Source organism: Glycine max, chromosome 14 (assembly GCF_000004515.6).
Source record: "Glycine max cultivar Williams 82 chromosome 14, Glycine_max_v4.0, whole genome shotgun sequence".
NCBI lineage: Eukaryota > Viridiplantae > Streptophyta > Magnoliopsida > Fabales > Fabaceae > Glycine > Glycine max.
In genome coordinates, this window is record NC_038250.2 from 11,363,127 (window position 1) to 11,435,215 (window position 72,089).

Sequence of the window (72,089 nt, forward strand, 5' to 3'; positions counted from 1 at the left end):
ACGACTGAATTTAATAAACTTAATAATTTGCATATTTGTTATTGTTTTATGATATGAATCAGATATATATTAAGAAACATAAAATACACATGTTTTCCTTTACTTAATTAGAGTGTAAAATGAAATTGTCTTTGTTTTGTTATATAATAATTTGTTTTAGTGTACGTAAGAAATATATATATATATATATATATATATATATATATATATATATATATATATATATATATATATATATATATATATATATAGAGAGAGAGAGAGAGAGAGAGAGAGAGAGAGAGAGAGAGAGAGAGAGAGAGAGAGAGAGAGAGAGAAGAGAGAGAGAGAGAGAGAGAGAGAGAGAGAGAGAGAGAAAGAGAGAGAGAGAACATTGATAACATGCTACGGTGAAATAGAAAAAATAGAAAGCTTAAAATTTATAAAAAATGTTGATAGCTAGTACTTGGCAGAGGAGTTTTAGGCTTTATTTATTTACTGTTTTAAAAACGATAGTTTTCTACTTTCTAAAATTTGTTTGTCCCTTTAATATATTTGAAAGTGTTTATCTCTGGAACACATTTCTGTTTTCTAAAGTGTTTCCTGATAACTTAAATAGAACACTTGAAGAAGAAAAAAAGATGAGAAAATAATCTCTCAGTTATTTTTGTTTCTTTATTTTTAAAACATTTATTTTAGAAATAAATTCCAAAACTTATTAAATTTTGGATTAGAAATTGATATTGAATAGTATGGAGTATTTTAGAAAACATTTTTTAAAATAAAAAGGTGAAAAGGTAATCAGACATGCCATAAATTTTACTCTATTGGAAGTAGAATTTGTATTCCCTCTTTTGTGAGAGAACTAATCGTTGTGCATTTTAAATTACTTGAAAATAGTCATGTGGAAAATTATAAATTTATCTTATTAAATAAGCAAAATGATGTGTAATGGAAAGATCACCACTATATCTGTTAGTTTATGGAATTTTCTATTTTACAAAACATATAAATCAGTTTCTACGATTTAGGTGAATTATGTATAATTGAAACCTTTATACCATTTCCTTTTTCGTTTTATAATTTGTTAGGATTGATGGTAACGAGTAAAATCCAGTGATATTTAATAAATTTCAGTATTTGAATTGACAAACCATTAAAAAAATCATTTCATTTAAAGACTATTTTTTTATTTCCTCCCAATTTAACTAATATAAGATGGAGCAAGAAGTTGCAATTGCTATATTTATAGAACTACGTATTTATCCCCATTTAAATTTTATATACCTCTTACTGAAATTCATTTTGGAGTTGTCCGCGTATTCTACGTTCAACCTTTCCAACCCAGGTACTCATAAGCGGTTTTTGATGGTATCGGTTACCCCCGAGTGTTACAACTGGTTCATGAGTATATATTTGTTGTAGCCAATGTTCAAAAAATCATATCAATCATGGACATTAGAAAGGCAATGAACTTCTGTTCTATATGATGGAAAACCAAAATAAACAATATTTGTTGATACAAATTATAGCATGTTGAGTATAGCCATAAAGCTTAAAAAAGATTGTGAAAGACATACCTAAATTCGTATCCATTCTTATAAGCTAGACAAAAACCTTAGTTATTCTTGAAAGTGTTTTGGTCCACTTTTTAGGGGAATGTGTAACAGAATCTGACTAAGAGAGAAGCTATCATAGAGTGTGAATTTGCTTAATAAATTAATAAATTCATAATCCCCTAATAATAGGTAAAGATCTCTCAAATGAACTATATACTAAATGATTGACCCAACCCATCAGGATCAATCTTATCTTAATCCAATCCAAGATATATGTAATATACATATGATAATTAACTTATCTCAAATTATCGATTGAATAGAGTAATTTAACTAGATAATGTATTTTTTTTTACAGGGAATTAAATTCTTTTTTATTAAAAGTAATTGTTTGGATATTTTACTAATTTTTTTTTAAAATTTTAGAATTTAAAAAGAAATTTTAGTTAAATGAAAAGATAGAATTTCAAATTCCATCTCAAGAGAGTGAATTTGGAAATTCTTTGGACAGAGGTGCACCTCACTCTTGAACTTCTCTCTCTGGTTCGTCTTACTCCTCTCATGAACTTTCATGGTTTTGATGCTGTTCTTTTGTGATTATTGCTTTGTTCTTCTATGATTATCTCTTGAACTTCTCTCTGCTCTATTTCAATGCTCGCGTAGGAGATCTTCTATTTATTCTTCTTCGATCATTTTGTTTAATTGATTGAAAAATCTTTTTCTGCTGAAATTTTAAGTAGTAATTGATGTTTCTATGCTTTGATTTTGTGATTAGCATGCCAATTGTTTGTGAGATTTGGTGGTTAGATGTGATTATTGTTGCATTGTTGCATTATTCACAAGGATTTTGTGGAATTGCAACTTGTGTTTATCGGTTTGGATTTCATGAGTAGAAACGGAACAACAACACACTTTCGAGGAACCTCAAACGAAACCTGAATTAGGGTTTCTAACAGAAAAAATTGCTTCACTCACCGAACTAGAAAAGGTTGAGGAAGTTGAAACAGAAACAAAGTCTGTGTCACGTCCTAGTGTACTCACTAGGTGCAAATCGGAACTGGCGAGAATCGGACACAGACTTGACCCTCCGGTAAATAATTTGTTGAAAAAAAGAAGGTTGGAATCTGATTAATTAATCCCATTATTTTTAATTCGTACCTATCTCCATATTTTGCTTCCTTCCTACTACTCATTTGAATATAGTCTTTTTTACATGTAATTGAATTGAATGTGTTTGAGTCTTTGACACCTGGAGTGTACGCGCTAATTAGTGGGGCTCGTTGGTAACATAAAAGGGTATGAGTGTGTAGAAAATAGAAAGAAGAAAGAGAGGGAGTGGTTTCAATGCATTTCATGTGCTGAAGCCTGGATTTCAGTCCTCAGTAGTTAATTCATTTCTTGTCATTACACTGCACAAGCCTAAAGCCTAGATTTTTTTTTTTCTCTACCAACCATGTTAAGAACCTGAACTTGCTGCTCTCTGCAATTTGCTTTCAGGTTTTGCTTTTTGTTTCTTTCACTTAATATCGAACTTCACGGAGTCCATTAATTAATCTCTAAAATAAAATAAAATAACGGGTTGAAATGGGGTTTAAGCGTAATTTTTTGCTTAATAATTTTGCTTTTGTTTCTAAAATAATTTATTCTAATGAGTGCACAAATACTGTTTGGAGTAAGATTTTGAAGCTATTTTTTTAAGCTGCCATCTATGACAGCACAACACTCATCCCAATGTTGTTCAATTAACTATTTAAGTATCTTTGGATGCTCTGACTAACTTTCCAATTGTGTGGAAAGTTAATTTGGATTGGAAGTATGTATCTATAGGACTTAGCCGTGTACCCCATCTTGTTTCTAATACTTATTTTATTTTTAATCAGCACAAAAAACATAATTTTATTGGATAGATGGTAGCTAGTAGTACCAGAATTTTAATAATCATAACAAATTGCAACTTGCAATAGAATGTGAAAATGACTGGTGGAATGTTTTGTTATCATAGATGTCACTTGTTAGGAGAATTATTGATGTTTTTTTCACTTAATTGTTGGATCTGCTTCCCTTCATGTTGTTTTTCATGTACTTTATATTATTGCATATAGGTGGAAGATCTCATGAAGGCAGGAGAAAATTTAAGAGCAAAACTTGGATTGCACAAACGTAGAATAAGTAAGCATGTGTTTTACTTTTTTAGTTTATATAAAGAACATATATTTCCAAATTGAATAGTGTGAAATACAGTTTCTATGTAAGTGTTACAATATTGTTTAACATGGAAAAAGGAAGAAAATAAAGGTTGGTGTGTGGATAATAAACATGGATGCCCATGTTGTTAGGTAATGGTTGCTTGGATTTAGGTGATGATGATTGTGCTAGGTGTAAATAGTTTTACCTCACTGGCAACGAAAATTCGATCCTTTTCATAAACTTTAGAATTGTAAATCCATGAGTTGCAAACAAAGTGCATTGTTCCATGATTAGGAATGTCATCAAGAGTCAAATTCACGAGGAAGAACTCAACTTGCATATAATTTTTTTATAAAAAAATCTCCAAGAATTCCCATGTCGTCGTCCCATTCAAAATGAATATTGAATGCAGATTGGCCAGCTCCCAAAGTTGGTATCGAGGTAATGATACCTTCCAAATAGGTCTTCTTTCCGACTAGTCCATTTCCATTTGCTACAAAAGTTTAAAATATAAATTCAAGACTATATTAAGATTGTTTTGTGTTTGAGCAATATATGTTTAATAGTAATACTATCACATTTTTTATACTGAGCCAGGGAAGTATATATCGATACATCAAAGTTATGTACGTTTTACTTTTTCATGTCAAGGAAATAAAAATTATTTCAATGAATAAAACAATAATTTAATTATTGATTTGCTTATTCTTACAAATAATTTTTATCAATTTAATTTCTAAAACATAAAAATGTTAATTTTTTCTTTTTTTCCTCCTTTGTTAAAGTGCTTGTGTGAACGGTTTATTAAAGTTAATGACATCCTTTTGTTATTATATAACTTTTCTTTTAGTTATATAGTGTGGAGAGTCAAGAAATAGAAAGTAGTATAGTTGATGCTTCAGCTGCTTCAAGAAAACGTAGAAGAGATGAAGAGGAGGAAGAAGAACTTGAACAAGCATTTTTCATTATTGTTAGTGTTGCCACTATGCTTTTGGGTGCAATGACTTGGTATCATAACAAGTACTTTGTTAAGGAACCTGCTCAAAATTTGGAATTAGAAAGGCATAGCTTCCTCAATCGTCTATATAGAGGAACAAAAACTGATTGCATTGAACAATTAAGGGTCAGTAAAAAGGCATTTTTTAAGCTATGTGCAAAGTAATTCCTAATTGGGATGATATTGTAGACCTATGTGCAAAGGATAAAGCTACTGGATTTAGAGCAAAAAATGCATTAGATGCAGATGCTATCATGAGTAAAGAAGCAAATGAAGAGGAAGCAATTCACAGCGTGAGTATTGACTTAGAGGGATCAAGTTCTGCCACAAGGAAAAACATTCACCCAAGTAAGAGTGGAGAGAAAGAAGGGATGATTTCCTCAATGAAAGAAGTAGTCGAGTCATTGAAAGAATTTGTTGAAGTGATTAAGAAGAAGATGGAGAACAAAAAAAAGATGGAGATAAAAGAAGCTCAAGAAGTGATACATGAAGTGGTGAATGAGCTAGATAATATACCTAATTTTAATGGTGCACTTCGACATAGAGAAATCGATTGGTTGACAGAAAATCCCATTAAGTTTGAGATTATAAAAGCTCTTCCATTGTATGAGAAGGAGGATCACATCTCGTCTTTTATGCCTTGATGCCAAATGATTGGTACATTTGATATCATGGCAAGTATGTTGATGTTGTATAATTATGTTTTACACTTATATCTCTCATTTTATATAACAAATTATGTTTTAACAAATATGATTTGTTCAATAGCACTTAACATTATGTTTTCTTCTGCAAAAAAGATGTGAAGGAATTCCTATGCTAAAGCAAAGGCAATTAGAAAATTTGGAATTATTTTGGATGTTGAACTTATTTTGTGACTAGATTTTGCTTCAGTCCAAGTTTTTTTGTGTAATTGCATTACTGGTCAATGACTTCCACAGAAAATAAGTTTTATCTGTAGGCTTCTAAATAACATTCCAAGGTGAAATGGTACTAAATTATTTTTTTTATGTTGTGAATTTTCATTTGTATATTTTTTATGTTGTGGTGGTTCTAAGATCACATTTAATATGTCATTTTATCTACTAAATAGTTTTGCCTTATAAACTTATAGAGTTTTGTAGTAGGCCGTAAATGGAATAATAATTTAAATAGTTAAATTAATATATTTTTAATTGAAATAGATTATTGGAATACCACACTCGATAAATAGTACATAGAATTTATTAATGAAAAAAACAATTATTTTATTAAAAAATTGTTTTATTAAAATATAAAATTTTAAACAAAGAATGCATTTGATGTTGGTTAATTTGAAAAATCGAGATGATACTGGATAAATCTGAAGTCGTGTATAACACTTTCAGATTGAATCAAATTTCGGGGTTCAACCAAAATTGTTCAATCGGATAAAATCAGAAGATTATAATTCAAGAGTTTTGTTTTGGTCTTGTATATTTTGTCACCCGTTATGCTTTCTGAACCAGAATAATTATTTATGATCAAAGAACAGGTGGTTTTTGGCGGTTAATGGAAGTTATTTCTTTTTTAAAAATTACCGTTGATGGAAGTTTTAGTAACTTCCATGTAACTTCCAACCGTTGATGGAAGTTTTAGTAACTTCCATGTAACTTCCAAAATTTGCCTAAACCGAACATCTCGTTATTACATTAAAACAAGCGTGCACTCTTATTTTAACATAATAAAGAGATCAATTACACTAAAATGTCCAACAAACCTCCCCCATTTTAGTGTAATTACCGATCAAATCACCAAAGTCATAACATACAACAAACTACTGGATAGATGAAATATCGTGACGATTGAATTTCATCTTAGCAAATTACACGTTTCAAATATTCGAATATCAGGGTGTCACTAAGGATTGAACCCTTTCTATTCATAATGAATACATGAAGATAATTTGCACAATAGTTTATAACATTACTCTTGCTCGACACTAATTTACTAGCCTGTGTCCCTATCCTTCATAAGCATATCAAAGCCAAGTCCCAGCTTCTTGAGGCGGCTAAACTTCATGCTTATATAGGTAGTCCTTTTCTTTCTTGCACCTACAAATGCAATTTTTCAAAAGAACCATTGAGAAGTTATACTTCAACCTCCTTAACTTGCAGAACCGAACACATACCTTTTGGGATACTTTCGATGATGTGTTCCAATCTCTACATGTTAAGCTTTCCACATTGAATTCAACACCTAATGTCATATTAGATGGGAATTGGGTATCTTAACATAAGAGATTTCAGATGGACTTTAATCCTAATCCCACAGCCGACCTTTTCACGAGATCTCTACTTAACCCTTTGGTTAAATGATCGGCCAAATTATGCTGAGTTCTCACAGCCCTACATCCCCAAATTTTGAGATAACTCAAATTTGGTGTCTTTTTGTGCCAAAGTTTATATGGGGTAACCTTATTCCTTTTGTTAGGAATTCGGTTCAACAAGTAACAGGCTGTCAACATAGCCTCACCCCAAAATCCTTCACTTAAACCCGAATAGGATAACATGGAATTCACCATTTCTTTCAAGGTTCTATTCTTCCTTTCGGCTACACCATTCTGTTGTGGTGTATAGGGAGCTGTAGTTTGATGTATTATTCCAGTAGATTGAAAATAAATCGGATCATAATACTCACCTCTCCTATCCGTACGAAGAGTTTTGATTAGCCCATTTTGATGAAGTTCTACCTCTTTCTTATAAATTTTAAATTTATCAAGAGCTTCATCTTTTGTATTTAATAAATATACATAACAATACCTTGATGCATCATCAATAAAAGTAACAAGATATTTTTTATGACCTAATGATGGAGTAGCATGCAAATCACACAAATCACTATGAATAAGGTCTAAGACTTTAGTCTCACTTTTAACATCCTTAAAAGGTTTCCTAGTGATCTTGGTCAACATGCAAGTTTTGCATTTTTCAATGTTCATATCAAAAGGAGGAATCATACTTGTTTTTGACATATCCTTTAATCTTTTGTAATGAACATGTCCTAATTTAGCATGCCAAATTTCTGATTTTGTCATATTAGTTATAGAACTACACGAGGCCATACAAACAGATTCAAGAACAAAAGGAACATCAATGTTTAATTTAAACATTCCATTACAACGATAACCAAATCCAACAAACGAACCATGTCTTGACAAGATGTACTTGCCACTTTCAAGTACTTGCTTGAAACCACAATTATTTAAAACCATACCAGACAATAAGTTCTTACGAATACCAGGTACAAATAAGACATTATCCAAATACAAACTTTTTTCGGAAGTAAAAACTAAATTCACACAACCTAATCCTAGGATTGGTTCAGTTGCAACATTGTCCATCTTCACAATAGAGCCATCATCGATTGGTCTAAATTCCTTGAACCAACGACAATCTTTGCACACATGGCTTGTTGCTCCCGAATCAAACCACCAAGCAACGTCATCATCCTGCACATAGAATGCATCAGATATTAGTGATACATAATTTGAATTCGTATTCGAATTAAAATTATTCACTACAATCTGACCTTGTTGCTTTTCAGGATCATTAGACCCACTTGGACCAGCCTTGTTCTTTCCTTTGAACACCCGACAATCCCTCTTTAAATGACCAGGTTTCCCACACTTCCAACATGACAATTTTGTCTGTTTGTTTGGACCTTTGTTCTTATTTCCTTGAAATTTTCGTTTGTTACCTTTAGCATTGTAATTTTGCTTAACTGTTCCACTTTCCTCTACCATATTAACGAAAGAGGAACCTGCTACGTTTTTATCATTGACTTTGTCAATTTCCTGAGCCCTCAGCGACTCCTCAATCATGAAATGACTACCGAGTTGAACCAGAGTCAACTCTTCCTTCTTATATTTCAAGGTATGCTTGAAGTCTTTCCAAGAAGAAGGCAGTTTATCAATTATAGATGAAACTGCAATGGATTCATCCATTTTCAAATCATGTTGAGTAAACTGACCCAAAATCCGCAGCAGTTCATTATATTGTTCCATAACAGGCCTCGAATCAATCATTTTGTAATTAAAGAAATTACTAACTAAGAATTTGTTACTTGAGGCATCTTCTGGAGAGTCCCATAATTCCTTAGCAGACTCAACATTTTGATAAATATCAAAGAGAGAGTCAAACATACCGTTCAGAATGTGTCCACGACAAATGTAATCGTCGTTCTCCCATTTCGAACGCTTCCTTGTTTGATCCAGAGTTTCGTCTTCCATAAACATCAGCATCGGTGTACTCAGCACATACACCACCTTCAATGTTGTCAAGAGAAAGTGCATCTTCTTTTGCCATCTTCTGAAATCCTGCCCTTCAAACTTGTCCAACTTCGCAAACTTGCTTGTCATCTTCGAACTATTGTTCGTCATCTCGAAAGATTTGATTCAATCTTTTGTTGGTTAATTTGAAAAATCGAGATGATATTGGATAAGTTTGAAGTCGTGTATAACACTTTCAGATTGAATCAAATTTCGGGGTTCAACCAAAATTGTTCAATCGGATAAAATCAGAAGATTATAATTCAAGAGTTTTGTTTTGGTCTTGTATATTTTGTCACCCGTTATGCTTTCTGAACCAGAATGATTATTTATGATCAAAGAACAGGTGGTTTTTGGCGGTTAATGGAAGTTATTTCTTTTTTAAAAACTGCCGTTGATGGAAGTTTTAGTAACTTCCATGTAACTTCCAAAATTTGCCTAAATCGAACATCTCGTTATTACATTAAAACAAGCGTGCACTCTTATTTTAACATAATAAAGAGATCAATTACACTAAAATGTCCAACATTTGATTATTTTATCAAAATAAGAAATTTTGAAAATGAAGAAATTCAATTTCTTTATCCAAACACAAAATTTTGAAAATGAAGAAATTTAATTTTTTTATCCAAACATAGAACTTAAATTGAAGCATTTGAAATTCTTAGAATTTAAAATTCTTTAGAATTTTGAATTGTCTCATCCAAACACACTCTTAGGGAAATTCGAAATCCACGGTCTCCAATCGTTTGATGACGAAACCTCGCGCCTTCTCTCTTGGACCAACATATGCAAATTTACGTGATTTCTTCTTTCGCCTACGGAATGTCTTCCGCTTCTTCATCTTTGTTAGGTAATCCTTCCTTTGTAATATCATTTGAATGCTTGATTTCACTTGCATTTTGTTGTTCTCCATGAAATCCACAATTCTCCCCATGCCAAACAAGATATTTTTTTTTTTTGTTATAGAACTCAATCTCTATACTTTTGTTCTTATTTAAACAAGGAATGATGCATGTTATTTTTATCGTGAAGGATTGTAGTTTCTTGATTTTTTAGGTGTTGTTTGCATCATGAACGATTGAATTTTGACCAATACTTTTGCCTTGTTTTGGCAAGGGAATATCCTATAAAGTTGTGAAGTGATTCAAGTGCATTCTACCTAGCTTTCAGTTTGTAATTGTTGAAATTGCTACAAATTTCTAGAATATTCTCAAATATAATATGTATGACAATAGTAGAATATCCTATAACTATAGTGTGTATGAATATGGTAGAACAATCTAGAACTATAATGTGTATGAAAATGGTAGAACAATCTAGAACTATAAGTGTATGTATAAGATAGAAGAATCTAGAACTATCATGATACTAATCTATCATGAAAACTCTAGAAAGACATAAAGTAATGTAGAAACATTCACTACCATTGAGAGGTTGGTGACTTGAGCCTATAAATAGGCAATTGGTATGTTGTAATTTATCATCCAAGAAATCAATGACATAGTCTTCTTTCTAAAACAATTCTCTAAAACTATCAACTATCATCTAATAAATTACCAACAGTGATATCAGAGCTACGTTTGGTCATACATTGGGCGTAGTTATATTACCTACCTACCATTCCAAAATCCTCCCAACTACTTCAAAAATTTCCTTTGTACTATTAACCCATTCCAATAATATTTTTTCTAAGCTATGGATAACACTACTCAATCGTCAACTATTTCTGTCCCTATCTTCAATGGTGAAAATTATGATTTCTGGCGTGTTAAAATGGAAACATATTTTTCATCTCAAGATTTACGGGACATAGTTGAAGAAGGCTTCACTGTTCTCGCGGATACTTCAGCTCTTAATGCATATCAAGAAAAATAGTTGAAGAAAAATAAACAGAAAAATTCAAAGGCGTTGTTCACCTTGCAACAAACGGTGACTGATCCAATTTTCCCAAGAATTATGGGAGCTAAGACTGCCAAAGAAGCGTGGAACACATTGCAGGAGGAGTTTCAAGGAAGTGTTAAGGTACGTGCCGTTAAACTTCAATCTCTAAGAAGAGATTTTGAACTATTGAAGATGAAGGAGTCTGAGACAGTTAAATATTACTATTCTAAAGTTAAAGAAATAGTTAATCAAATGAAAGCTTTTGGGGAGGATATTATTGACAAGAAAATTGTTGAGAAAATTCTAATTACTATGCCCCAAAAGTTTAACCCAATCGTGACAACGATTGAGGAAACCAAAGATCTGTCCACTATATCAGAGACAGAACTTGTGGGCTCTCTTGAAGTATATGAGCAAAGACTGTATAGGCATAAAGAAGATACACTTGAAAATGTCTTCCAGTCAAAGTTTAAATTTCAGCCCCAAAACAAAGAAAATGGAGGAAAGAAAAATTATGGAGAAACTTCCAGAAGAAGAGAAGGTTCTAGGAATTTCCTAAAGAACAAAACAGATAAAAATTCTCCATGCTATATATGCAAAAGGCAAGGCCACGCAGAGAAAAATTGTTGGTTCCATAATATGCCACAATGCAACCATTGCAAGAAGTTCGGGCATGTAGAGAAAAATTGTCATAACAAAAATAGGCATCAAGCTAATATCACAAAGGAGCATGATCAAGAACAATGTATGTTCTATGCCACTCAAGACTCAATAAAAGAAAAGGGAGGAAGTTGGTACTTGGATAGTGGATGTAGCAATCACATGGCTAAGGATGAGACTATTTTCAAAAGCATTGACGAGTCTGTCAAAGTCAAAGTTTGACTGGGAAATGGAAGTGTGGTTGAATCAAAAGGCAAAGGCACTGTCATGGTGAAGACAGATAAAGGTACGCGACTCATCCATGATGTCTTACTAGTTCCCAGCCTAAAAGAAAATCTTCTAAGCATTGGCCAAATGATGGAGAGAGGCTACACACTTCACTTTGAAGGAGGTGTATGCAAAATCTTAGACAACAAAAATAAAAGGTTTGAGATAGCCCAAGTAAAGATGAATAAGAGCAATAGAAGCTTCCCTCTAAATTTAAATATGCAACAAACATTGCCATGAAGGTACAAGTTGATGATTCATGGCTATGGCATCGAAGATTTGGCCACTTCAACACACATGCCTTGAAGTTGTTACATGAGAAGAACATGATGAGAGATCTTCCAAGCATAAAGTAGAACAATGAAATGTGTGAAGGATGTCTCCTTGGTAAGCAACACCAATTTCCTTTCTCCAACAAGCGGAGGATGGAGAGCGAAAGATTTATTGGAGCTGATACATATGGATGTCTGTGGACCAATGAGGACGCCATCACATGAGAACAATAGGTACTTCATACTCTTCATTGATGATCTCTCTAGAATGACATGGGTATATCCTAAATATTCTTAAATATAATATGTATGAAAATAGTAGAATATCCTAGAACTATAATGTGTATGAATATGGTAGAACAATCTAGAACTATAATGTGTATGAATATGGTAGAACAATCTAGAACTATAAGTGTATGTATAAGATAGAAGAATCTAGAACTATCATGATACTAATCTATCATGAAAACTCTAGAAAGACCTAAAGTAATGTAGAAACATTCACCACCATTGAGAGGTTGGTGACTTGAGCCTATAAATAGGCAATTGGTATGTTGTAATTGATAATCCAAGAAATCAATGACATAGCCTTCTTTCTAAAACAATTCTCTAAAACTATCAACTATCAACTATCATCTAATAAACTACCAACAGTAATCAATGTTGCTTGGTAATCGGTTCAAAGTGTTGTTAGAGATAATCTTATTTTTCAATTTTGACCTACACTATTTATGAGTTTAATTTTGTGTTGACAATCCTCTACTTATCAATATTGGCAAGTGACTACAATGGTGGATAGCGGAGAGCACACTTTGGTGATCGGTAAGAAAACATATAATGCACTATGTTGCTTCTTCTTTTCCTTTTTCTTCCGCACATGCACAGGCTGCCTTACAATTTGTTTCTAGAATGATTAATTGGAGTGCCATAGTCATATCATTTTATGAACCATAAGGCTTATTTACATTTTAAAAAAGTTTGATTTTGTGTTAGTGATTGCAATTGATTTTTTTTTTTCCAGAAATCTGGTTGCTATAGAGATGTAGGGTAATGGAAAAAGATATAAAATTATAATAAACTTAATGGGTTGCATGCAAGTGAAGCCATTTATTGTATGGCTTCAAGAATAATTGCCATGCACTAACATCTTTGCGCCTTGGAAAAAGTTTATGCTTTTGGTTTTTTAATTTTACTATATATTATGTTTATTTTTTTGTCATGTTCTTTTGTGATAATTGCCTATGATTTAAGTTCTCAATCACGTTATGAGCTGCAGGTTATAATAAGGTAAGTTTAATGTTCTGAATTTGGATCTTCTGAACATACATCTAAACTTTGTCCAATGCTTGTCTTTTAAGGTTGGTATTCTGACATAGAGTGGTTGCTTGTTTAATTAGGCAATGATTTTTGTGCTATTAGATATTCCAAGACTATTGTTCTGCTTAACATTTACACTTTTAGTCCTTTTTGGACAGAAAGTATCACCATGCAAGTCAAACACTACTACAAAATATAGATTTAACATCGCTATATTAATATCGGTTTTTGATAAAATCAATATTAACAAAAAAGTGGTCACATATTCATAATTAACATGATTTCGTTAATATCGATTTTTTGGAAAACCGATGTTAGCGAGATCACGTTAACATCGGTTTTCCTCGATTTTTGGAAAACCAATGTTAACATGACCTCATTAATGTCGGTTTTTTGAAAAACCGATGTTAACGCGAGCCCATTAGCATCTGTTTTTTTGGAAAACCGACGTGTTTCTTTTATTTAAATGTGTCTCCCCATCTTCTCGCGCTCACTCTACACTCTAACCCTCAACTCTCACCCATTTCTGTCACTCTCACACTTTTTTCTTCACTGTCACTCTCACACTCTCCACGGCCTGGCATCTTAGTCTCGCGTTCTCATTCTCGCTCCCACTCACAGCTCTCCGCGGCGGTGAAAAAGTCACGAAAGGTCAATATTCTTTGTCACTTCTCTTTTGTTTTGGTCTGTAGTTTGCTTGTGACCTTTGCTTTCTCTATCACCTCTATTTCGTTTTGGTATGTTGTCACAAAACGACTCTTCTTCACACCATCATAGGCGCCCCAATCCCATCTGTTGATATCAAGGTCAGTGTAAAACTCAAAAAAACCTTGGGGAAGCTATTCACAATTCTGGTAGTTGAATTTTATCACTTAGTTCATCGCCGTTTGGGGAAGTTCTTGGGTAGTTTTTTATTTTTATCAGTTCTTTTTCTTGGGGAGGTTTGCTGAGACAGGGTGTTGAGTGTAGAGTTTATGTAAAATAATTAAATTGGAATTATATATAACTTAGGATGTTGACTAATCGTATAAGTTGGCCATTAGATTATACATGTATTGTGATTTAGTCTTTCATTATTTTAGTGACTAATCTAATTTAGTTTTTCAAAAATTATTGGTGTAATTTTTTTTCCTGGACTGCTTCTTATTGAATTTACTATATTAGTGCAATATTACATTCATGAGGGTAATCTTAATGATATTTTATTCAAATGACAGTACGTACAAGAATTTTGATCATAAAGGGTGATTAAACTTAACACAGAACTGTTTTGGATAGTCACATTGAGAAATGTTTTTGGCTAGGATTTCTATTTCAATTTTAAAATTATTCTTTGAACAAAAATTATGAGAGAAATTTTGATGTAAATCATGATTTGACATCTTTAAACATAAAGCTGAACACCTGTAGTGGTATAGTGAAGAGATTGTAGATTAAACTATCAACAAGATTAAGATACAGTTACATTTTCCCATAGGCATTATGATACCATTTTATATGACTAATCATAAACAAGAGCTAAATATCAGCAAAGTTAAGGTTATTTGTGAGAATTAAATTAATGAATACATGTATTTGTTATGAAACTTGTGTGCATAATGTTGTTGTGTGACAACATTAGTTTTCAATGTTTTGAAACAATGAATGCCCTTCTAAGAAACACGAAAAAGGGGAAGAAATATATCATTAACTTGATTCCACCATTGTAAGGATTTAGGAATAACATAATTATAAGAGGGGGATTGTTAAAACAAGGAGCATCTATTTGGTAGATAGCATGTTAGGGATATTATTAATGATGAAGCCCCAATGTCAATGTGGTCCAAAGGATCACATATGACTAGCTTTGGCATTAGTTCCCATTCCATAATGTATAATTCAAGAATTCAAAGATCTCATTCCTCTCTTTCAATCACTTCATCCTTTTTGTTTTGATTCTTCCAACTAAATTCATGACTCTTTGCTCAGTTGTCCTTGAGACGTATTTGATCGTGATGCTTCCCAAATTGGGTTTGACCTTTCTCATTTCAGTTGTTCAATCCAGAATTAATCTTTAAGTAATTAAAGCAAAGTGAAATGTCATTCAATTTCAATTATTATTGGTTCTTTTATTGTGTCTAAAGAAAGGTCTATTGCTCATCCCAAGTAACACTATATAATTCCTAAAACTATTTATATTTAAATTATTATTGTAAATTATTTGATTAAAGATGTTTTTAAACTTTGTAAAATGAGTAAATTTTAATTTTTTATCTCTTAAATATATTTTTCTCTAGTTTTGATTCCTCTAAAATTTGAAGTAATTGTTTTAATTCCTATAAAATGATTGAACTTTAATTTTGATCTTGTTAAATTTTTTCTTAAATTGTAATTGTAGTTTGTAGGCACTGTTTGCATCATGATCACGTCGTTCATTGTTGGAGATTGTTAGTGTCCGTCATCACAGATATGAATGTCTTTCGTACTATTTTTAGACTCTTTTTTTTTGTTATGAATGCTTTTATAAGTTGTATTATGTGATTAATGACTATTGTTTATATACAAGTTATGTTCATCATGAATAAACCTTAGTTTTCCGTTTGAGATTCAATACAATGATTCCTTCAGGCAATTTGGAATAATTGTTGTATTGAATATTGAATTGTCTGTTCGGATAATTTGGGAAGAGACATTTTTTTTTATAGTAGATTCATACGTATATGTTAATTTCTTTTCTTAAATTTGATGAAATTTCAGTATACTACATTTCCCTTTGATCTCTGAATGCATAGTTGATTATGTTGGAATTCATGTCACTGCATTCATGTCGTGTACTTGGAGACCAATGAGAAATGCTGCTGAAATTTCATCAAATCTGAGAAAAATGACTTAACCTATACGTATGAATCTACTATAAAATAAATGTCTTCTTGAATGGGATAGGACCACACCTTTAATGGAAAAGTGAGGTTTTCATACATGGAATAACTTTGTGAGTATCATAGAGTTATGAATTAGATGGATTGAAGTTGGATGAATGCAAGTCACATAAGCCCTGCGTATGAGGAAGGTATTGAACAGTTCTTACAATTTGCCTTTGAAAGAAGTCGACCGGATGAGGATGTAAAGTATTTTTGTCTTTGTATAAAATGTTTTAATGGGAGACACCAAGTACTAAGCGATATGAGAACATCTTCTGTGTGATGGAATTAAGAAAAATTATATGACATGGATCTAGCATGGTGAATTGGCAGACATGCAGAGGGGGTCTTAAACTGAACCGCTTGATGTAGAAATGAAAGATCGATTAGAGGATATGATTCATGACCTTGAACAATAGTCTTTTCAGCAAGCACATGCCCCTATGTATGATACATTGGAAAGTGATTCCAAGAAGCCTTTGTATTTGGGGTGCAAGAAGCCTTTGACACTATTGTCAGCGGTTTTAAGTCTAGTTAATGTCAAGGCCAGATATGTGTGGAGTGACAAAAGCTTCAGTTCACTGTTTTAGGCAGTGCAAGATATGCTTCCAAAGGAAAACACGTTGCCAAAAGGTTACTATCAAACAAGGAAGATATTGTGTCTAATGGGTATGTATATCAGAAAATTCATGCGTGCCCTAATGATTGCATAGTGTATAGACATGAGTTTAAAGAATTGCAGAAATGCCCCAGGTGTGGGGTATCGTGGTACAAAGTGAAGGATGATGACGAGTGTAGCAGTGACGAAAACACAAAGAAAGGCTCCCCAGCGAAGTTTTTGTGTTATCTTCCAATCATTCCAAGGTTTAAGCGTCTATTTGCTAATGGAGATGACGTAAAAGACCTTACATTGCATGTAGATGAGAGAAACTATGATGGAATGCTCTGTTATTCGGCTGGTTCCTCCCAGTGGAAGAAGATTGATCATTTGTATCTAGATTTCGGCAAAGAGGCAAGAAATCTTAGGCTTAGACTTGCCACTGATGAATGAATCCCTATGGTAGTTTAAGCACTCAGCACAGATCGTGGCCTATTTTGCTAGTAATTTAGAACTTGTCTCCTTGGTTGTGTGTGAAGCGAAAATACATGATGTTGTTTATGATGATACCAGGCCCAAGACAGCCAGGAAATGACATCAATGTTTATCTTAGTCCCTTAAGATCAAAGTCAAAGTTGAACTGTAGTGTTCTAAGATGTGAATTGAGTGATACATTTACCCAAGCTAAATCATGAGCTTAAGAGTGAAATACTTTATGAGAGGACAAGTTGCTATGTGATTAGATTTGTAATGCCACTCTTGTTGCATGCTTTGAACATTGCAAAGGATTTGGTTGAGCTAAAAAGCTGAATGTGGGCACCATACTTAGATGATTGAAGCACATAATCAAATAAATCATCGAATAAAAAGGGGGAATGCAAGAGAAACGTGTTTGTGACTTATCATTGTGAATCCTTGTTATTATTTTTATTCTAGTTTTATTTTAAATTTTTGCTGGTCAGTTTATTTTTAGTTGAGTCTTGCTTGAGGAGAAACAAGGTTCTAAGTTTGGAGTATTGATAAACGTCAAATTTAGCGTATTTTCATATGCAATTTGAGATGTTTATTTGATACTTTAGTATACTTTAGGCCTTGTTTTGAATCAAATTCATTGTGTTTTCAGTTTTTAATATACTTTAGATAGGAATTATGATTTTAGAAGTTTTTAATATGATTGTGAGTTTTTACAGAGAAATAGGGCTATTTTATAAGGTAGCCTCGCTTAAGCGAGGTCTAAGCCATTCAAGCGAGCTCAAATAGAGGAGAAGATGAAATTTTATAGAAGATATCTCGCTTAAGTGAGGAGGGTACTAGGGAGTGTGTCCAAAAACTGTATTAATTCAAAACAAAGATAATTATGGAGATATAGGTCGAAAACAAATGAAGAAAATCACTTGAAAAATAATTACAACAATTAAAACAAATTATATAAGCTAAAGAGATAATTTCCTTGTATATATTATATTATTTTCTAAATTAAGGAGATTATTCACCTCTATTAAATACATCTATGATTCTATAAATAGAGAGACATAGGCAGTAACAAAAAAAACACCTCTACACACCCATCGTTCACTGTAAAACCTTATTTTTTCTCTCTCTTCTTGTATTTCATGAGTGGCTAGTTTCTTTCTTAGCTAGGAAAGGAAAGGATTGAACCTTATTTAATGTAATTTTCTCACATTAATATATTGTTTGAGTTCATTATTTGCCTTCTATACTTAATGCTTTGTGAGCCTGCGCACCTTATAGATGATTCTAGGAATTGACGTGCACTTTGTCGAGTCTCATTGAATCTCGAACCAAATTATATACTTAATTGGGGTTATCTCTAGGGATAGAATAATCTTGGTCAAGCCTTGTTAATTCTCAAACGATAATGTTGATTGCTTGTGTTGGTTTTCCAAGGGATTGGGAATCAAGGCAAAGTATTTAAGGTTTATCACCTAAGGGATTAGGGATAAAATACATTAGTGAATTGGGGATGAATAATATAATGATGTAGAAGTGTGAGTAATTGCAGCAAATAAAGGGATTCCGAGTACAATCTTAACATCTCAACATTATTGTTTCCGTCTATAATTATTGTCGCATCAACAAGTAACTTCTTATCTTTTTTTTTTAATTTCTATTATTAAATTTTCAGCACAATAATCTCTCTAGAAAAATATCTTTATCCAAAAGGTTTTAATTTGAACATTCATCCATGCACTATTCCTTTGGGAGACGACCTGAGCTTGGGTTCAGTACTACAATTGGGATTCGATTACACTTGACCGACGTAAACCCTAACGTAATTAAAATGTCAACATCATGCACAACTAAGAAGGCAAGTTGTAAATTACTAGAAAAAACAAGCCATAAACTATGGTTAATGATCAAATTGTCAAAAATATTTATTCCATCAGTGACAAGTCTAAGCCTAAGATTTCTTGCCTCTTTCCTGAAATCCGGATACAAAAGATTAATTTTCTTCCATTGGGAAGAATCACTCAAATGGCAGAGTATTCCATCATAGTTTCTCTCATCTGCATAGCATGTAAGGTCTTTTGCATCATCTCCATTAGCAAATAGTCACTTAAACCTTGGAATGATAGGAAAATACCATAACACTTTTGGCGAGGGCCTTTCTTTGTGCTTTTATCACTACTACACTCATCATCCTTCACTTTGTATCGTAATACCCCACACTTAGGGCATTTATGGTTTTCTTCAAACTTATCTTTATATAGTTTGCAATCATTAGGGCATGCAAAAATTTTCTGATACTCCATACCCATTAGACACAATATCTTCTTCGCCTCATAGTAACTTTTTGGCAACATGTTTTCTTCTTGAAGCATACACTGCACTTCCTTAAGCAATGATGTGAAGCTTTTGTCGCTCCACCCATATCTGGCCTTCACATTAACCAAACATAATATCACTAACAACAATGTCAATGACTTCTTTCACCTCGAATACAAAGGCTTCTTCGAAAAACTTTCCAATGTATCATACAAAAGGGCATGTGCTTGTTGAAAAGACTATTGTCCAAGATCACAAATCATGTCCTCTAATCGATCTCCCATTTCTACATCAACCTCTTCATTTTGGGATCCCATTTGTATGTTTGTTAATTTCCCATGTCATATCTATGTTATATAATTCTTTTTAATCTCATCATAAAGAAGATGTTCTCGTATGTCATCTACTACTTGTCGTCTCTCATTCAAGCAGTTAATACAAGGACACAAATATTTCCCATCCTCATTCGGTAGACTTCTTTCCAAGGAAAATTCCAAGAACTTTTAACCCCATTCTCATACACAGGGCTCATTCAACTTGCATTTATCAAACTTCGATCCATCTTTCCTCTTCTAAGAGTCACTTAAAGTTATTCCATGCATGAAGATCTCACTTTTTTCATTAAAGGTGTGACCCTATCTCATTCAAAAGGACATTTTTTTTATACTTGATTCATATACATAAGTTAAGTCTCTTTTATTAAATTTGATGAAATTTCGGCAGCATTTCGTATTGATCTCCAAATACATAGCCAGAAAATGGTGACATCAATTCCACAACAATCAAGTATGCACTCAAAGAACAGAACGAAATGCATTATACCAACATTGCATTAAATTTAAGAAAAGAGACTTAATTTATGCGTATGAATCTAGTATAAAAATGACTCTTCCCAAATTTCCCTGAGCGAATGGCTCGTGAACTGAATATTAAAAACGCTAACTTTCCAACTTCCCACCTTAATAACTTTACAACTTTCCACCTTCCTCCTTTAATTAAGAAAGGATGACTTCCATGCCCACAATCACAACCACTTCCACTTTCACTCTTTGATTTTACACTCTACCCACTGCATTACTCTGAGTAAGGTAAGTTTATTTTTATATTTCCTTTTTCGTTCTATTGTAGGTGGATTAAAGGTCTATGATTTAAGGGGATTCTGCAAATATGTTGAATACATTGTGTATCTCAGGATGCTTGAACCCTAGGTAGATGATTTACTTGAGAATGGTATGAACCCTAGGCTAAAATAGATTGTGTGTTGTTGCTTTGTAAATCTGAATGGGTTTCTAGTTTTCAGAAAAACACATTTCATTGAGCTATTGAGAAATCCCATTTCGCTAAGCGAAATTGCCCATGGCTAAGTGAAAATACAACAATATATTATAAATTATGGATAATTTTGCTAAACTAATTATGCATTGGAATTTAAATGAATAAATGCTTCATTATGGCACATGATTTTGTTCTTATGGTGTACTCTAATCATTGAAATCTCTCTCTTTGCTCATTATTTTTTAGATGGCACAACCAAGGAAATCCACACACACCATTCCTTCAAGCAAGAAAAGGAATGAGTAAGCTTCCTCTCACCAAGAACTAGAACCCATGCATGAAGATGAAGAGCATGGCATTCTCCAGGAAGCTCTGGAGCCTTTGGACAAGAGACGCTTCATGTCCAAATCCAAACAACAAAGATATGCAGAACTTGAGTCCAGAAGCCTGATCTGTGAGTGAAAAGTAGATCTTAAGGTTGGGCATTATGAAGAGTTTCAAGCTACCATCACAAAGAAAAAAATGGAAAATTCTAGGATAGCTTGAAACGAAATTCAATGAAGAAAAAGTTAAAGAATTCTATGCCGGCCAATGTCTGGCTGACAAAGCAACATGAGATCACTATGATTTCTTAGGTGAAAGGAGTCCGAGTGAAATATGACAGAGATACCATCAACAGGTATCTAGGAGAATCCATTATACTCCTAGAAGATGGCAGGGACACCAATCAAAGAATGACTAGGCGACATGAATTCAATAATGACAATGTGACTAAACTTTTCAAAAACTTATACATATGAATTAGGAGCATTAGGAAAAGCTTTGAGGATTCTCCAACCTAGCATGAGAACTCTCACCCAAATCTGGACCAATTTCTTACTAGCTAATGTTATTCCCAACACCCATGTGTTAGATATCAACACGGACAAGGGCCTTTTGATTTGGTGCATAATTCAGGGGCTTTAAGTGGATGTTGCTACCATTATATCAGACGAGGTGTAGAGGATCATCACCTTAACATTGTCAACTACTGATAACACCTCTAGACCTTTGGGATTTTGTGCACTCATCACTGGACTATGCAAATTTCATGATGTGCAGATCCCAGCTCATGTAGTGAAGAGCATCTAACTGCCAATCAACAAGGCCTACATTGAGACACACTACACCAATCCCTTGGAGGAGGTACATGGTCCTATTCCTAGACCACAACCATTTTCCAGAGCACATGTCACTGAGCTGGCTACCCTACAAGATTTCATGACTATTCATTTCACCCATATTGAGCAGTAGCAAGCAACAAACCACTGGGCCTATGCTTCGTTAAATGATTCTTTTTACAGGTTGACCATACACCAACATCAACATCCCACATAAATGTTTCCTTCGCTGTCTCCAGAACAGTTTTCTTGACATGCAGCTTGGCCTGGGGACAACCTAATTTTCTCAGGGGGGATGGAAGCTACTGGTGATGCTAGTGCTAATACTGATGCAATACAGGGCGCTGAAGATGTTGATGAAGGAAGAGATGGACTAGCATGAGAGAGCCATCAAAATAGCCAGCACGATGATGATGAAGAAAAAGCATAGTTCAATTTTACATGTCTACCATTTATTTTTCTGCAATTTAATTTCCCGTAATTTACTTTCAATACATTTGAGTTATACAGTTTGACATTTTGTTTTGGAGTAGCTTGGTTTATAGTGGTTCATTTTGGTCACTTTTAGTTACCTTACATTTTGGGAATTAATGGCAAACTTATTTTGTTGAGTGAGATCAGTTTCATTCTTTGTTATTCATGCATGTTGAAAGCTTTATGGGATGAAAGTTTCAAGGTTTGTGGACTTTGGATTGAATTGAAACATTTGTTGAACTCGTTGGCTAGTATAACTTGGATACCTTTGTGAAATTCAAAGCGTTCAATAATTGTGGCATGATTTTATTTTTGCAAAAGAATACTTGAGACCTTAAAATGAGATGAGTGTGTTTATTGGATTGCATTGACGAATGAATGAGTACCACCATTGGAATTATTACAATGAGTTTTGCTTGATTCTGTATTTTGCTACCTTGCACATAAGATTAGAAATGATCAAGGCATGCTGTTTTTTATAAGCCATTAAGCCAAATAGCCAACCATTTTTAATTGTATCCCTTGCAATTTTTTTTTGTGCCAAAATGTGCAAAATAATTTTCTTCTTGAACCCTTTGAGCCACAAGGAAAAACAATAACTTTCTCTCATCTCGAGGTAAGAGAGAAATTATGCACGAAGGGGGTTCCATTTAGGTTGGGGGGAAAACTTGTGTTTAATGGTTGATTTGAATTGGTAAAGAATTGTTGAGTTTAAAAAGATTGTCACCAATTATAGTTTATCCTATCTTCACATGTGAAATAAATACTTGCTCATTTTATTTAGTTCCTATTAAAATAAAATAAAAGGCAAAAAGTGAAATACTAGTCAAGTGAGTGAAAAATGATATGAATAAGAATAGAGGAAGAAAAAAGAATCAAGGAATCATGGTGACAAATGCTTTCATTGGAAAAGTTGATTGAATTGGGGATGGTTTTCATTAGGGAAAGAGGAGAGTGAGAGATTTTATGTAATTCATGTGATAATTGCTCTCTTGTCCTCTTGGTGATTTGTTGTAATCTAGAAAAACCATGTTTTCTTCGAAAGCCCAACCATATTACAAGCTTTGAAAGTCCTTAGTGATCCAAATTGTATGTGCTTGAATTGTGCTGAATGTGAGAGGTATAGCAAAACTTATTTGTATGCAACCAGTGTATGAAGGAAAGATAAACACTTGAGTGCACTTGAAAGTGAGTGAAATACTTGATTGGTGAGGATTGTATTTTTCTTGCATCAATAATGGATTTCCATGCTTCTTGTTCTCCTTGAATGGAAAACTTGTGTATCCTTGTTATGGTTCCCAATGGAGGACATCATTGTCGATAATCAAAGCATTGTCTCATTCCCTGTTGATGAGTTTTATTGGAACAAACATGTCTTGGATATATTAAATTGAGATGGATCCCAACTCATGTTTAGTTTTGAGTTCAACATCAATAGTTTAATTAATTTAGGTTGTATATTGTAGACTGTTTACTTTTGCTTGAGAACAAGCAAAGTCCTAAGTTAGGGGAGTTGATAAGTGTCAATTTTGCGTGTTAATACTTCTTTCATGACACTTGTTTACTTGAGTTTGAAGAGAATATGTTTGTAAAAATTTCCTATAGATAGGTATTTTTTTAGTATTGTTGTATATGGAAGAGTTGACAAGTATTTTTATGAGAAATCTTTGTTGTTGGATGCAAGAAAGATAGAAATGCTAAGTTTGGATGAAATTTCCTGAACTAATCATATTTAGCTCAGCGGAATAAGGCCATAAAAAGGAAGAAAACAGGGGAACTCATCCAACTAATTGGAGGCAGAATGGGAGGAATTCAAGATAATGAATCAATTGAGCTAAATATAATTTAGCTTAGCAAAATGAGTTTTCTTCATGCTGAAGAATGTTGTTTCGCTAAGCGAAATTTCAATCTACTGAGCAGATTATCTCATTTCTGCACGTCCTTTACTTGATAAAATAGAAAAAGGAGAGAGAAAAGAGAGGAGGAGAAAAAGACTAGAGAAAAACAGAGCTTGAAAAATATGGAGCTTCATAGGAGAGAGTGCAAGGATAAAGAATCTGGGGACGGATGCTAACTTCCTAAACCTCTGAACTACATCTAATTCCTACTTACACTCGTCAATCACTAAGTAGAAAGGCACAGTGAAACTAGCTGTATGTGCAAGCAGATATGCACAACAGCTTACGCTCGTCAATCATTACTTGGTTATTATTAACACAAAAAACCTACTTGCAAGTGGTTTCTTTACCTGAATATTTATAAAATTGTAATTTTTATTCTTCTCATCGTCACAAAAGAATGTATTGTAAAATTACCTCAAACCAAACATTTTTATAATCATAATTTCATACATAATGAATGACAAGATCAGCAACAGTGTAATAGAACCACAACCGGTTGTCCACAGTAGAATTTTTGAAATTGCTACAAATTTCTAGAATATTCTTAAATATAATATGTATGAAAATAGTAGAATATCCTAGAACTATAGTGTGTATGAATATGGTAGAACAATCTAGAACTATAAGTGTATGTATAAGATAGAAGAATCTAGAACTATCATGATACTAATCTATCATGAAAACTCTAGAAAGTCCTAAAGTAATGTAGAAACAATCACCACCATTGAGAGGTTGGTGACTTGAGCCTATAAATAGGCAATTGGTATGTTGTAATTTATCATCCAAGAAATCAATGACATAGCCTTTTTCCTAAAACAATCCTCTAAAACTATCAACTATCAACTATCATCTAATAAACTACCAACAGTGGTATCAGAGCTACGTTCGGTCATACATTGGGCGTAGTTATATTACCTACCTACCATTCCAAAATCCTCCCAACTACTTCAAAAATTTCCTTTGTACAATTAACCCACTCCAATAATATTTTTTCTAAGCTATGGATAACACTACTCAATCGTCAACTATTTTTGTCCCTATCTTCAATGGTGAAAATTATGATTTCTGGCTTGTTAAAATGGAAACATATTTTTCATCTCAAGATTTATGGGACATAGTAGAAGAAGGCTTCACTGTTACCGCGGATACTTCAGCTCTTAATGCATCTCAAGAAAAAGAGTTGAAGAAAAATAAACAAAAAAATTCAAAGGCGTTGTTCACCTTGCAACAAGCGGTGACTGATCCAATTTTCTCAAGAATTATTGGAGCTAAGACTGCCAAAGAAGTGTGGAACACATTGTAGGAGGAGTTTCAAGGAAGTGTTAAGGTACGTGCCGTTAAACTTCAATCTCTAAGAAGAGATTTTGAACTATTGAAGATGAAGGAGTTTGAGACAGTTAAATATTACTATTCTAAAGTTAAAGAAATAGTTAATCAAATGAAAGCTTTTGGGGAAGATATTCTTGACAAGAAAATTGTTGAGAAAATTCTAATTACTATGCCCCAAAAGTTTGACCCATTCGTGACAATGATTGAGGAAACCAAAGATCTGTCCACTCTATCAGAGACAAAACTTGTGGGCTCTCTTGAAGCATATAAGCAAAGACTGTATAGGCATAAAGAAAATACACTTGAAAATGCCTTCCAGTCAAAGTTTAAATGTCAGTCCCAAAACAAAGAAAATGGTGGAAAGAAAAATTATGGAAAAACTTCCAGAAGAAGAGAAGGTTCTAGAAATTTCCTAAAGAACAAAACAGATAAAAATCCTTCATGCTATATATGCAAAAGGCAAGGCCACGCAGAGAAAAATTGTTGGTTCCATAATATGCCACAATGCAACCATTGCAAGAAGTTCGGGCATGTAGAGAAAAATTGTCACAACAAAAATAGGCATCAAGCTAATATCACAAAGGAGCATGATCAAGAACAATGTATGTTCTATGCCACTCAAGACTCAATAAAAGAAAAGGGAGGAAGTTGTTACTTGGATAGTGGATGTAGCAATCACATAGCCAAGGATGAGACTATTTTCAAAAGCATTGATGAGTTTGTCAAAGTCAAAGTTCGACTGGGAAATGGAAGTGTGGTTGAATCAAAAGGAAAAGGCACTGTCATGGTGGAGACAGATAAAGGTATGCGACTCATCCATGATGTCTTACTAGTTCCCAGTCTAAAAGAAAATCTTCTAAGCATTTGCCAAATGATGGAGAGAGGCGACACACTTCACTTTGAAGGAGGTGTATGCAAAATCTTAGACAACAAAATAAAAGGTCTGAGATAGCCCAAGTAAAGATGAATAAGAGCAATAGAAGCTTCCCTCTAAATTTAAATATGCAACAAACATTGGCATGAAGGTACAAGTTGATGATTCATGGCTATGGCATCGAAGATTTGGCCACTTCAACACACATGCCTTGAAGTTGTTACATGAGAAGAACATGATGAGAGATCTTCCAAGCATAAAGGAGAACAATGAAGTGTGTAAAGGATGTCTCCTTGGTAAGCAACACCGATTTTCTTTCTCAACAAGCAGAGCATGGAGAGCGAAAGATCTATTGGAGCTGATACATACGTGTAGAAGCAAGCTTCATGATGAATCAAGATTGATTCAAGGAGTTTTGATGATAACAAAGATGATGACAAATAGCTCAAAAGTCAAGATCACTTCATGATAACAAAGATGATGACATTCAAGAATGAGTTCAAGATTGAGTCAAGAACACTTCAAGGATCAAGAGGAAATTTGATTTCAAGAATCAAGATTCAAGAATAATCAAGATCAAGATTCAAGACTCAAAGATTCAAGAATCAAGAGAAGACTTAATCAAGATAAGTATTAAAAAGTTTTTCAAAACATTGAGTGGCACAAGAAGTTTTTTACAAAGTCATTACCAAAGAGTTTTTACTCTCTGGTAATCGATTACCAGATTATAGTAATCGATTACCAGTGGTTTTAAAACGTTAAGATTTTCATAATTCAAAATGAAGAGTCACATTTGTTGAGGTGTAATCGATTACCAGTGACTGTTTTCGAAAAATTCATTTCCAAAAGTCACAATTCTTTAAGTGACTTGTTTCTGAAGATTCTTTCAAAAGTCATATCTTTTTAAGTGATTAGTTTTAAAGGAATTGCCAAGAGTTACAAGTTTTGACTTGAGTCATCAAGAAACTATAAATATGTGACCTTGGCATGAAACAAAAAAAATTGATCTCAATCATCTCTTTCAATCATCTTTCAATATTTTCTTTCATCTCTTTCAATAGTTTTTCTGTTTCATCTTCTCTTCATCTTTCTAAAAGTTTTTGTTCAAGACTTTCTCTTTCAAGAAAAGTTCTTTGTTCAAAAACTTGTGTTATTCATCTTTTTCATTCTCTTCTCCCTTTGCCAAAAAGAATTCGCCAAGGACTAACCACCTGAATTCTTTTTGTGTCTCTCTTCTCCCTTTTCCAAAAGAATGAAGGACTAACCGCCTGAATTCTTTTGTGTCTCCCTTCTCCCTTGTCAAAGAATTCAAAACGACACAGTCTGAGAATTCTTTTGATTCTTCCCTTTCCCTAAAACAAAAGATTTCAAAGGACTAACCGCCCGAGAATTCTTTTGTTTCCCCCTTCACAAAGTTTCGAAGGACTAACCGCCTGAGAACTTTGTCTTAACACATTGGAGGGTACATCCTTTGTGGTACAAGTAGAGGGTACATCTACTTGGGTTGTTGACTGAGAACCAGAGAGGGTACATCTCTTGTGGATCAGTTCTAGTGGAGGGTACATCCACTAGGTTGTTCAAAGAGAACAAGGGAGGGTACATCCCTTGTGGATCTTTGCTTGTAAAAGGATTTTTACAAGGTTGAAAAGAAATCTCAAGGACCGTAGGTCGCTTGGGGACTGGATGTAGGAACGGATTGTTGCCGAACCAGTATAAAACTCTTGTGTGTTTGTCTCCTTCTTCCCTACTCTTTTAATTTCCGCTGTGCACTTTAATTCTTGCTTTTACTTTTGGTTAAGTTTCTTTTCTATTCTTTATTTTCTTAACAACATAGTAAACGCCTAAGAAGAGTAATTTTTAATTAGTAAAGGTTCATTAATAATTAATTCAACCCCCCCCCCCCTTCTTAATTATTCTGAGGCCACTTGATCCAACAATACGGACGTCTATGGACCAATGAGGATGCCATCACATGAGAACAATAGGTACTTCATACTCTTCATTGATGACTCCTCTAGAATGACATGGGTATATTTTCTAAAAGAAAAATCAAAAGTCTTTGGAGTATTCAAAATGTTCAAGGTCCTTGCTGAAAATCAAAGTGGAAAATAGATAAAAGTACTAAGAAGTGATCGCGGCAAAGAGTACACCTTTCGCGAGTTTGAAAGATTTTGTGAGGATGAAGGCATTGAGCGAAAACTTACAGTCGCATATTCTCCTCAACAAAATGGAGTGTTTGAGAGAAAGAATCGCACAGTTATGGAAATGGCTAGATCGATGCTCAAGGAGAAGGGACTACCTAACATATTCTGGGCTGAAGCAGTCTACACTACTGTTTACATGCTCAACAGATGTCCAACTAAGTCTGTAAAAGACAAGACTCCAATTGAAGCTTGGAACGGGAAGAAGCCATCAGCAAAGCACCTAAGGGTATTTGGATCTATATGCTACATTCATGTTCCGGACATGAAAAGGCACAAGCTTGAAGACAAGACTATACGAGGTATCTTCCTTGGGTATAGCAATATCTCTAAGGGTTACCGTGTGTACAACTTGCAAACTAAGAAACTCGTCATCAATCGAGATGTTGAAGTTGATGAGTATGCTTCTTGGAATTAGGATGAAGAAAAGGTAAAAAAAGTGGAGAAGAATGTTCTTATACCTGCTCAACTACCTCAAGAAGAAGCTGAGGAAGAAGACCCAGGTGAACCACCTTCACCTCCACCACAACAACAAGATTAAGAACTATCATCACCAGAGTCTACTCCAAGACGAGTAAGATCTTTGGTGGACATATATGAAACCTGTAACTTGGCCATACTTGAACCTGGAAGCTTTGAAGAAGCGTCAAAGCAGGAAGTATGGGTCAAGGCAATGGAAGAAGAGATACAGATGATCGAAAAAACAACACATGGGAGTTAGTAAATCGTCCCCATGGAAAAGATATCATTGAGGTTAAGTGGGTCCATAAGACAAAGCTCAACCCTGATGGCACCATACAGAAACACAAGGCGAGGCTAGTAGCTAAGGGTTACTCACAGCAACCCGGAATTGACTACAATGAGACATTTGCACTAGTAGCTCGTCTTGATACCATAAGAGCTCTAATAGCTCTTGCGTCACAAAAAGGATGGAGTATCCATCAAATAGATTTCAAATCCGCCTTCCTTAACGGTGTACTTGAAGAAGAGATCTATGTGGAGCAGCCACAAGGATTCGTGTCTGAAGGCAAAGAAAGCAAAGTGTTAAGACTAAGAAAAGCACTCTATGGTTTGAAGCAAGCACCTCGAGCATGGTATAGCAGAATCGATCAGTATTTCATGGATCAAGGATTCAGGAGGAGCAAGAGTGAGCCTACACTTTACATCAAGTCTCAAGGTCAGAACACTCTCTTACTTTCTCTATATGTAGATGATCCTATCTATACGGGAAACAATACTAAGATGATGATGGAGTTTAAAGAAGACATGATGAAGACCTTTGAGATGACCGACCTTGGTTTGATGAGTTACTTCCTCGGCATAGAGGTAAGTCAGAGAAATGAAGGGATATTATGTTGGATCGAGTGGCCTCAGAATAATTAAGAAGGGGGGGTTGAATTAATTATTCCTAAACCTTTACTAATTAAAAAATTACTCTTCAAAGGCTTTTACTTATGTTGTTAAGAGAATATGGAGTAGAAGAGAAACTTAACAGAAAGTAAAAGTGGAAATTAAATGCACAGCAGAAAGTAAAAGAGTAGGGAAGAAGGAAACAAACACACAATAGTTTTTATACTGGTTCGGCAACAACCCGTGCCTACATCCAGTCCCCAAGCGACCTGCGGTCCTTGAGATTTCTTTTAACCTTGTAAAAATCCTTTTACAAGCAAAGATCCACAAGGGATGTACCCTCCCTTGTTCTCTTTGAAACCCTAGTGGATGTACCCTCCACTAGAATTGATCCACAAGAGATGTACCCTCTCTTGTTCTCAGTCAAACCCAAGTAGATGTACCCTCTACTTATACCACAAAGGATGTACCCTCCAATGTGTTAAGACAAAGATCTCAGGCGGTTAAACCTTTGATACTTTGTGAATGGGGATACAAAAGAATTCTCAGGCGGTTAATCCTTTGAATACTTTTGTATTAGGAAAACGGAAGAATCAAAAGAATTCTCCGACTGTGTCGTTTTGAATTCTTTGACAAGGGAGAAGGGAGACACAAAAGAATTCAGGCGGTTAGTCCTTTATTCTTTTGGAAAAGGGAGAAGAGAGACACAAAAAGAATTCAGGCGGTTAGTCCTTGGCGAATTCTTTTTGGCAAAGGGAGAAGAGAATGAAAAGATGAATAGCACAAGTTTTCAAGGTTTAGAAAACCAGAAAACTTCATAAAGCTTTTGGTACAAAGAAGAAAAAGAAGTTCAAAGAGATTCACGGCTTGTAAAGGATTGTATGAAATAAGTGTAAAAAATGTATTGAAAAGCAAATCAAAGCCTTGCTTTTATAGACTCTTCATGTCTGGCCAAGAGGACTATTTAGAAGAGTTATAACTTTTAGAAAAACTTAAAACCAATTTGAAAAAGTCGAAAACCATTTGAAGAGTTACATCTTTTGATTTATTCAAAAACAAACACTGGTAATCGATTATCAAATCAGTGTAATCGATTACACAAGGCTTTTATGTGAAAGGATGTGACTCTTCACATTTGAATTTGAATTTCAACGTTCAAAGGCACTAATAATCGATTACCAAAACATTGTAATCAATTACAAATTTTTGAAAATAATTAGAACGTTGTAAATTTAATTTGAAAACTTTTTCAAATCCATTTTGCTACTGGTAATCGATTACAACAATCTGGTAATCGATTACCAGAGAGTAAAAACTCTTTGATAAACATGTTTTGAGAAAAACCATGTGCTATTCAATTTTTGAGAAAACCTTTTCATACTTATCTTGATTAAGCCTTCTCTTGATTCTCGAATCTTGAGTCTTGATCTTGATTCTTGAGATCTTGAACCTTGAATCCTGATTCTTGACTCTAAACTTTCTTCTTGAGTCTTGAATTCTTCTTTATTCTTATCTTGAACTCTTGAATTGTTCTTGATTCACTTGAGTTGTTCTTTGATTGATCTTTGAGCATTTTGTCATCACCTTTGTCATCATCTTTTGTTATCATCATTGTTATCATCAAAACACCTTTGAATCACTTTTGATTCACCATGAAGCTTTGCTTCTACATATTCATCTCGCAAAAGAAATACATAGAAGGATTACTTAAGAAATTCAAGATGTATGGTTGAAAACCTGTTGCTACTCCACTCATAACAAATGAGAAACTACAGAAGAATGATGGAGCACCAGAAGCTGATGCATCCAGCAAATACCGAAGTCTAATTGGAAACCTTCTATATTTGACAACTACACAACCTGACATAATGTATGCTACAAGTCTTCTATCAAGATTCATGCAAAGCCCAAGTCAAATACACTTTGGAGCAGGAAAAAGAATTTTTAGGTATCTACAAGGAACAAAAGAGTTCAGTATATGGTATACTACCGAAACCAACTCATAATTACTTGGCTACACCGACAGTGATTGGGCAGGTTCGGCAGATGACATGAAGAGTACCTCTGGCTATGCTTTCTCACAAGGATCGGGAATGTTCTCTTGGGCATCGAAGAATCAAGCTACAGTAGCACAATCAACAATAGAAGCAAAGTACGTGGCAGCTGCTGAAGCAACGAGCCAAGCTATATGGCTTCGTAGGATACTTGAAGACATGGGAGAAAAACAAGATGAGCCTACTAAAATCAACTGCGACAACAAATTAGCAATTGCAATGGCGAAGAATCCAGTTCATCATAGCAGAACAAAACACATAGCAATCAAGTATCACTTTATCAGAGAAGTTGAAGCAACTAATGAGATCAAACTCGACTACTGCAGAACAGAAGATCAAATTGCAGACATATTCACGAAGGCGTTGTTGAGACCAAGATTTGAAGAATTATGAGCTATGCTTGGAGTCACAGAAATTTGCATCAAGGAGGAGTGTTGAAATTGCTACAAATTTCTAGAATATTCTTAAATATAATATGTATGAAAATAATAGAATATCCTAGAACTATAGTGTGTATGAATATGGTAGAACAATCTAGAACTATAAGTGTATATATAAGATAGAAGAATCTAGAACTATCATGATACTAATCTATCATGAAAACTCTAGAAAGACCTAAAGTAATGTAGAAACATTCACCACCATTGAGAGGTTGGTGACTTGAGCCTATAAATAGGCAATTGGTATGTTGTAATCTATCATCCAAGAAATCAATGACATGGCCTTCTTTCTAAAACAATTCTCTAAAACTATCAACTATCATCTAATAAACTACCAACAAGAACATAGACATGTTTCAGCTCCACCATCATCAACCTGTCTTCCTGTCTCTTTCAATTTCCTCTAGCTAGTTTCTTTTAATTTTCTTTGTTACCCTAGACGCAATCCTTCACAAGTTGTTGTTATGATGAAAAATATCAGAACTAGCCACTTTGATGAACAACAATCCGGTGAATATCCATGTCCTTCAACATCACAGAACGCTCAGACAATCCTCTTAATCTGTCACGGACGTTCATGGCAGACCTCCCAGCTTGAACCATATCACCACAGAACTGGCATGTGATTAGACGCAGGGGGAAAACTGAAGCTTGATGCTCCACCTACGAAAAAAGTTAAAACAATTTATTAAGATAGTCTGATTCATAATATAATAATTTGCATATCTTTCATATGAAGTCAGATTACCAGATTGTATATTTCCTTGCATTAACTATGAAGAATTTCATACTGACTAGAAAATTAAATTAAATGTAACAAGTAGACCACACTTCTTAGTAAAAGGAAAACTTAGATATGGTAACTTTTTACGCAAATTGACAACAAACGACAAACTTTAGGACTGGCCCCCCCAGTCCTTAGATTCAGAAATAATATACATTTCAAGAATTTCTCTTTGTCCCTTAATTATTTCTAATTTCTCAAAAGGGCAAATGCCAAACATGCTTATTTCAAACATATCCAATATCCATCTCCTCAAACAGCCTCCAAATGTTCTTAATCTCCTAAAGTTTCGGTAACTAAAACAAAGGATATTTTTTTATATGCAGATATGAAGAAAAAATTGAGATTCCTATCATCTGGAATAAAATCGAAAATAGGGTGTGCGAGCATGTTCTTACGGGTGAGTCTGTTGATGAAAGAATCTAATCTTTATATGCTTCTATTTGATGAGAATAATAACAAGTACAGATAGATGAGGCTTACGGTTCATGTTTAACATAGACAAAGGAAAAAGTAAAAAATAGAGAGAAAAAAATGATGTGCTAGGCAGGATACAAGGAAAAAAAAATTATTTCAATGAGTCACTCCCCAACCCCTATAATATTAAAAGCAAAATTTCAGAAGACTTGGAAATGGCTTTAAACTTCACTCCCATCACTAGACTTTCAACTTTTAGAAGATCCAAAATGTGTCAGCTAACCTTGGAAAAAACAAGTAAAATTCCATACTTCAAAGTTTGTGAAAATCAAGAAAAAATTCCAATAAAAAAATATTGTAATATTTTAATACATGACACTTTTTAACTGCAAAAAACATAATTATTCATGGCCTCCTCAACATTGTTTCAAAATAAAATTTAAATAAGATGAAGGCTTCTGCCATCAATTCTCTGGATTAATAACTTATCTCAGCAATAAACTTGGACAGACACAATGGCTTCAACAGAACACAGAAAAATAATGTATAACAGTAATCCCATATAGATGCAAACACAAAAGAAACACCCGCACACACAAAACTAGCAAGAAAGGGTAGGAGACATGAAACTCACCATTTGCTCTTTCTCAAGGATTATTCCACAGGGCAGTGAAGTGCCTCGTGAAAAACTTTCATGTGATTTTCTAATTCTTCCTGCTGGAAAGCCTGACCACACTTGTCACAGTGAATGTGGTTCTTGGACTCCTCAATCCTAAGAAACACTCCACAGCCTGAACGCTGACAGACAAAACTGTACATTGTTCGGTATCCAGTTCCATAGATGACATGGAAGATGATGCTTGCTGACCAACATTTTGGTTGAAATTATCCTGGACCATGACTAGTATTTTATAGTTAGTAATTCCCTTGAAGCCATATACACCAATGCTGTAAGTCCCTCCACCCATATTTTTATCATTAGAGCTAAGAATCAAAGTCTTTGAGCCAATATCATGAGAAGAACACTTATGCTGGTGTCGTGTAGGAAATATGAGAGGATGTCTGGAGATGAAAATATCAATGTCCCCCCCCCCCCAATCTGTCCCTGATTCTAATTTTACTTCAAGACAAGAATTCCCGGAAGAGAGTTTCTCCCAAATGACATTGTCTATGGAAAATTTGTAATAGACAAACTTTCCTTCTTCTATTGTTCCAATTTGTGACCATCTGTCTTTTCTGAAAATGTACCCTTAATTTGTAAGCAAGTTCTCCATTGTTTACAGTTAAAATGTCACCTTGAGAAAGAGTAGCATGCTGCCGAAGACATGTTTCGAGGATAGCCTTATGATTGGGCAAGTCAGAAAATCCTACTCTTTCAGGGTGAAGTTTTGAATATGTCCCTTTTGGAAGCCAAACATAGCGGACATCAACTAAGGGAGGTTTTGAAGTGCCTTCAGAAAACAAATTATTCCATACATGAGGAGGAAGACCCACTGAACCTTGATCAGCAGTGAATTCTAAAACTCCTGAATGGGTGGTCCTCCCCTGTTTCACTTTATCAGTAGTTTGGATGCTTGAAGTGCTTTCTTCATGAACTAATGAAAACTGAAAGTATAAGGGTCCCTGTCCCTTATCAAAAGTACCCTGCTTAGACAGTTCTGTTCAGATAGCCTGAATTGAGCATGGAAAATGAAGGAAATCATTTAGTATTTTTCACATCAAGAATATAGACAAAAAAGGAATTGTTTGCAGCCATAAATTTTATGGTGGAAGGTATGGTAAGCATTTGTGTATAAGAAGATTAGCAAGTTTATTTTCACCGGTGGTGGGATTAAATATTACAAGACTAAGTTTCAATATCATTTAAGGGTTTAAATTAAGCATCACACCAGCAGGTTGTTGCTTGGTAACATTGCGACTGATTGTTACAATTTAAAAACCATTCATGTTCATGTACTTGATAGCCTTAATCTTTTTGGTGATGGTTACTCAACATGGTATTGAATACTCTTTGACAAACTGACATGGAGTTCCATGCTTGATAATATAATGCCCCATTATTTCAGCCAAATTACATTCAAGCATAAGATATGATGGACCTATCCTATGCCTTACATCAACCTCAAAGGGTTATTAGAGACTAAACTCTTTCTAGGCCATCACCTTACAGCTCAAGCTTTTGAGTGGAAAAGGTTGCTTGGTACCAACTAGTTCTTTCTTAATACACAACTTTGAAGACTCGACCATCAAACCACAATACCACACCACAACCCTATTTAGGGGCTTGCCCTGCTAACTAGTAAGAGGCATAGACGAATCCAGCATGGGCCATTTCAAATAGTCCAGAATTAAAACTTCTCAATGAATACAGTTGTTGAATCGTGTTTTATATAAGATAAAGAAAATGTTTCCAACAACCATATAATGTAAAGGGTCCAAAAGTGATACACAGTTAAAAAAGATGCAAAGGTAGCAAGTCAGGGAACATAAAACCAATGGTGCTACTGCATAGACATCAAAAATCACGAAAAGTGCGAAATTTTTATTACCCTTCCCTTACACAACAAGAACAAACTGAAGAATAAGTTTGCTGAGTGAGATAATCATAACAATAGCAGGACATGATCGGACAATCCTTTGGGTGTGTGAGTAATTTTGTGGTGTGGTGGAGTTTTCCTAACACATTTTTATGGTGACTTTGGTTTATTTCTTTTCACTTAAGGAACCTCCCAAAAGAACACAGTGGCCTGGGCACATCTACGATCATCATTCGGCAAAATTAATAAATAATTGGACTGGCTTGGTTAGGGATTATTGTTTAGAGAAAGTATGTAATAACAGGGGTAGGTGAAACCAATTTTTAAATTAAAAGTCCACTTTTAATCAAATCTCGTAAAATGGCATTTGTTACACGGTATATGTCTTTCTTCAAGAGGTGGCTTATAAGGTTTTATCTTTGGGGATAAGCTTAAATGCAATGATACAATTGTACATTTAATTGTGTTAGCCTAAATTCTTCCAGAGAACTGTATATATATATGTTCCTAATATAATGCCAATTTAGGGAAAATTAATTCCTTGAAATTGAAACCAAAGCATTCATCACATTTGTTTTTCTTATTTGGAAACAACTTGAAATAGATCACTCACCAGAGACGATATTTCTTCCACAGACAGAAGTTAAAATTACACAAAATCATACAAACACACACCAAAGAACCATATTAAACTAAGAAAAAACTATTTCCTTCCCCTATGAATTGTCCTTTTCACTCTTCATTAATTAAGCAAACCTTCAACAAGTCTCGCGAGCCATTGTGGTTTCCCAGTCATGAAAACATTATATCCCAAAAGCATTCCAAATAGCAACCCACATGAATATCCCACTGCTACAGCTTTCCAGCCAAATCCTGATTCTTCATGGTGAAATGTTGAATATGGTGGCCAATCTTCATCCTTATTGCAGGATTTTGACAAAGGAAATCCACATAGCATTTGATTTCCAGCATAAGAATCATTTTCAAACGTGTTAAATTGTCCACCTGTAGGTATGATTCCCTCAAAGTGGTTTTGTGAAAGGTTCAACACTGCCAGAAAATTCAAATTGATCAAAGCCACAGGAATCTCTCCTTTCAACTGGTTCCACGAGAGGTCCAACCATTCCAAATTTCTTAAATTACCAAAGGATCCTGGAATGGTACCAGTGATTGCATTGTGCGAAAGGTTAAGTCCTTTGAGAGAATGCAATTCTCCAATGACTTTTGGAAGTTCTCCTTCAAACATATTATTTGATAAATCAATAGTTGTAAAAATACTTAATATCCTCTCGAGCTCCATGTATCTACCTTTCATTACAACCACTACTGAATCATTATATAAATTTTGGTTACCCATATATTTCAAACCAGTTTGGTTGTCATTCACACTCACCATTCCTTGAAAGTTCTTGATGTATGAAGCTGGCAAGGGCCCACTAAAATTGTTATTTGAGACATAAAAAATTCTCAGCCTGGGAAATGGATACTTGGCACCGAAAGATGTGATGACACCATGAAACTTATTTGATCGCAAACTGAATACCTGTAACTCCTGGAGGCTTTCTAGCCAATGGGGAAATGTATCCTCTATGTTATTGCCTGTCAGGTCCAAAACTTCCAAATTTGTGCAGTGGGCCAAAGACCGTGGTAATGGTCCATCGAATTGGTTGCCATTCAACTTTATAGTCTCAAATGCATTTCCCTTAGAAAAGTTCCAAGGTATGTTTCCATAAAGGTTGTTCATTTGCAAATCCAATGCTGAAAGATAAGGAAATGTTGACAGACATTGTGGAATTTGGCCGGTCAAGTTGTTATGAGCCAAGTTGAGTATATTGAGGGTGCTTGCATTGCACATTGCTGAAGGAATGTTCCCGGTCAGCTCATCATTTGAGACTAAAAAGTATTCAATTCCATTGGGTGGAATTGGGAGATCTCCTTGCAACTTGTTGAAACTGAGATCAATATGAGCAATTGTATAATTCCAGGAGTGTAAGAGCTTCTCATGAAACGACTGGGGAATGCTTCCACGAATGTTGTTATGAGAAAGATCTAGATTCGACAATAATTCAAGTGGTGCTAAGAATTTAGGGAAACTATTAATATTACAGGAAGATAAATATAAGGATTGAAGGTTGGGTAAGATGTAGTCAGCGGTACTATCAAAGTTAATAGAGAGAAAATTATTGTGAGAAAGATCGAGGTAAAATAGATTTTTGAATTTTGAAAATTGATGAAAGTCCAGATGACCACTCAAGTCAGTTGATGACAAACTCAAACCAGTAAGATTTTGGAGTTCAAATATTGAATTGGGAAAATTACCTTGCAGTTTGTTATTAGAGATTGACAAGTATTCCAAAGAATAAGATGAGAATTCACCAATTGACCCCGTGAGGAGGTTGTTGCTAAGATCCAACTCTAACAAGGAAGGCAAAGAATAACACCAACGTGGAATTGTTCCATTTAACTTGTTATCAGTCAACAATAGAAACTGCAATTTTGAAAGTTTATTGATTTTGCTTGGAATGGGGCCAACTAATTTATTAAATGATAGATCTAAATTAAAGTGGAGAGTTGAGTGAGATTAAACAATGATGTGGGAACCAGTCCATCAAAATTGCAACTCTGCAGAGCTAGACTGTTAAGAGACATCAAATGGCCAATGGAATCTGGAATGTTTCCCGAGAAAGCAGTATGAGAGAGAGCCAAGTTGCTTAGTGGAGTACTCCAGTTGGACTTTGGAAGTTCACCTCCAAGGTCTTTATTAAAACTCAAATCTAGCATTTGAAGATTGGGTAAAGAGAGGATGTGACTCCATAGATTCCCTTGCAATTCGGTGGATACAAGACTAAGAGAGATGAGAGAGGAAGATAGATTGGTTAGCAATGACAAAGAGCTGACTCCGATTGAAGACATGTCCACGTCATCTAAATAAAGCTCTCTTAAATTAGTTGCGTTTTGAATGAGTTTGTTCCATGTGTATGGATCAACTCTCATTCTCCTGGAGTCGTAGTTGCTACTAAGATCAAGGAATAGTAATTTGGACAAGCAAGAGATTATGGAGGGAATGTCACCAAAAAATTCATTTTTGGCTAGGTTGAGTCGTTGAAGGTGGCTTAGGCTGAATATGGTGCAGTTGGGATGGAGCTGACCTTGAAGATTACAGAAGCTAAGGTCAAGACCGATGACATGGCCTGAGATGGTGTCGCACGTGACCCCATCCCACTCAGAACAATCTGTGTGCTTTTTCAAGGTTTCTAGTTTGAAAGGAGTGTTGAGTGAGTTTTTGAAAAGTAGTAAGGCAGAGGTGTCATGGTGGTTGCAGAAAGAGGAAGAAGAAGAAGAAGCTAACATGAAGTATGGGAGTAGAAGCCAGCAAAGAATGTTATTATAGATATTCATCCTTCAAACAGAAGAACAAAAATAGAGAGGATTTGATATGGATACAACCAATTCAATTCATTAACTTCTATTTATAGCCTACGTTGCTTCTAAGGCTTTCATTTCGATTCAACTTTTGTTCCTTAGGCTGTGTTTCAAGTCATGTGTACCTTTATTTTTTTTAATCAAATTATTAATTATATTTATTATTTTCTTCAAGAAAATTGTTTGAGTTTGTTCCTAATAAAATGCTGATTTTGAGCGGATTGAAGGTTGAACGTGTGAATTTTCCTCATTGCCTTTGCAGGCCAGGATACAACTCAGACAACTTACAGCAAATAAATACAGTTATAAACCCACACAATACAGAACCATATTAAAATAATTCATTCCTTGACATTTGCATGGATTCTGTTGTTTGTTCTTTTCACTCTGACATATGGCACACGTTCAACAAGTCTCGCAATCCATTGGGGTTTTCCGGTGAATAATACATTACAGCCCAAATAAAGACAATGAGAAAATTCAAATTTGTCAAAGTCATAGGAATCTCACCCGTCAACTGGGTCCATCAGATGTCCAACAATTCCATATTTCTTAAATTTCCCAAGCAACGGCGGAGTTTAGTTTTTTTACATAGAAAAATAGAGTATTGATAAATACACTACTACAAAAGGGGTTTTTTAAGTCGGTTCTATGGGACATTTAACGATGGTTTTTAGCCGTCATAGAACGCAGTATCGTAAAATAACATGTTACTTTTTAAGACAGTTTTGGAACCATCGTCATATATTCGAATTTCTAAGACGGTTATTCGAATAATTGTCTTAGAATGTGTCATTTATCAAAGGCGGTTTTCTTCCAATATTCGACTTAGTATACAGGATTTTCTAAGACGGTTATTAGAAAAACCGTCTTAGAAAGCTAGACATATTAAGACGGTTCTTGGAATAACCGTGTTAGATTCTCAAGTCACATGAGACATACGACGACGGTTATTCCAAGAACCGTCTTAGTATTTCTAGCTTTCTAAGACGATTTTTTTAATAACCGTCTTAGAAAGTTCAGTATTTTTTTTATAATTTTTTTTGCAGCAATTTTATTTTTTGTAATATTTTTGGCTGTTATTTTATTTTTTGTAATTTCTTTAACTAATACAATATTAAACATTGATTTGAAACAAAAGTATACTCATTATTTTCAATTGAAAAATCATTATATTACATAATACAAAAATTTACATAATTAATTAAAGTCTCAAATTTTGCAAGAATTTACATTGCTATCCACACCTTAAGTAGAACAGGGACTAAAGAGTAAAACACAAGCATGACCACTGCAAATTGAACCAAAGGAAGCACCTGAAACCAACCTTGAAAGAAATGAATATGAATGATGATGCTTACAAGTTTTACATCACTATTGAGAGCATGTTATGACAACATATATAACATTATAACTTGATATCAGACATCCTAGTTAAAGTGAAATAGTATCGTTTACTCAACCACAGAGAGAAAGTAATAAATAAAGCTTAATGCCTCTGCTGACCAATGAATAGATTTAAGTTTACTGCGCTCAAGTATGCTTCTATAATAAGTGTTTTTTTTCAATGATAGAGGGGCAACCATTAAAAGCTGCCATTGTATTAAAACATAATTCTAAGTTGTAGACTGTGCATAATTCCAAGTTTTAGACTCAAGTCACAGTGAAGTTATATTTTGCCCTCAACCAATTGCGTTAAGTAATATCTTAATTAATATCACATAGGCAAGGCACAATAATCTTTTATATCTTAATTAATATTTATTTATTGTGAAAGATTTTTTTAGTTGGATATAAAAAAAATGATTTTTTTAGTACAATGGAACGAACAAGCACAAATTGAAAAAAAAAAACCTCCCATATATAATTAAAATAATATTATATTAAATTAGAGGGTTTTAGGAGCTACTATTTAATTTAACAATAACATTTGAAATATTTTTTTAGAGAAATTTCAAAAAAATTTCTTAACTTTCTAAATGTATCCATCTATCATTCTTTTATCTTTATTTTAAAGTTAATTTTTAATATATATTTTTTTCAAAAATACCGCCAGTTAAAAGTAACCTGATATTATAATATGTTTCTTATAAATCTAAAATACAGTCCAATTTATGTTAAGAATATTTATTTGTAATAAATTTTAATTATAATATAATTTATATATTTAAATGTATTTATTTATTATAAATTTTAGTTATATAAAATAATTATTTATTTTGTGTAATGCACAAACTAAAATACTCATTACTAAAAGAAGTTCTAATTTTGAATTTATAAAGTTAAATAATGGAATCAAACTTTGCTAATCCCCTATCCCCTTCCCGTACTTGTTTCCAATCAATTCTTTAAAACTTTAGCAGGACGTACGGTAAGATTGAAACTTTTTTAGTAATCAATGCAATTACTATAGTTTATTTATTTTTTACCGCTGGTACATGGTTTATTTATAGTTTGTGAACAATTAATTAATAATGAGCAAGTGGTAGTTACTACTCCCTACCCTACACAAAGACGAAGCCACTACGTGCCAAGAGTTTGAAAATTTTGTCTTGTTAGAGGAAATTTTATATATATATATATATATATATGAGCCATTAGCACGGAGAAAATTGAAAATGAAATCCAGTGATTTCAACAGCCCAACTCCAAGTAATATGCAGAAAAAAAGTTATAAATAAAGCAGCCCATACCAGAACTTCTATTTGAACAGTAGAAGGTTGTTTTTCATGAACATAGAAGGGTAGGGAAGTATATGCATATTCATTGGGTACCTGTAGGAAGTCATGACTTTGGGATCTCTTAAAAGGCTTTGTCTTCATAATACATTGACAATGAGCAAGTATAGAACCTGCTACAAAGTGTAGACCTGTGGTATGCATCATGTAACAAGTCATCAAAGTCAATACCCCAAAGTATTCATATTAACTGGAGTTAGTTTTTTCTTTTAAAAAAAATTAATTATAAATATGCATCACACTCAAACAGAAGAACCTAGAGAATATACTAATAATATTTTATAATCCAAGAGAGCAGCAAATGCAATGCATGCCTCACGCCTTGAGAGAAACTAACACATCTCTAATATTTATTCTAGTTGTTTGTCATATTGTTCAACTAATCATGAATCATGCTTCTAGTTCTAGAGTTCTATTATTCAATCACTATCCATGAGTGCGTGCCAAGTGTCCCAATTTTATTATTTTAAGAAAATGATGCCTCTAGTCTAGTCCATTTTCCTTTTCATTGAAAGTCATATATATTACCTAACCGCTTGCCTCTTAAAAAAAAGAAAGAAAAACCTGACACGGTCATAAAAGCCCAAACACAACCCCCATGTGAATGAAAGCCATTAAGAAAAAAAAAAAGAGTGCCTATCCAAGAAATAATCCAAGAGAGAAGAGAAAGCTAAGCTTACAGCTGCCACGGGAATCTCAAGAATGTCAAACCATGAAGGCATTACAGAACCATCTACAAAAAGAGCAAATCAGTAGATTAATTATCTTTTAAAATGAATAAGCATACAACATTTTTCATAGCATTGTATCTAAAAGAAAACAGGATTGTAAGGCTATCATGATGTCAACAAATGCCATCTTAGATGATGTTAAAATTTGAATGGATGTACAATAAAAGATACCAAGTAGAAAATCCAGGGTAAGCAAAGGATGAATAGGAGAAGAGATGGCAGGAAACTTATTTAGCATACAGTTATATGAGCAAGGACCATCAGTCAGAACAAAAATTCTAATAAATAATTTCCTTGAACTTACCTACGCTATGATCTCCCAAACACCTCAATTACAATATTTGGTGGTTGAGATTTGAGTGTTGATCATAAAATTTCAAGTGGTATGGACCTAGAAAATTTAATTAGACCAATTGAGGAAATCAGAAGGTCAATTTTGTACACAGCATAGCCGATCTACCAACCGGGATGTAGAATGAAAGTGAACTAGCAATTTCAAGGTAATTAAGTTGAAAGTATAGAGAAATTGAGTGTAAAAGCATACAGTTGCAAGTGACAGGGGCAGAAGGGAAGGACCATTTGGCGTCTCTGAATTGGGAAGAAGTGAATAAGGTTTTGATGGGTTCCCATGAATGCCCTCGCCAATCTCTCTAACCAAAGGGCCCTCCTCTATTTTCCCTACTGCTCCTGCCATACTTTCCATCACCCCATGAGAATGACGGCCGACTATAATCTTCCAGCATCTTGTCGTTGCTGGACCGAGAAATCGCATACCCATGACCATGACCTTCAGAAAATATTCAAACCAAAAAGGAAAATACAAAAAAAATCAACACAAGCAAAGGATATATTCTCGCATCCAGAAAAAACATAGACCAAAAAATAAGACACACAAAAATCTTGCAAAAAGAAAAAAACCCTCCTCAAGGTAGAAAGTAAAAATATTCCAATAACAATAACAGAAGCCACGGATCTTCGAAAATAACCCAAGGTCGACCCTCCAAAACACATCAAATACGCAAAGAACAACCCACCAAATCTTAAACCACTGAAAAACTCTTACCAATAATGAAAATAAAAAAAAATAAAAACTAAATAAGAAAATGGATGCGCGAGTTTTCCGGCATGTTGTGCAAAACAAAACGCAACCGAAACAGAGAGTTGGAATGAAAACTCACCTAGCGGTCGGCGAAACTCGGCGGATCCCCAGCGGTTGAAGTCGCGGTGGTGTGAGGAATCCCTCCATCTGGCGACAGACCCAAGCGACTCGGACCTCTCGTGCTTCCTCTCCTTGAAGAAGTCCTTTCGATCCCAAGGCAATGGTTCAGGCGGCATCAAAACCCGTCGAAATGAGAAGGTTCAGGAACTAGGGTTGGTGAAATGAGTAGGTGGGAGGACGCGTTTTATTTTTTATTTTTATTTTTAACTACGACGGTTTTTTATTAAAACTCGTCATAAACTTTATTGCATATAACATTCTAAGGCGGTTTTTTAATAACCGTCTTAGAATGTATGACGTAAAATGTAATTTTTTTTATGATAATTACAAAAATGCCATCGCACCACCTTTTAAATCGGGTCTACAATAACCGTCGTAAATCACACGTCGTAAAAAATGCTTTTTTTAGTAGTGATAAGATATTTTAGTATTTTTAATTTGTATATTATTTAAAGTTGTTTGTTCTTTAATTATTAATGGTTTTAAGTTATTGACAAGGTATTAATATTGCATTCTTTGTTTTTTTTATAAAAGAAAGTTGCGTGCTAAGTTCTTGTTTTTAGAACATCAGTTATTATAGTTTTTTTAATAACACTTTTTATAGGTTAACTATTTTACTGTTTAATTGTCTTTTTGTAGGAAAATTTATCACTTAGAAAGTTCAAGTTTTTTAGCAATCTTGGACTATATATATAACAGATACTATCTCCTTGTAAATTTAGTGAACCACAAGAATTTGTATAACTTTCAATTTGCAAAAAGTTTGCATGTGGTTACAAGAAAAACTGAATATATGATCACAAAGTTTGTATGATAGTTTCGAGAAACTGCAAAAAATGGCTAAATCTATATAAGCTGAAGGTGAAACTTCTAAAACAATCTTCTAATTAGCTTTATAATGGAGTTTATGCAGTGTATGATCTATGCAAAACAATTAAACGAATTCCATCAGATGCAATAATCTTAAATAGATCTAATTAAAACACTAGTTGTTCAACTAATGATTTTTTCTACTTAGAAGCTTATTCAAAATATATATCAGAAAGCCACTGATAGTTTCAGTGAAACTATTTTTTTAAGATTCAAACAAAGGATGAGAAACACTGCAAAGATATTTTAACCTGATTCGGCCAAACAACCTCTGAACTACATCTAATTCCTACGTACACTCGTCAATCACTATGTAGAAATGCACAGTGAAACAAGCCGTAGGTGCAAGCAGATATGCACAACAGCTTACGCTCGTCAATCATTACTTGGTTATTATTAGCACAACAAACCTACTTTCAAGGGGTTTCTTTACCTAAATATTTATAAAATTGTACTTTTTATTCTTCCTATCAGCCCAAAAGAACGTAATGTAAAAAATACTGCAAACCAAACATTTTTATAATCATAATTTCAACATAATGAATGACAAGATCAACAACAGTTTAATAGCTCCACAGCCGGTTGTCCACAGTAGAACATAGACATGTTTTAGCTCCACCATCATCAACCTGTCTTCCTGTCTCTTCCAATTTTCTCTAGTTTCTTTTAGTTTTCTATTTGTTACCTAGATGCAATCCTTCACAAGTTGCTATTATGATGAAAAATATCAGAATTAGCCACTTTGATGAACAACAATCTGATGAATATCCATGTCCTTCAACATCATTGAATGCCCACAGGAATCACACGGGGCAGTCCTAGAACAACAAATACTCTCATGCTCAGACAATCCTCTTAATTTGTCACTGACGTCCATGGCAGACATCCCAGCTTGAACCATATCACCACAGAACTGGAATGTAATTAGACGCAGCGGGCAAATTGAAGCTTGATGCTCCACCTACCAAAAAAGTTAAAACAATTTATTTAGATAGTCTGATTCATAATATAATAATTTGCACATCTTTCATATGAACTCAGATTACCAGATTGTATATTTCCTTGCATTAACTATGAAGAATTGAATACTGACTGGTAAATTAAATTAACAGCAATAAGTAGACCACACTTCTTAGTAAAAGGAAAACTTAGACTTTTTATGCAAACTGACAACAAACGACAAAATTTTTTAATATGAAGATATGAAGAAAAATTTCTTCGGCTGAATCAGGTTAAAATATCTTTGCAGTGTTTCTCATCCTTTGTTTGAATCTTAAAAAAATAGTTTCACCGAAACTATTAGTGGCTTACTGATATATATTTTGAATAAGATTCCAAGTAGAAGAAAAAATCATTAGTTGAAGAACTAGTGTTTTAATTAGATCTATTTAAGATTATTGTATCTGATGGAATTCGTTTAATTGTTTTGCATAGATCATACACTGCATAAACTCCTTTATAAAGCTGATCAAAAGATTGTTTTATAAGTTTCACCTTCAGCTTTTATAGATTTAGCCATTTTTTGCAGTTTCTCGAAACTCTCATACAAACTTTGTGATCATATATTCAATTTTTCTTGTAACCACATGCAAATTAATTGTAAGTTATGCAAATTCTTGTGGTTCAATAAATTTACAAGGAGATAGTATCTGTTATATATATAGTCCGAGATTGCTAAAAAGCTTGAACTTTCTAAGTGATAAATTTTTCTATAAAAAGACAATTAAACAGTAAAATAGTTAACCTATAAAAAGTGTTATTAAATAAGTTACAATAACTGATGTTATAAAAACAAGAACTTAGAATGCAACTTTCTTTAAGAAAAAAACATAGAATGCAATATTAACACCTTTTCTATAACTTAAAACAATTAATAATTAAATAAAAAATAACTTTAAATAATACTAGAATATCCTTTTTGTTAATACTGTATTTTTATATGTAAAAAAAAAACTTAACTAAGCTCCGCCATTGCTTGGGAAATTTAAGAAATTTGGAATTGTTGGACCTCTCTAGGAACCAGTCGACAGGTTAGATTCCTATGACTTTGACAAATTTGAATTTTGTCGTTGTCTTTAACCTTTCACAAATGTGTGAACAGTTTAATAATACATTTTGAAATGATTCCTATGCTTGAGAAATGTGCGGTAGGGACTTCCTTCCAAGTCTCGTATGTCACGTCGACCTTATCACAAGCAACAATCTCCAAATATGTTCTTAATTTCTTCTTGTGGGGACTGTCGGTCTTCCCAATCCCAAATATGTCTCTCTGCCCCTAGTGGTCTAGTGGCCAAGGATCGTAGCCGTGTGGCTTTGTATGTCCGCTTCAAGGTAGACGGAGACTATGATGCTACTGTAGGAGGAGGAGGAAGAGGCGAGCCAGGTGGAGTAGCCATTGTGGAAGCAATGACTTCCAAGATTATTTTGATGATGCCAAAGAATCCAGAGTTAAGCAAGTTTCAAAGAATTAGGAGTCAAAAAGCTTCAAGAATCAAGATTCAAGAATAATCAAGTTTACAGATTCAATCAAGTTTTAAGAATCAAGATTCAAGAATAATCAAGATCAAGATTCAAGAATAATCAAGATCAAGATTCAAGACTCAAGATTCAAGAAACAAGAGAAGACTCAATCAAGATAAGTACTAAAAAAAGTTTTTCAAAACATTGAGTAGCACAAGAATTTTTCACAAAATCTTTTACCAAAGAGTTTTACTCTCTGATAATCGATTACCTTCTGGTAATCGATTACCAGTAGCCAGCATTGTTTTCAAAACTGATTTACAAAGTTGTAATTGATTACCATAATCAGGTAATGGATTACCAATATTTTAAAACGTTAGATTTCAAATTTCAAGAGTCACAACTAGTGATAAAACATTTTCAAATCATTTTAAACTTGTGTAATCGATTAAACAATACTTGAAATCGATTACCAGTGTTTCTAAACGTTTTAATTTTCAAATTTAAACATGAAGAGTCACATATTTTGATGTGTAATCGATTACACTATAATGGTAATCGATTACCAGTGACTCATTTCGAAAAATAAATTTTCAAAAGTCACAATTCTTAAAGTGACTTGTTTCTGAAGATTTTTTCAAAAGTCACAACTTTTTAAGTGACTAGTTTTCAAAAGAGTCACAATTTTTAAAAGGTTACTAGTTTTAAAGAAATTGTGAAGAGTCACAAACTTTAACTTGAATCATCAAATGATTATAAATATATGACCATCGCATGAATTTCAATAACGTTTTTTTTACAGAACTTTCTAATTCATTTCTCTTCATCTTTCTAAGAGTTTTTGTTCAATACTTTCTCTTTCAAGAAAAGTTTATTGGTCAAAAACTTGTGTTATTCTTTTTCTCCATTCCCTTCTTTCTCTTGTCAAAAGATTCAAAGGACTAACCGCTTGAGAATTCTTTTGTTTCTTCCCTTCTCCCTTTTGACAAAAGATTTCAAAGGACTAACCGCCTGAGATATCTTTTGTTTCTTACAAAAGATTTCAAAGGACTAACCGCCTAAGATATCGTTTTCCCTTTCCCTTTATACAAAAGATTTCAAAGGACTAACCGCCTGAGATATCTTTTGTATCCCCCTAACAGAGAATTCAAGGGACTAACCGCCTAAGAATTCTTTGTCCTAACACATTGGAGAGTACATCCTTTGTGGCACAAGTAGAGGGTACATCTACTTGGGCTGTTATACTGAGAACAAGAGAGGGTACATCTCTTGTGGATCAGTTCAAGTGGAGGGTATATCCACTTGGTTGTTCAAAGAGAACAAGGGAGGGTACATCCCTTGTTGATCTTTGGCTTGTAAAGGATTTTACAAGGTTGAAAGAAATCTCAAGAATCGTTGGTTTCTTGGGGACTGGATGTAGGCACGGGTTGTGACCGAACCAATATAAATCTTGGGTTTGTCTTCTTCTTCCCTACACTCTTTAATTTCCGTTGTGTACTTTTAATTGCCGCTTTTACTTTTGGTTAAGTTATTGTTTCTCTTCTTTACTTTCTTAACTTAGTAGTAAAAGCCTAGTTGAATCTAGTAACATTAAGAAAAATAAATTTTTAATTAGTCAAGACACATTAATAATTAATTCAACCCCCCCTTCTTAATTATTTCGAGACCACTTGATCCAACAAGTGGTATCAGAGTAGGTATCTTGAGAAAAGTTTCACAACTTGAAGATTCATGGCCTCCTCAAATTCTCTCTTTCCCAAAGGAAACTCCATCCATAGGCTACCTATCTTTAATGGTGAGGGTTACCACTATTGGAAAACCTGAATACAAATCTTTATTGAAGCCATAGATTTAAACATTTGGGAAGCAATAGAAATAGGACCTTATGTACCCACCATAGTAGATACAAGCACTAGCACAACAACAGAAAAACCTAGAGATAAATGGACTGAAGAAGATAGAAGAAGAATCTAATATAATCTTAAAGCCAAAAACATTATTACTTCTGCCCTAGGAATAGATGAATATTTTAGAGTGTCAAACTGTTCAAATGCAAAGGAGATGTGGGATACTCTCCAACTTACACATGAAGGCACCACTGATGTGAAAAGATCTAGAGTCAACACCCTTACACATGAATATGAATTATTTAGGATGAACACTAATGAGAACATCCAAAGCATGCAGAAAAGATTCACACAGATAGTCAACCACCTTGCCTCCTTAGGAAAAACCTTTCCAAATGAAGATTTAATCAATAAAGTTTTGAGATGCTTAAGTAGGGAATGGTAGCCCAAGGTAACTGCCATTTTTGAAAGTAAAGATCTTTCCTCTATGTCTCTTGCCACTCTTTTTGGCAAATTGCAGGAACATGAAATGGAACTTCAACGTCTCAACCAAAATGAAGAGATTGACAAAAGGAAAAGAAGCATAGCACTCAAAGCCTCCTCCTCAATGCAAGAAGAAGAAGAAGAAGAAGAAGAAGAATCTAATGATGAAGAAGACTTCTCACTCTTTGTGAAGAAGTTTCATAAATTTGTCAAAAATAGAAGAATGAAGAGAAGCCATAACTTCAACAATGGGAAGAGATCCCAAGAAGTTTCTCCAACTCTTAAATGCTATAAGTGTAATAAACCCGGTCACATAAAGGAAAACTGCCCCTTAAATGAGTCATGGCCCGAGAAGAATGAGAAGAAAAGCTATAAAGAAAGAAGATCCAAGAAGGCGTATATTGCTTGGGATGATAATGACTCATCCGATGGTTCAGAGAAGGAAATCAACCTTCTATCCAAGGACTATGAGAGCAATGAGAACATCTCTCAAGAAGATTAAGCAAAAAGCAAAAGTTTGACTTCCATCTTTGAAGATCTAAACACTTAAATCATGAAAAAGGTAACATCAAAACCATTCTCTTTTAAATTAAGTTGATTGAAACTTTCCTTTCAATTAACTTGTTTATATGATGACTAACAAAATTTTATTTGTTTGTCTTGGTTGATTGTTATTGTGAGTTTATGCTTATATGTTTGATTGAGTTATTTTTCTTTCTCAAAGCATGAAGTTTATTTAAAAAAAAAAAAACAAATATCTGATGACGTCTATGATTCTTGCATGATTTTTAATATGATATATGAATTACTTGCTTAAGAGTCGTTCATGATGTTTTTTTTTTAAAAAAATCCATTATGTTATATATATTTATTTTTATATAAGAGTTTTCAGATATAAAGTATTTTTTTCTGAAAAATGTGTTATCCAACATAAGCATGATAAAGATATTGAGCATATAGGTTTCAGAGAAAATAATGTTTACATGATTGATATGAAACAACGACTATCTGATTATGGGATTGTATTAGACCATATACCTATAAAATGTGACAACACAAGCGCCATAAATATATCTAAGAACCCAGTCCTCCACTCTAGAACCAAGCACATAGAAATTAGACATCATTTTCTTAGAGATCATGTCCTAAAAGGTGACTGTGTTCTAGAATTTGTAGATACCAAAAATCAACTCGCAGATATCTTCACAAAACCACTACCCAAAGATTCCCTCTACACCATTAGAAGAGAATTAGGACTTCTAGATGTCAGTGACTTAGAAAAATGATTTGTTTTATGTTATGATGACTTATGACTTGTTTAAAACACATGTTTTTATTATGTTTTGTGAATGATTTATGACATTATGTTATTTATTTATTCTCTGAACATTGGTTATGTTTTAAGTATTTGGTACTTAGTTAATTATGACTGAACTTGATGTCTTTATTTATTTTGCACTTAGATGTTTATGTTTTATACTTAGACTTGGTTATTTTGATGATATATGACTAAGTGGTTTGCATTTCAATTTGGTTTTATTCAAATTATGCTTTATGTATGTTTTACAATCATTTATGTTTGTTTTACAAATTATGTTTTGTGTATGTTTTAAATTCTTCATGTTTTACGCACTTTGGCCTTTTTGATGTTGCCAAAGGGGGAGAGAAAAATGGGTATTTTAGAAATCAAGATATTATATTTTCAATGTTTTAAAATTAAGCATGAATTCAAAAAGAAAGGGGGAGAAAGAGATGAGTGAACGGTAGAACAAAACTTATATGTATTCTCTTGATTTCAGGATTGTCATCATCAAAAAAGGGGAGACTGTGGAAGCAATGACTTCCAAGATTATTTTGATGATGTCAAGGAATCAAGAGTTAAGCAAGTTCTAAAGAATCAGGAGTCAAAAAGCTTCAAGAATCAAGTTTCAAAGAATCAAGATTCAAGAACAATCAAGTTTCAAGATTCAATCAAGTTTCAAGAATCAAGATCAAGATTCAAGACTCAAGATTCAAGAATCAAGAGAAGACTCAATCAAGATAAGTACTAAAAAAAGTTTTTCAAAACATTGAGTGCACAAGAATTTTTCACAAAATCTTTTACCAAAGAGTTTTACTCTCTGGTAATCGATTACCAGTAGCCAACATTGTTTTCAAAACTGATTTATAAAGCTGTAATCGATTACCATCATCATGTAATCGATTACCAATGTTTTAAAACGTTAGATTTCAAATTTCAAGAGTCACAACTAGTGATAAAACATTTTCAAATCATTTTAAACTTGTGTAATCGATTACAAAATACTTGTAATCGATTACCAGTGTTTCTAAACGTTTTGATTTTCAAATTTAAACATGAAGAGTCACATATTTTGATGTGTAATTGATTACACTATAATGGTAATCGATTACCAGTGACTGATTTCAAAAAATAAATTTCCAAAAGTCACAATTCTTAAAGTGACTTGTTTCTAAAGATTTTTTCAAAAGTCACAACTTTTTAAGTGACTAGTTTTCAAAAGAGTCACAATTTTTAAAAGGTGACTAGTTTTAAAGAAATTGCCAAGAGTCACAAACTTTAACTTGAGTCATCAAATGATTATAAATATGTGACCATGGCATGAATTTCAATAACGTTTTTTTTACAGAACTTTCTAATTCATTTCTCTTCATCTTTCTAAGAGTTTTTGTTCAATACTTTCTCTTTCAAGAAAAGTTTATTGGCCAAAAACTTGTGTTATTCTTTTTCTTCATTCCCTTCTTTCTCTTGTTAAAAGATTCAAAGAACTAACCGCTTGAGAATTTTTTTGTTTCTTCCCTTCTCCCTCTTGACAAAAGATTTCAAAGGACTAACCGCCTGAGATATCTTTTGTTTCTTACAAAAGATTTCAAAGGACTAACCGCCTGAGATATCTTTTTCCCTTTCCCTTTATACAAAAGATTTCAAAGGACTAACCGCCTGAGATATCTTTTGTATCCCACTCACCAAGAATTCAAGGGACTAACCGCCTTAGAATTCTTTGTCCTAACACATTGGAGGGTACATCCTTTGTGGCACAAGTTGAGGGTACATCTACTTGGGCTGTTATACTGAGAACAAGAGAGGGTACATCTCTTGTGGATCAGTTCAAGTGGAGGGTATATCCACTTAGTTGTTCAAAGAGAACAAGGAAGGGTACATCCCTTGTGGATCTTTGGCTTGTAAAGGATTTTACAAGGTTGAAAGAAATCTCAAGAACCGTTGGTTGCTTGGGAACTAGATGTAGGCACGGGTTGTGGCCGAACGAGTATAAATCTTGTGTTTGTCTTCTTCTTCTTCCCTACACTCTTTAATTTCCGCTGTGTACTTTTAATTGCCACTTTTACTTTTGGTTAAGTTATTGTTTCTCTTCTTTACTTTCTTAACTTAGTAGTAAAAGCCTAGTTGAATCTAGTAACATTAAGAAGGATAAATTTTTAATTATTCAAGACACATTAATAATTAATTCAACCCCCCCTTCTTAATTATTTCAAGGCCACTTGATCCAACAACCATGGGCCTGTAAAGAAAAAAAAACTTAAGTTAGTTAACATTATCAAAAAACTGAATTAGTTATGTAAATGAATGTACTGAAATGAAATACATAATTAGAAAATTACATTAGACGATGTTAATTAATTCTCCTTCATCATGATTATTACGATTAACATGAACGTCCTCAGCTTCTTCTTCTCCAACAATGTTAGGAGTCATTTGTGTGGACAAAGGACTAACATAAGTATCAATGTATGAATCATCATCTTCTACATTAACACCAATTGTTTTCCCATGTAGAACCACGAACCACCTTTCATCACAAGGGTCTTGAACATAAAATACCTGTTTAGCTTGTTCTGCCATGATGAAAGGGTCATTGTGGTAAGCTAGTTTCTTTAGGTCTACCAACGTAAATCCTATATCATCGGCTCGCACACTGGTGTTGTTGTCAACCTATTTACATTTGAAAACACAAACAGTAAATTTGACATAGTTAAGCTTCCAAATTTCATCAATGAACCCAAATTAAGGGATGGAAGCTACACAAGGATTGTCATCATGTACACTGGCGAAGTGTTGAGATTCAACCCTAAGGGTGACCCCGCTGTTTTGCATTGTACTTTTCTCATCTTGTGCTTTTGTATAAAAGGAATACTTGTTTATGTCGTATCCTTGCCAAGTTATAACATTTCTTTTAGGCGCATCTGCTAGCTTTCTTAATGTTTCAGAAGCATTTTCATCAGCAAAGATTGTATCTTTAAACCAATCAAAGAAAGTCTTGTTATTCTTTTTCAAGACCCAGTTCTTTGACATTTTTGGATTACTTTGTTTGACTAAACCTTCATGCTGAAGTATGTATGGCAAAACTTCATTACTATTATTCAAGACACACAAGTGAGCTTGTAACAAATATTCTACACTTTGAGTGATAACATGCAATCCTCTTGAACCCTTACCGCCCACTTTGTCGTCATGCCAAGACTCGGGAAGCCAAACAGGTTTATCCTTTTCAATGTACTCTGAACAAAATTCAATGGCTTCTTTTGCAATGTACCTTTCAACTATAGATGCTTCCGGATGATGTAGATTCTTCGTATACCCTTTTAAGATCTTCATGTATCGCTCAACCGGGTACATCCACCGCAAATAAACAGGACCACAACATTTGATTTCTCTGACCAGATGAACAATTAAGTGAACCATGATGTCAAAGAAAGCAGGAGGAAAATACATCTCCAACTGGCACAGTATAATTGCAGCCTCGTTTTCTAGGTCATCAAACTTGACAGGATCAAGGACTTTGCTACATATGACATTGAAGAAAAAACACAGTGAGTTATGGCTAACCTGACTTTGTTAGGCAAAATGTCTCATATGGTCACGGCAAACAATTGTTGCATCAAGACGTGACAATCATGAGACTTTAACCCTACCAGCTTAAGCTCTTTCAACTACACAAGGCTCTTAATATTTGAAGAGTATCCTTGTGGGACTTTGACCCCCTACAGACACTCACAAAAACCGATCTTCTCTTTTTTTGACAAAGTATGACAAGCTGGAGGCAAGTATATTTTTTCCCATCAGACCTTGGATGCAACTGCGATCATATGCCCAACTCAGCTAGATCTTGACGGGTATTCAAACCATCTTTCGTCTTGCCTTGAATGTTAAGGAGCGTCCCAATGACATTATCACATACATTTTTCTCCACATGCATAACATCAATACAATGCCTAATGTCAAGGTCAGTCCAGTACGGAAGATCAAAGAAAATCGACCTCTTCTTCCATATGAAACTATTACTTTTTTCCTTCTTTTAAGTTTTTCCAAATACAGTATTCAAGTGTTGAACCCGCTGGAAGACCTACTCACCAGTCAATGGTATCGGCGCAGTTTCGCGTTCTTGAGTTCCATTAAATGCTTTTTTCAATCTCCTGTAAGGGTGATGAGGTTTTAGAAAATGGCGATGCCTAATGTACATTGTTTTTCTACCATGTTTCAGTTGTATGTAGCTTATGCCTTCTTCACAGATGGGGCATGCATGATGACCCTTAACACTGTAACCGCTCAGATTCCCATATGTTGGAAAGTCATTAATGGTACAAAAAAGGATTGCGGGCATTTCAAAAGTCTCATTCTAAAACACATCAAACACTAAAACCCCCTCGTCCCATAGCTTTGTCAGGTCTTCAATCAATGGACTTAGATAAACATCAATGTCATTTCCTAACTGTCTTGGGCCTGATATCATCATGGACAACATCATGTATTTTCGCTTCATGCACAACCAAGGAGGCAAATTGTAAATTACTAGTAGAACTGGCCATGAACTGTGTTGAGTGCTTAAATTGCCATATGGATTCATTCCATCACTGGCTATTCCAAGCCTAAGATTTCTTGCCTCTTTGCCGAAATCCGAAAACATACGATCTATCTTCTTCCACTGGGAGCAATTAGCTGGATGACGGACCATTTCATCATAGTTTCTCCCATTTGCATGTCATGTAAGGTCTTTTGCATCATCTCCATCAGTAAACAGACGCTTAAACCTTGGAATGATGGGAAGATACCGCAACACCTTTGCTGGAGGGCCCTTCTTTGAGTTTTCATCAGAACTGTAGTCCTCATCATCCTTCACTTTGTACGGTGATACCCCACACCTAGGGCATTTGGACATTTTTACGAATTCATGCCTGTACAGTATGCAATCATTCGGGAAAGCATGAATCTTCTGATACTCCATACCCATCGGACACAGTATCTTCTTGGCCTGATAGTAACTTTTAGGCAACGTGTTTTCCTCTGGAAGCAGATCGTGCACTACTTGAAGTAGTGAACTAAAGCTTTTTTCACTTTACCCATATTTGGCCATAACATTAACCAGACTTAACACCGCCGACAACAGCGTCAAGGAATTCTTGCACCCCGTATACAAAGGCTTCTTTGAATCACTTTGAAATCCTTCATACATAGGGGCATGTGCTTGCTTAAAAGACTCTTCTCCAAGGTCACAAATCATATCCTCCAAGCGATCTCCCATTTCTACATCAAACGATTCAGATTGGGACCCACCCTGCATGTCTATCAATTCACCATGCCATATCCAAGTCGTGTAATTCTTCTTAATCCCATCACACAATAGATGCTCTCGTATGTCGTCTAGTATTTGTCATCTTCCATTTAAACAATTGATGCAAGGACAATAATATCTTCCATCTTCATGCAGTCGACTTCTTTCTAAAGCAAATTGCAAGAACTGCTTGACGCCTTCCTCGTATGCAGGGCTCATGCGACTTTCATTCATCCAACTTTGATCCATCTAAATAATAACTCCGTGATACTCACAAAGTTATTCGATGCATGAAAATATCACTTTTTTATTATAGGTGTGGCCCTATCCCATTCAGGAAGACCGTCTTTTATGGTAGCTTCATACGTCAAGGTTAATTCTATTTTGTTAAATTTGACAAAATTTCGGCAACATTTTGCATTGGTCTCCAAGTACACGACATGAAATCGGTGAAATTAATTTCCCGATAATCAAGTATGCACTCAGAGAACAACTAGAAATGCATTGTACTAAAATTTCATCAAATTAAACAAAATAATGTTAACCTTAACACTTGAATCTACCATAAAAATATCAGTCTCCCCAAACTGCAATTCAAGATTGAATACAATGATTAATGCAAACTGTCTGCAAGAATCATTGCATTCAATCTCAAATGAGAATCTAAGGTTCACTCATCGTGAACATAATTTGTATAGCATATATCAGTTGTCATTAATGGCAGTGAACGAGTAATAAAAATATTAATTGGTAACAAACATTCGTACCTGTGATGATGAGCAACACAGTCCTAAATGAAATCAAGAATCCAATAAATAACTCAACGACCACCTACATCAATCATCATTCCGAAAAATAGATATCAGTATGTGACAATGAGTAGGCTATACAAATCGACTAAATACCAAGTGTTACTATCCTATTTGAATGAAGGTATGTTAAGGCGGAACTAAAACTAAGGATGAAGCATGTTAAAAATAAGGATTATCCAATGAACCAAGATCCTTCAACGAGAAAACACTATTGAGTTTGCAAACTAAGCTCTACAACAAAGTAGGGTTATTATTGATGATGATTATGTCATCAACATAGATCATAATATAGACAGTTGTGGAACCTTTGGAATAGACAAATAAGGAGGGATGACATTTGCTAAAGCTGAAACCGAAGTTGCAGCCAATAGGAACCCTATTTGGGGGAATAGGATCAAGAGTGAAAGTATCATTGTTCATAAAGGCATCATATTTTGCCTTCACAGCTGTCAACCATGCAGGGTATCGACAATGATGTTGGTTGAGACAGTGTGTATACTCTCAATCATATTGTAGCACTTCTATGATTTAAGCTAGTTTACTCTGAGAGTGTGGATCTAACGTGTAGTGCCTTTGATTTTGAAGAGTTTTGCATCAAAGATATAAATACCTAAGTTGGAGGCTTGAGCATAATTGAGTTTCCAGCAATCAGCACAGGACAATTTTGGAAACAGCAAGATTGACGGGATAGTTAAAAGGTGGAATGGCTAAAATCACTCCTAGTGGAATCTGAAAATCAAATGAAACTTTCTAAGATCACATCAAAAACCAAATCTGGAACATATGTTAACACTTAGCATTTCACCTCATCATATGATCATTTAATATGCTAGTCATTAGAAGTTACAAAGATAATACAATGTCATGGAGAGATTACACTACTTTATGAACTCAGGGTTTTGATATTGTGTCTGATTGTAATTGTAACTTAATAAAATATAGATTTTCTAGATGTAGTTGACTATCTGTTCTTTAATTGTTACTCAATAAAATATAGATTTTAGATTCCTCTAATCTATAATCAAAAAAGAATCTTTGTAGTGTTACCTCTATGTTTCTTTTGTCTTTTTACATATTGTTCTACTTATTAGTTTCGAGACTACTTTATATTGGTGGAATTAGTTTGCTACTGTCCTTGTTTTCATACTCATTAATTTCTATTTCCTATAATATGTTTAAATTTGATTGCTTTCTTTGCACTAATATTAGGTGTTCACAATGCCCTTATGTAGCAACAACCTAATAGAATGACTATTATTGTCCCTCGGCATCAACATGATTGCCAAAGTTAGTTTTTTTCCCATATCCTTTCAAATCATGATTTTGGTTTCCTACTGGTATCTTTCATAGGAGGCCATCCTTACTTCAGACAGAGTCTCATACTGTTACTCCACCACTTTAATAAGCTCTATATTAGGAAGCGGCAGAGGGGGCATTGAATTAATAATGTAACATATTGCATGTGCAGCAATGAAGGGTAGTTGAATGATTTATATAAGGAAATAATTGAGTGATTTATGTAAGGGAATAAAAAGAAACCAAAACACCATGTTAACCGATATCTCTAAAAAAATAGAATTAGAGAGACTAAAAAAAGGAAAGAAAATAGTAGGATATGTGAAACACCCTGTGTTGCCTTTCAATTATGTACCTCTACTATTGTGCTACTGCCATCTATTGGTACCAGAATTAATTCAAGAATAATACAGAAAATTTGTCTCAGTTGAGGGTGTTTTCATCTAATTTCTAGTAGATACTAAATGTTGGTTCCATTGTTAGTAGAAACTCAAATCGTAGTTTGCTACTTTGCAGGGGATTAGTCCCTTCTTGCAGAAACACTTGTTATTGTATATTGGGGTTTTGTACAAAATTTTTACTTTGACAAAAGTTAATTTTTCAGCCTCAGAATATGGTATGCCCAGAAGGAAAACAAAGTTAGTTCTTATATTGTTTTTGTCTTGCATGATTTATGCAGGATTGGCCAGATAGCCAAAGTAGACTATGAAGCACCCAAAGTTAGTTCTTATATTATTTCATTCTCTATGCAGGATTGGCCAGACAGCCAAAGTGGGGTCATCTAAAGGATTTACATAGAGCAATAAAACTCTGTGAACCTGCTTTAGTATTTGGAGATCCTACTGTACAACAGCTTGGAAACTATGAAGAGGTATAACTTGATTCAATTATCTGAGAATTAGCAATCCTATCTAAAATCTTTGTAAGTAGACTAAACTTTTAACTTTCATATCCAATGTACAGACTCATGTTTTTAGATCCAAGTCTGGAGCTTGTGCTTCATTCCTTGCGAACTATAACCCACAATCTTATGCAACAGTGGCATTGGAAATCAGCATTACAACTTGCCTCCTTGGTCTATAAGCATTCTTCCTAACTGCAAGCACACTCTTTATAACACTACAAGGGTGAGACAAAAATCAAACAAAATTTTATTTCAGAATACTATGCATGCAAACCAAGATGCCACTTGTGGTTATAGTTTCTCTCAACTACCAGACTTATAAGGTACTTCCAAACCAAGATGCAGTTCCAAGCTAAGGTAGTTTATGTTTCCTCTTTGTCTGATTCAGTTGTTTCTTGGGCAGAAACAACATGGGCAGTGAACATGATAGTAAAAACTAACAGCAACCACTCTTAGAGTTAGGAAGATCCTTGGGTACAATTAGAAGATAGGTGAGAGTAAAACTAACAGCAACCACTCTTAGACTTGATGCAATTGTAGCAGATAGGTGAGAGTAAAAACTAACAACAACAAATAATGCAACTTAGCTATAACCAGCAATAATCTAATCAAAATTGCCATTTGCCAACACACACAAATACAATTAAGATCAAAGTTGACTTATAATGGATTATAATACTCCAATTTGCAAAATTGAAATGAAGCAATCAACCTGAACATGTGTTACAAAAATGCAAAACAACTGAAACTCAATTGATCTTGTCCATTTTGTTGACAAGCTGACCCACTTGAAACTCCCTAAGGAAAAATAAGCCTACCTAATAGTAATGAGAACAAAGATCCAAACACTCGAGTTTGTAACTAAAAAATTGCTTAGACATTTTGTAGAAATAAGTATTGGTTAAAAATTTAGTATTCCTATACAACAAACATAGAGTAATACAGAAGCTCAAGCTTCCCACACAGGACACAACTGATACAAGCAAGTGAAGCAACCAATTGACAGATAACCAATTATAGTTACGTTGCTCTTTAAAAGTGAACTCAACCTACCATGTACAGTTGCTAATATCTGAATCAAACTGTAATAATTTATCTTTCTAATTTCTCATTTAGCTTAACACATGAATAAATTAGAGTTTAACAAAGAATACATTCAAACTTTTCATTTACCATCTTTCATTTATCTAGTCTAGGAGAGGGTTCTACTCTCTGATTTTCTCACAATGAGCACTCAAAAATTATCTATGTGCACAGTGGACGGTGCTCAAGAACCTTCTAATCCATTTTACATTGACCCAAATGACAACTCCATGGTTCTAGTTTCACCTCTCATGAACAAATTTCCATAGTTGGTCCAGATCAATGGAGATGAGTATGCTAACTTAAAAAACTAGGAAGGTAAGGGATCCATAGCACTGAGTATTCATCATAAGCCTGACCTACAAAATGGTAAGGGATCCGTATCTAAGGCTTAAAACAACAAGTGAATTAAGAGAATGACCAACTATTAAGCAGCAATGCAGCATATAAGTGAATAACTACAAGATCTTTATCAACCCAAAATCGATACCTCTGGCCAATTAGAAGCATCAAGCAACCACTCTTAGACTTGATGTAATTGTAGCAGATAGGTGAGAGTAAAAACTAAAAGCAATAAATAATGCAACCTTGCTATAACTAGCAATAATCTAATCAAAATTGCCATTTGCCAACACACATAAGTACAATTAAGTGACTGCTCATTCTAGAGACTTGGTTTGTGCTATTAACCCCATTTCTTTGATGGTGGGTTGCAGCTGTAGCAAAGGGGTACTTAGCTTGATTGTCCAAATGGCCATCTATAAAATAAAAACAATGACTCAATCTTTGTATCAGGTACACAAGTTATATGTTATTTGATTTTCTTTGTATTACTATGGGGGCACGCTATAATCTTGAATCTACTGCTACATTTATTTGTGTGTGAGGTTCTGAAACTTAGCAAAATATATCGTAAGGGATGTGAAAATCTTAAGTTATTTCTTATAAGGATGTGGGGATCAGATGCAACAAGTGTTCTCTGACATAACATGCTAGTGAATTTTCAGTCTGAAGTTTGGTTTCTGAAAGTAAATTCAAAAAATGATAACTAATACTATTTAAGTTAATTTTCCATTTAGATGTCAAAAAATCAATGTGCCAATTTTCCTAATGTATGGAAAACAAGATCCTTGGGTAAGGCCACTTTTGGGACACTAGGTTAAAAGGCAAGTGCCTCAAGCTTCATATTATCAAATTAGCCCTGCTGATCACTGTTATAAAACTTAAGGGCAGGGGCAATTGCTAGCAACAAATAGAGGTAATTAACTTATCATTGGGGCAATTGCTCGTCACTATTATAAAACTTAAGGCCAAGGGAAGTATGCTTCATATTCTCATCATTGGTTTCATATTTGGTATCAATCGAACAGAACTCTGTAATAGGGGCAATTGCTAGCAACAAATACAGGTAATTAACTTATCATAGTAGTATCAATAGGAATACCTCAAGCAGCCTTCAAAGAAAAGGGTACTCCTGTTAGTCTTCTTCTTTAGCTTAGGATTGAGGATGACCTGGACAAACAATAACAACAATAACAGAACTGTGTAAAACCCTATTTATAGCATAACAAACAATAACAACAGTAACAACATCTAATATATGCTTACAGAATGGGACTAGAACACAAAACTGAGAGATTGACAAAATAGATACTTTCAAAGAATTTTTGTGACCAGAATCACCTTGAATCAACTGCTAACTTTCTTCCAGGAAGCTCAATTTGGTTTCCAGGATCAGATACCTGAATATGTGTTACAGGAACAAACCTACAAAGACACATATAGAAAAAGAAGAAAGTTCAAACAAGTTAACTATTTTTCCACAAAATGCAGTTTGTAACAATGTACATGAAATAGAATGAACATACAAGTTAACTACGCTACCTCAAACAAAATAAAGAACACTACACTACACTAGTACAGTATGCTACCCTAGTTTTACAACAAACATTAAGCATTCAAAGACCTGCAAAGTGAGCACCACTTACCTCAATCAAAATGAGAGCCTATGAGCACTAGTGACCACGACACGAAACGTACCTCAGATCACCACGACTTCCCCAATCCTTGCAGCAGAAACCAATAAAGGTCCTTGGGTTAACCACGATTTCCCCAAACAAACCTAGGTAATCAATAGAACAATAGAGCTTAGATGAAACATACCTAGGTAATGTGGCGATGGACAAGAAAAAGAGAGCTTTGACAGTCTTCAGCACGATGGAGAAGAAAAAGCTTAGATGCAGAACAACACAGGTTACACAGAGAACAAGAGAGCGTGAACAAAATAGGTCGCGTCTAATATAATTTTAAATGTAAGTCCAACATCGGTTTTCAATAGAAAAACGATGTTAACAAAATGATGTTAACGTTAACATCGATTTTCTTCAACAAACTGATGTTAACTGATCATACGTTAACATCGGGTTTGAAGAAAACTGTTGTTAACGAACTTATGTTAACAAAGTGACGTTAACATCGGTTCTTCCAAAACCGATGTTAACGAATTAATGTTAACATCGGTTTTACAAGAACCGATGTTAACGTCACTTCGTTAACATTGGATTTTAAGAAAACCGATGTTAACGGATACACATTATTTACAATTATGGCACTGCATTTATGTTAACATCGGTTTTGTCAAAAACCGATGTTAATATGTCAATGTTAAATTTGCTTTTTGTGGTAGTGCTTTGAGATAAAGTCTTAACATATAATAGAAAACATCTCATTTTATTCATATAAGAGTTTTCACATTAAGAAGACGTGTTTTTAGCACAAAATAAAATGCTTTATGGCAGACATTTGAAACTTTGAATCATAAAAACTCTCCATGAACTAATATTTTCTTCAAACTTTATACTCCCCTCAGATGATGTCACGCTTCTACTTTTACTTTTTCTCCCCTTTTCTTTGACAACTTTTTTATCTAGCTTCCTAAGAAACTTATCACAAGAGTCGTAAAACTCAATTAAGAGATGAATAGGACCATCATGACACATTTAAGGACGAGGATGTTTCCTACCAGTGATTTTTTTTTATAAAAGTAATCCCCAATCATGAACCATTTGTGAGCCTCATTTTCAGCATGAGCACGATCCTTCAAGGCTTGAGCAAGAGTTTCTCTGCTTATGGCAAGTTCAGCTTTAAGAAAATGAGCATAAACGCGAGAAGATGAGGGATCATACACTTGAACAACCATGGAATCAGAACTAGCTTCAGTACCAGATTCAACTTCTTCGATAATAGGATCCACGTGGTGTATGAAGAAGAATATGGAGAAGGGAAGGAACACCATAAATGAAAGGTATGATCAGACACAACCATGTTGAAAAGAGTTTCTTGAGAGAAGCAAGTGTGCTTCAGGGTTTGATAGCATCACCCAATTTCATAATGAACTGCATCTGCAGGTAACTTTTCATCAGGTTCTATACTAGAGAAACATTCCTTCAGTCTTTAGAACCTCTTCATGGCATACCGGTCCATATTAGTGAGCTCAACCTTTTGCTTTAAATCTTCAAGCTCATGTTTGAAAAGTTGACCAGGACAAGCTTTGGCATATATGGTTAGTGGAGCATTGTCACCGTCTTCAATTAGCAACTCATTGCCTTTGTAGCAACTAGCCTTCTGATATAGAACAAGCTTATCAATAGCTATCTAAAATTGAGTCTTTAGAGTGGCTAAGCAAGAAAATCTTGACCCAAACATGAAAGGAAGATGAGTGTGCCTTTAAATACTTCGAAAAGAAACTTGCCTTGATCTAATCTATTCTCTATAAGCAGATAGCTTCACTCTAAGTTCAAGAACATAGTCTAATAACTCCCAATCTATGAAGTCTAAAAAGTCTCTCCAGACTTGGTGCGATGCCAAGGAAGGACAACATTGATGCAACACATGAAACCCATCAACTGTTGAAGATCCAAGAGAGTAGATAAAGACATTTCAGCAGACTTAGCCTCTCTACTTTTCCAAACACTTACACCAAGAGGATACACTTTTCTATTTGTAAGATGATGCTCCAAGATCACACTGTTAGGGTTGGGAGCAACAGTCTGTCGTGGAGGCAACTCCTTGATCACTTGTTCCTTATCTTTATATACACCAAGTGAGTACTCTTCTTCTTCATGCAAGATTTCCCAAGATGGATAAGAGAAAAGGTCAATACCTGGAAAATCTGTCTTCTAGAGCTAGGTGAGATTGATATATTGTAGCTCCAATTTTTGCATCTCTAGATGAAGAGCGTGAGTCCCAATACCATATTTTTCCATCCAAACTCTGTCACATGTTTTCCATTCCAAAATTATGTATCCTCTAAAACCATGATACAACTTGGTGTGAAGGTTGGGATGTACTTGAATGTCTAGTTATGTCTGAACAGAAGGTCTTGAAGGCAAGATCCATGTTGTGGCTTCTTGTTCAGTTGGCTTCACCAATCTACAGTTGAGCCTATGGAAGAGTTTTGTTACCCTTATGGGCTTTTAAGACATCATTATTATCTTTTGTGCCTTCAGACACTCCTTTATTTCTTCTATAGAGAAAGATTATGAGCCTCCATAAATATCTTCTAATCGTCTTAGCCTGTCTTCATCTGCTACACTAGACTAAGTAGCAAATAATTGTTCATCAGTATCAAACACTATATCATCATTTATTTCTACAAGAGATGCCTCAATTATTGGCTGAAGCATGTCCTCTTCAAGAGCTTCCCTTTCAACATGGTCCATGTCTTCAGGAATAATGACAACTTCTATTTCTACTTGCCTTTGAACAATATCCAGAGAGAAGATTTGTGTTGCATATTCTATTGCAGATTAAACTTTCTCCAGTTCTTCCATTTAAGCTTTCTTCATTTTTTGTTCAAATTGGGCCTGTATTGACTCAACAATAATAGCTTTTGACACTGGCTCACCATCTATCTCTATCATGGTAGCCTTCTCAATACTATGCCTTTATTCTTCCTTAACAAACAATGTCTTCTTAGATTCCATAATGACTTCGTCTAGAATTTCTTCAGATGACTTGCTTCTAAAGGCAACAAGCTTGGCATCTTCCTCCAACTTTCTCTTGTGTTCTTCCTCAAATAGTGCTTTAACAAAGGCAAGCACTCTTCTTCTAGCTCAAAAGCTTCATTCTTCTCAAGCATCTCATCTAAGTTAGCTTTTTTCATGCTTTGGCCAAGGATTGCTTCTTAGCCTTAGCAAAAGCTACAACTTCTTTTCTACTGATGAGGGATAAAGAAAGTTTGATTTAAGGAATAGGATGAAATGGTGACTAAGGTGGAAGGGCTAATGAAGGTGAGGGTTGAGGTGTTGGAGTTTTAAGAATCGCATTATTAGATTCTTGGTCTTTTGGAGGTGAGGTTGGTTGAGGTTTTGAAGGTGAGGAGGATGTAGACTGAGGTTAGGAGTGTTTGATTTTGATGGTTAGTCATTTAGTTGTTGGCATAGATTTAAGTTTAGACTTAGAGTCTGAAGCCTTCTTCTTTAGGGTGGTTTTAGGGTCTGAAGGTTTAGGGTCAGAGGTGGTTGTGTTTTTGGCTTTTTGGCTAAAACAGAAGGCTTAGATTCACATGAAGAAGAAGGATCTTTTCTCTTAGTGGGTAGTCTGGGTTAGTTGGTCTGAGGCTGAGCATGCTCCCTTTGTATCTGCAGAGATGCAACTTCAAACTCAAGATCAACAAGTTTATCATAAGTTCCTATCATTTGTCCTACCACGGACTGTGGTTCCTCCTTTGCTTCCTTTTTTTACCTTCCTCTTTTCGTTTCTGAGCATATTCTACGAACTTGTCAGCAATCGCTATCTTCACACAAGTCACTCCCTTCAACTGAGTTGCTCCAGCAGACGCTTCCATGCCAAACACATTTACTCGAGCGTTTCTCATAATTTGAGTGAACAACATACCAAAAGGAATAAGGTTTTTCTTCACTTTTGAGTTGAACCTGTCCTTAAACTGCATCCAGTAGAAGAAGATCTCAGGAAGATTCACATTTTCTTGTACCATGACTTTGCATTGCAGAATTTGTCCCTATTACTCAAACAATCATGTGATCCCATTCTAGGCATCACCATGCTGAAAAGGAAAGTATGGATCAATCTGCACATGTAGGTCAGATTTGCAGTTTTGAGAAAGTTGATCATCGCCTTCTTATCATCTTTTAGATGTCGTGGAGTACCATAAAGCATGATATCCATAATCTTCTGGGTTATTCCATCTCCCCGTCCTTGTCAAAGACTAGACTTTCTTCAGCACAACCAAACACAACAACGATGGTTATTGGCGAGATCACCACTTCCCTCCCTTTGACGATGCCTCTGTTGCTAACACCATTTTTCCTTGTAATTCCCCATAACAAGGCATATGGACCATAATGCCATCAACTGAAGTTCTCAAGGAAGTTGGTCCACCCAACACGATTAAACAAACCTTTGATAGGGAAACCCTCTTCTTCTAGGGTTTGGAAGTCCATCGAACGTCTAGGGATGAAAGACTCCAAATGAAAGACGTTCCTGGCCTCTTCTTCAGAGTTGATTCCTGGAAACACAATAGCTTCACTCCTCTTGGGTGCCATTGTTTCACAAAGATGAAAAAAATTTGTAAGTAAAGATGTGGTTTTTTAAAAGTCTAAGTTCTCAAGCACAAATAATTTTACAAATAGTTCTCTAAGAGTTCAAGATTTCAAAAGAATCTTTTGAATCCCCACCTTAGCCTTTTATATGTTTGAAAAGAACATAGTAATGGTTCAAATGACATTTAATGTTTTCCAAAACTGTTTTTAAATCATGGTGAAAAAGGCGGCACATATCTATTAAGAAAAGATAAAAGGTTTTTATCTTTATGAACACACTTCCACTTTTGTCTGTACACTTGAGCACACGTTAGATCCAATAGATTAAAGAAAAACTTTAAGATGATGCTATCGTCTAAAATAAAGTAGCATTTCTCATCAGTCTAATAAGCTAACCATATTTAAATGTCCCCTTATACAAATGAATAAAATCTTTAGACAAAGGTTTAGTAAAGATATTAGCTCATTGATTATCTATATCTAAAAAATTTATATCAAAAACACCTTTTTGCACATAATCACAAATGAAATAATATCTTATATCAACATGTTAGACCTTTGAATGATATATGGGTTTTTAGACAGATTGATTGCACTAGTGTTGTGACATATACTAGTATATTGTTCTAAAAACTAGAGTAATCCTCTAACTGATACTTTACCCATAACAATTGTGAGCTGCAACTTGCAATAGATACATACTTAATCTCTACTATGGGTAGAGTAATGGAGTTCTTCTTCTTACTTTCCCAAGATATTAAACAAGGTTCAATATAATGGCATCCACCACTTGTACTTTTTTGTTCAACTCTATCTCCTGCATAGTCCGCATCACAATATCCTACTAACCTAAAATCTTGATTTTTCTTATAAAACAAACTTTGGTTAGTGGTACCTACTAGATAGTGTAAAATCCTCTTAACAGCTTTGAGATGTGACTCTCGAGGATCAGACTAAAATCTAGCACACAAATATACACTGTACATAATATCAGGTCTACTTGCAGTCATATATATAATTGAGCCAATTATACCTCTATAGATCGTCTGATCTATTGGTTTACCTTGTTAGTCTCTACTCAGAAGATTGGAAGCATGCATAGGTATTTTTATTGATTTGGTACCTTCCATCTTGAACTTCTTCATAAGCTCTTTAGTGTATTTCTACTGATGTATGTATATTCCTTTACTGTCTTGCTTGATCTGAAGCCCCAAGAAGAACTTAAGTTCTTCCATCGTGCTCATTTTGAACTCATTCTTCATTAGATCAGAGAAATCTTTGCACAGAGATTCCTTAGTAGCTCCAAAAATGATATCATCAACATAAATTTAAACTATTATGAAATCTTTATCGACTTCTCTTCTAAAAAGAGTAGTATCCACTTTACCTCTCATAAAACCATTTTCTAAAAGAAAATACCTCAATCTGTCATACCAAGCACGCGTTCCTTGTTTCATGCCATACAAAGCCTTTTATGAATCTGAAAACATGATATGTGTATGGTCTTCAAACCACGGAGGTTGTTCCACATATGTAACATCTCATTTTTCGTAAATAAATTAAAAAGGTTTTTTTTTTTAAAAATAAAGTTTTAGAAAAATGACAATCTTGGACTCATTCACCGTTGGATCATTGTGAAATTTGAGCACCAGGTTAGGAACACAATTCCAAACATTCTCACCGATGGAAATTTTGAAATCATGTCAGAGTTGAGAGAAATACACTTTTCATCGTAGCTTTTTATTTTCCCATAGAAACCCAAAACTGTCTCAGTAAGACTACGATCCCGTATTCGTTAACCGTTGGATTGTTGTGAAATTTTGATATGTGATTTACAGTTCATTTCCTCACATCTTAACCATTGGGATTTTCAGAATAACCTCTTTGGAGGGAGAAATACTCATCGCACGTAGACAGTGGTTCAATCTCTTCTCCTTCTCTCTAACATTTGGGAACCGTATCAGAGCAGTCAAAGGAAAAACTTGAGGAATCACAGGAAATTGCTAGAGATGCTGCTATCATTGTCGGAATACACACGTGAGCCTTCTTAAAAGTAAGGGATGAGTTTATCGCAATTGGGGTTAGAATGAACATGTGTAGGGATCCTTAGAGGATTAAATTGGGGTTTATCTTGGGATGTTTATTGAATTATAATTTTTCTTTTACAATTATAAATACAATATTGTTGTGTTTTACGTACCAATTGATGTTCTGATGAGAATTGATTGATAAACTTGAGTGCTCTTGATGTTTTTGTGTTTTGACCTATGATTTTGATTAATTGATTTTGATATAATAGTGTGAGATTATTTGAGGGTTTTTACTCTTCATGTTGTGATAAAACTTTTGTATAAATTGTTATGTAGATATTATGAAATGGTGATCCAAATTATGAGTATGTGATAAATTAAACCTGTGATGAATGGTGAAGTACATGTGTATTGAGATGAAATGTGTGTATCGAGTTGTGAGCTATGAACTGTGCAATCACACAATTGTAAGACCCTTTAAGGGCGACGAGTATTGTGATGGGATCCACTGTGGGAACCCGACGAGTTTAATCACAAGCGTGACAAGTTAAAATGATTTTGAAAACAATGGAGTAGTTGTGTGTATTGCATAGTTCATAGGTAAAGTGTGTATGATTCATAAGGTGCGATAACATGCTATTTTGGAATTATACCATTGTAATTGAGACCAAATATATGTGATAAATTGAGTATGTATTGACTCGTAATATATTAGTGCATTGAGATGTTGTGTGCATTGAGTTGTGAGCTATGAATTGTACAATCACACGACTATAAGACCCTTTAAGGGTGACGAGTTAATGCTAAAACCTTTAAAGGCGATGAGTTAATGCTAAGACCCTTTAAGGGCGACCAGTTAATGCGCGACGAGTATTGTGATGGGAACCACTATGAGGACCCAACGAGTTTAATCACAAGCGCAACGAGATTAAAATATTTTGAGAATAATTAAGGAGTCGTGTGTTTTGTACAGTTCTTAGATATAGTCTATGTGCTAAAATGTTTTCTAGGTTGGACCTAAATTAGGAGGGAGAGGCCTTGATGGACTCTTCGGAGTGTAGGCCTTGGGAGTAAATACACTCGGTTTGAGTGCTCCTTTAAACCTATGTTGATCTCATATGGTTGGAGCATCCTCGCAAAATAGCGTGACCCTGACTGGTCTCCCTATGATTTTACCTCGTGAGAGTGACCTGACTTGCTAGTGTGTGGTTTGTCTTGTCATGTACTCCTAGGCGCTCGACGAGGTTTTTCATTGACATCGTACCACATTGCATATAGGATTGAGTCTTAGTGTATTTGTTGCATAACACTTAGTGATATTGTATTTTGATCATTGAGTACGTGAATGTTGTGAAAACGAATGAGACATGTGGTGTTGTGATGTGATGTTGAGCGACAAAGTGGTGAAATAATGTGAGTTATGCTTAAGTAAGTTGTATTTTGTTTATATAATATTTATACCTATATATGTCTTGTTTCTCTCTATTAGTTAGGAATGTGATAATTCACTCCTTGTGTGCTATTTGTGTTTGGATCCTGTGATGATCTCAAAATTTGTGTTCAAGGGAGTAGATGATTAGGTGGATGACTATGAAGAACCTCATGCTAGAGGACACGAGAACACAATACTCTGATAGGATGTAACATTAGGGTATAAGTTTCTATATTAATTGCATAAAGTCTTGGACGACCTTGTTTTGAGCCGAGATGATTTATTATTTATTTGGACAAGTTTCATTATGATGTTAGAAAAGTGAATGTGAGCCTTTTACCCTTTTCAAAGGCTTGTATTTAAATATGTTTTAAAAACTTTTAATTAATTTTAATTTCTTACTTCTTTTATTATTAGTACATATATGTGAGGGGTAGAGGGCATCACAACATACACTTCTTCTATAAAAACATTTAAAAACACACTTTTCACATCCATTTGAAACAAATTCATATTTTTATGAACATCAAAGGAAAGAATGACCCGTATAGCTTCAAGTCTAACAATAGGAGCAAATGTTTCTATGAAATCTATACCTTCTTATTAGTTATAATCTTGAGCTACTAACCTAGCTTTGTTCCTTACCATCTTGCCTTGTTCATCCAGTTCAATTTTTAAAAACCCACCTTGTTCCAATAATACTTTTGTTTTAAGGCTTGGGAAAAAGTGTCAAGACATCATTTCTGGTGAATAATGGAGTTCTTCTTCCATTGCAATGATCCAGTCATCATCCATCAAAGCTTCATTTATCGTTTTAGGTTCAATTTCAGACATAAAAGCACAAGACATGAGATCTTTGAATGATGATCTAGTTTTGACTCTTTCAATCTGATCTCCAATGACCTGATCTTGAGGGTGATAGTTAACAAATTTCCAGTCTCTAGCGTAAGGTTGTTGACTTAATGATTCTCCAAAGTAAGGAAGAATTTCAAACTCAAGCTCTTTAATTCAAGCTCTACACCAAGCTTGTTACAACTAGTATTCTTTGTCCTACAAATCCATTTTTGACTCTAACACAAATCAGAAGATTTGTTGGTTTGATTGCACAATGACTAACACT

At 34.3% G+C, this 72,089-nt stretch overlaps 1 protein-coding gene, 1 long non-coding RNA gene and 1 pseudogene across 3 annotated transcripts; all 3 read right to left on the bottom strand.

The window, feature by feature from the left end:
* Positions 1–33,006: 33,006 nt before the first annotated feature.
* LOC112999328 (uncharacterized) lies at positions 33,007–35,867 on the bottom strand (annotated as a pseudogene).
* A 1,327-nt stretch (positions 35,868–37,194) lies between these two features.
* Positions 37,195–39,842, bottom strand: LOC100780504 (receptor-like protein 7). The gene is given in 3 exon segments (XM_041009023.1): positions 37,195–39,051; positions 39,054–39,580; positions 39,653–39,842. Coding segments are annotated over 3 exon segments (2,574 nt in total).
* Positions 39,843–41,042: 1,200 nt separating this feature from the next.
* On the bottom strand, positions 41,043–44,176 carry LOC106795978 (uncharacterized). Of its 2 annotated transcripts, none has more exons than XR_003264527.2 (5): positions 43,928–44,176; positions 43,688–43,774; positions 43,333–43,385; positions 42,689–42,783; positions 41,043–41,230 (listed from the first exon to the last, which is right to left on the bottom strand). It is a non-coding gene; the product is annotated as an uncharacterized lncRNA (long non-coding RNA). The 2 variants fall into 2 exon arrangements; XR_005888361.1 differs by having other exon boundaries at positions 41,043–41,241.
* Between the last annotated feature and the right edge of the window lie 27,913 nt (positions 44,177–72,089).